Source organism: Alexandromys fortis, unplaced genomic scaffold (assembly GCF_014885135.2).
Source record: "Alexandromys fortis isolate MF-2015 unplaced genomic scaffold, M_Fortis_MF-2015_v1.1 scaffold_124, whole genome shotgun sequence".
Taxonomy (NCBI): domain Eukaryota; kingdom Metazoa; phylum Chordata; class Mammalia; order Rodentia; family Cricetidae; genus Alexandromys; species Alexandromys fortis.
Genome location: NW_026067995.1, coordinates 3,151,959 through 3,208,608, shown reverse-complemented (window position 1 = coordinate 3,208,608; position 56,650 = coordinate 3,151,959). Strand labels below are relative to the sequence as shown.

General features: G+C 43.8%; 1 protein-coding gene across 2 annotated transcripts; it reads right to left on the bottom strand.

Annotated features, from left to right (window-relative positions):
- Window positions 1-15,003: 15,003 nt before the first annotated feature.
- Window positions 15,004-45,246, bottom strand: Znhit6 (zinc finger HIT-type containing 6). Of its 2 annotated transcripts, XM_050160194.1 has the most exons (11): window positions 45,039-45,245; window positions 44,461-44,606; window positions 43,472-43,537; window positions 43,282-43,388; window positions 43,114-43,199; window positions 40,038-40,141; window positions 26,987-27,055; window positions 25,669-25,749; window positions 24,158-24,235; window positions 18,106-18,230; window positions 15,004-15,189 (listed from the first exon to the last, which is right to left on the bottom strand). In XM_050160194.1, the coding sequence occupies exons 1-11, from the start codon at window positions 45,087-45,089 to the stop codon at window positions 15,149-15,151; spliced, it is 954 nt and encodes a 317-aa protein (XP_050016151.1). In that variant the 5' UTR covers window positions 45,090-45,245; the 3' UTR covers window positions 15,004-15,148. The 2 variants fall into 2 exon arrangements, with proteins under 2 accessions (XP_050016151.1, XP_050016150.1); XM_050160193.1 differs by having other exon boundaries at window positions 44,461-45,246.
- Window positions 45,247-56,650: the final 11,404 nt, after the last annotated feature.

The window sequence follows — 56,650 nt, the reverse complement described above, 5'->3', positions numbered from 1 at the left end:
TATTCATTTCCACTGTGAAACGCACCCTTTCATGGTTAGAAGATATTCAAGGTCGGGTGGTAGATGCCTATAAACCCAGTACTTGAGAGGCGAAGGCAGGAGGACCAAGAGTTCAAGGTCATCCTTGGCTCTGGAAGAATTTGAAACCAATCTGGACTGTCTGATGAGATCCTGTCTCAAAAAACCCAAACGAAAAGAAACAACACTATCCTTCAAGTCTGTCCCTGGTCATGTCTGCTCTGCCCTGGCTTCAAGGAAACTCCGTGTCAAATTTGTGGCCACCCTTAATTTATTAAATATATAAGACCTTACATACCATGTGGGTATATCATAATCTCATTGTAATTTTAATGTTAATTTAAAAAATTTCTGGCATTTTTGAAACAGAGTCACTCTGTAGCCCAGCCTGGCTTGCAATACTATGTATGTAGCCCAGGCTGGCCTTGAACTCACAGCAATTCTCCTCCTTTAGCCTCTCAAGTATCAGGATAAAAGTCACAAAGCCAGCACACACAGAATTAGTTTTACTTTTTTATTCCTTTATTTTTTTTTCATCTCCACTTTCTCATTTTAAAAGAATATATTTGACACACCATGCTTTGGAATGAAGTAAAACATAAACACAAATTCTGCCCAAACAAGGCAATGTGAACAGCAGGCACCTGATGGGCGTTGTGACATTTCAGTGAACTGAAGAGGTTCTAATTACTGTCTGTAGACACCCACGTCAGAGTCATTACGTTCAGCAGGCACAGTGGAATCTGGCTGTAGCCTCGACAGGAGAGCAAATAAATAAATATTCACAGACTAAAGGAGGCAGAGAGAATGATCAAAAATGTATTTCCCACCGTAATGGGGCTTGATGCCACAGTAGCCAGAGAAGGGTTCAGGCAAGCTCCTTTGGATTGTTTGGTGAGTATGTCCTGGGCATGGCTGGTCTTTTGGGGGTGAGTGAACCCAGTTCTGCTTTCTGGAAGAGTCAGTAGTTGTGAGCTGGAGGTGGGGCCACAGAGTTGAGATCTTAGTACCAGGTAGGCTAAGGCAGGAGGATCATGCATTTGAAACACATCTGGCCTATATTGGAAGACTCTGCCTCAAAGGAAAAAATATGAGCAGTTTTTATTGCTTTCATTATTTCAAAAAATCTAAAGTAAAAAAAAGCAATACAAAGGTAGTAAACGCTTACAGAGCGCTGACGAATACGGGCGACAGACAGAAACACCCCATTCCTTCTTTCCCCAGACTGCATGTGTCTCTGTTCCTCGAGGTGATTATTATGCAGCTCGAATCCTTCCAGATCTTCCTATGCATGTGTACACATATTTACATATACATACATATGTTTGGAAGTACACTTGTTTCATAAAAAAGACCTTTTCTGCTTGCTTTTTGCAACTAATGCAATTAACACATCATGGATTGGACTCCTACTCTAGCTACGACATGCGAAGCACACACTGTCGTGGCTACAGAGCACGTCACAAAGTTATAGCAAAGATACACTCAACATGCTAAGCCTACCCAGTGTAACATTGCTTTACACTGTTTCTAATATTTTGATCACATATACTAAGACTGTACAGGGCCCCTTTTTTCTCTTCTTTACTTCAGGAAGAGAACTGCTAGGCCAGGCTGGAGATGGGTGTACTAGCGATGTGGTAGAGATCTTGACTATGACATACAATGGTATGGGTTCAATCTTTAGGACTGCAAAGAACAAACCAAATTGCCCCCCCCCCCAAATGGCAGGGTCAATGGGTATACATATGTTGAATTTTGACAAGCCTTTCTAAATCGACACGGTACCTACTCTGAAAGAGGCCACCAATAATACTGGCAATCTTTTAATTTCAGCAGGACCGACTGGCAAGGGCGTGGGCTCAGGAATTTCCGTGGTCAGTAGAGTTGCTGGTCCTTGTTTCTAGTTTCTTTACACTGTAGCTACAAGTGAATTCAGTGTCAAAAGCATAGCCACACAGTGATATTTTGAGCACCGATTCCTGAGACGCTTCATGTTTGAATGTATACATTTCCTTGCCAGACTCCCAAAGCCACACTGTAACTGACCTTTATCTGGGGTTCATGTCATAGATTTGCCCCAAAGCTGTGAAATAAATGTATTAGGACGTTAGAAATATGGAATACTCGGATATGTTCCTCTTACCAACTTTATCATGCTAAAAATTACAAGTAATGGGAACAACTTCGACCAAATTATGGAAAGAGGAAGTTAGAAGACTATTGGAAGCCATTCCTGCATTAGTTACTGGGTAATGGGGCACCATGAGCCACTCCAGGGGGCTCATGGAAGGCGTGGCGTGGCTGACAGGTCACCTCCAGATAGCATGTTTTTATGTGTCTTGGTCTTTGTGTTCAAAGATCTAGTTTGGGGAAGAAATCACCTCATTGGTTTAAAATGAGCCTACAGCTAAGTGAGGCTCTTTTGTTTTCTTGTGTTTTTTTTTTTTTGTTTTGTTTTGTTTTGTTTTTGTTTTCCTTGTTTGTTTTTGAGATAGGGCTTCTCTGGGTAGCTCTGGTTATCCTGGAACTCGCTCTGTAGATCAGGTTGGTTGTGAACTCTCAGAAATCTACCTGCTTCTGCCTCCTGAGTGCTGGGATTAAGGGCATGCGCCACATTGCTTGGGGGAAGTGAGCTCTCCATTGCCGGCTCCACAAACCGAATCCAAGGGGAAAGAGTGTCTTCTTCCAACAGAAACTGGAGGATTCTTAGGAAGTGGAATGGCTGTTGGTCAGTCAACCATCAGACTAAAGCAGAACGACAACAAGAAGCAAGCAAAGTTATCTAGACTGGTCCTTCCAGCTTCCAGTCATGACAGACAACTGGACAGGCCTGGTGCTCTCACACCCAGAATGGAGCCTGTGAGGCAGGATGAGTAAACCAGCTGCTCCATATATTTTGTTTAGTTCTTGCAATGTCCCACCTACTTTATAGCTATCCCAAGATGAATATTTGCCTTAGGATAAGAATAACCACCCTCAGGAGTTGCACCCATTCTCCAATTACCCCAAATTCATAGAATTCCTATCAACACATTCATTCATCCATCCATGAAACCACTATAGCGAAACCCTGCGCTCGACATTGGTCTATGGGCAGAGTGGGTGGGGGGTGAAGGAGAAAGACAGTGCCTCCTCCCGGTGACAGATGAGGGTGGAGGAGGGAGCAGCGGAGCAGCAGAGAGCATCCAAAAAGCAGCAGAAAGAAAGCGACTCAAAGGCTTTGGACAGACAAGAAGCATCACCAGATAATATTTTATAATCTTTATGCAAACCGATGTGCAGAAACTGTACTTCAAGAGGGTAAAAGCAGTGGTCAAGATACCAGTCGGAGGACCAGCATAGCGGAGAGTCAGGATGAAGGAAAGCTCACTCTGCAGCGAAGACAATAAACAGCAGCAGAACAGGCAGACACACTGTAGGGACTTGATTAACCAGGAGCAGATCCAGAAGCTAACGTGACCCTGGAGCCATCAGGAATGTCACCTCTGTTACAGTTCTTCAGTGAACAGATCAGTTGAGAGGGAAAACAGATCGAAGCCTTGCTCTAGGGGCTACTAAACGACGTTTAGGAGAGCCCAATGAGCCTGTTCTCTGAAGAACAGTCTAGAACAAAGTCCCTCTAGGTGCAGAATGGACAGTGGTCTAGAAATGGCTCTCTTTGGAATATTAAATGAGACCAATTAGGGGTGGTAAAAGAGGGGGCTTGGGAAGGGACTGGGAGGAGAAAATGTGGCTGGAATGTAAATAAATGAATAAACAAACAAATAAATAAGTAAATATAGTGCAGTAAGTAGAGAAAAAAAAGCCTAAGTAGGCGTTAGCAGGCTTCAGCCTTTCTCCCCATGTATGAGCTTAGCCTTCTTTGGTTCGTGAAACTTCAGAGAAAGGATGCAAGGTGATTGTGTTTCTCTCTTGGCGAAGCTGGTTGATAAAGAAACTTCACAGTTTTCCCTTGTGCTGGGACAGCAGAGAGGAAGGGCAGAGGCACCTTGGTTCTGAGGTTGATTCTAGGGTCCTTGGCTCTGGGTTATCGCTTTTGAGTCCCAATACTTGCTCAAAGAGGACGGCAGCCCGGAGTGATCACTAGCCCAGAGATAAAGCACAGTGAGAAACGGAGAGAAACACTGTAGACTGGGCAGGATGTGCTGTAGAGGAGCCAAGAGCGAGGCTGGTTCGCTCAGCTGTGGGAACAGTGGCCTGGCCGTATTGGGCATCCAGGAGGACCTGGCTAGAGGAATTAAGGATGAGTGTGTGTCACTCCAAGAGGACACAGGCCGAGTGTGTTGCAGGACATCTGACGCTGGAGTTGAGGCCCGAGATATGGTGACTGTGAAGCCACAGCTGTCCCAGGGCCAAGGGTCGGCAAAGCATAGAAAACGAACAGAGTCGACGCCATTGAGCTCACCGTTCAGATGAAGGATCATGGAATCGTCTTCCTCAAAGCCCTAACTTTTGGGCCGGGCTGTAGCACTCAGTGGTACATGGCATGTTTAGCAACTACTAAGTTCTAGGTTTGACCACCACCCCAAACCCCAAATCAAAATCCCTGCAGTGTTGGGCAGTGCTAACAGGCACCTTTAATCCCAGCACTCGGGAGGCAGAGGCAGGTGGAGTCTATGAAGCAAGTTCCAGGGCAGCCAGAACTACACGGAGAAACCCTGTCTCTAAACAAAACAACAAACAAACAAAGCCCCTGTAGCTTCTTCTCTGTGGCCTGGAGTCTTACAGCCCATGCGTCTCCTCAGTGTTATTTTCAGCAACAATGAATTTATCATTTCAGGTTGACAAACAGAGGCCCCATTCCTGGTAGGTCCATCATCTAGGACAACTCACCAAGACTCCCAACTGGTTAGCCCCAGTGGTCTCACCTTGTCTGCAGAGGGAAATGTCCTCAAGTTGTCCGGGTCAGTCTGCACCATTGGCTGAAAGGTTTCCAGGGCTGGTAGACCAGCGACCCCACGGGATATCGGGTGGGAAGGATGGACAGCCCCTGCTCTTATAAACTGCCAAGCTCAGGGGCTCTTCACTTTTGTCCTGGACCCTAACGCTTTCACCACACAGTTCTGTCTGGTCCCCTTCACTGTCTTCTGCCTCCATTCCTTACCTCAGGGCCTCAGGGTTAGGTTTTCCAGTTCTTGGACAGGGGAAACTGAGACTTAATTTTTCCCTGTACTGGGAATTGAACCCAGGGCCTTGCATATGCTAGGCAAGCATTCTGCCGTGAATTCCAGCGCCTTGCCCAAGACTGTGACTTTTGAGTTATTGTTTCTGTTTTCGCTCCTTAGGTACTGGGGAGGGAGAAGGCAAGTTCATAGGCTGATTGCTGTTACTGACAGACACAGAACTTAAGGATCAACCTTGTTGGGGCGGGGGAGTTAACACTGCCAGGAGTGCTTTAGAAGGCTGGGGATAGGAGGAAAAGACCAGACACCATACCTCCTAAAAAATTATAGTTTTGGTAAACATATGCACAATTTAAAAAGCATATTTGCAAAATTTTAGGTGTCTCCAGTCCAGACCTTCCTATTAATCAAAGGAGTTGCTGAGGTTCATGGCTCAGTCTGTGAGCCTAGCTCTTCCCAGGAAGCCTCATGAATTCCTCTCCAAGCGAGCCTCTAGACTTCCTTGGCTGGCGACTCCTTCCTCCTGGGGACAGCTCTTGCCAGCGCGGAGCAGCCTGGCCCCCAGCTGCCTGGCCCCCAGCTGCGCCGGCCCTCTCCGGTAAGAGGAAATGCGTCCAGCATAGTCCATTAACACAAACATTCAAAAGCAAACACTCTAAAGCCACAGGTCGTGCTCGAGTAAATAGAAGGCAACGGGAGAAAAGCTGTGCCCCAAGAAACCAAAGGGGTGTTTAAAAAACTCCCCTTGCTTCCCAAGGAGCCAGGCAGCAAAGCCGCAGCGATTCCATTGGCTTGTGTGCTCAGCGGAGCTGGGTGGCTGAGGCCACAGGCCTTTGAAGAGGAAATGCCATCCCTGGTACAGGCAGCCAGCCAGCCCCCAGTCCTGAAAGTAACAGGACAGTGGAGGGGAGGGGGAGCATCGTTAGGAAGGGGGATGTGCAAGGGACCAGGCGGATAAATGAGATTCTTCCCATTTAGGGACCCCACCCAAAGGCAAAGAACCGCAGGACAGGGCGACCCACTGTGCCCGAGACGGAGCTGGGGCCTGGCAAATCCTAGGTGGCGGGCACAGCCCGGTGACTAAGGCTGCGAGGAAGGGTGTGCGACCTCGCGGAGGGGTGGAGAGGGGTGGTGGTGTCTGGCTCGACCGATGCCTTTGCTTTGAAAGCTTCGGAGGAAATTAACTTTACAAGGTGCCTCCCTGTCTCCCACAGTTATTAGAAATGGAAAACTGGTAATACTTCGGGGCTCTGTGATCTGACCGAGGAGGTGAGAGGGAGACGGAATGAGGGATGGGACAGACAGACATACAGCCCTTTGAATATCTAGCGATGAATGACTAATTAGTCAAAAATCCCACAAATGACTAAACTGGCAGGACTCCTTCCTCAGGGCGGCAGGACCGAGCGCCGAGTAATGGCAGTGAGTAGGAGCGTTGTGCGGACCCTGGGGTCACCAGAAGTATTAATCCGGGCGCTTCGGGTAGTTCTCTTTATGGTTTGAGCCACGGATAAATAAATATCTAGGTGTTGACTGTTCTTCCATTGATGGGGGGAAAAAGTGCAACACCTTGAAATTCTTAAGAACAAAGCCAATATGGGGCTGTTAGCTGAAGCTATTTCACAGGGTAGGAAGCATGATGTTTTCCTGCCTTTAATTGGATTTAATTTTTAAAGCCCTCTTGCTTAACAATAATCCTCGCATCAGGCGAGGCCCTCCTTACCCAAGACTGGCAAGCCCAGTCGGCCTTTGGAACACAACGCTTGGAGACCTGTGCTTGTCTGGACGCATGCACCCAGCAGCTTCTTCACCGTAAAAATGCAGTCTGTTGGGATGGCGAGCTACCGGGCGGAAAAAAGTACGCAGGGGAAAACACAGTTCACTTACCACTGAGCCATCTTTTCCCTCCTGTCCTGTGGTTCCCAGAACTGCACACGGGAGGCTAGCGACATGGCTCCTACCAGGTGGCACTGAAGAGTAAGGGGCCTTCTAACAGAAGAGGCATCTACGTGCCCTCCCGAGCTCTGCTTAGCTAACAGCGGTGGAGACATCTGCCGTTGGTTTCGATTCCCTCCTTCATTGCTTTAACCTGGGATCCCGAGGATTGTGGAACTTCATTTATAGGATCCTTACTCAAGGGCTTCAGAGTAGAAACTGTCCAAACCCAAATGTCAAGGCCATAACGGACAGATCTATCCCATTTGAGCTAATTTAATTTTTCTTCTTCTTCTGAGGCAGGGTTTCTCTGTGTAACAGGCCTGGCTGTCTTGGAACTCACAGAGATCCACCTGCCTCTGCTTCCCAAGTGCTGGGATTAAAGGCGTGCGCCACTACCTCCTGGCTCATCTTCAGTTTTCATAATTACTTTATGTATCAATAGACCGGAAACCGCATTATCCCTCATCCGGAAACTGCATTATCACTCATGGCATATTAAATGTTAGTGTGCCAAGCGCTTTATTATGTGACGATCATGAGATTAGAACTGTACCATTCAATTGGTGGGAACTTTGGAGAGACTATCGATCATCGATTACAATGCTAAGAATCGAACTCAGTCTTACCTAACTTCCAAATCAGTTTCCTTAACTAGTATGGAGCCAAAATAGTTGACCTTTGCAGCAGTGGAGGGCAGTAAGAATTTCATGCTAAATTAGATGTAACACGCATGCATTCTGTGGACTCACCACCAGGTGGGTTGGCCTAGCAAGGTTAGGATAATATATTCTGGATTTTTTATTTTGTCTGGAGTGTTCTATCTGCAGGTGCAACCCTGTGCCAGAAGAGGGCATCCAGATCCCACTACAGATGGTTGTGAGCCACCATGTGGTTGCTGGGAATTGAACTCAGGACCTCTGGAAGAGCAGCCAATAATACTCTTAACTGATGAGCTATCCCTCCAGAACCATCATGTCCTAACTCTTAATCTCTAATTGACCTGTGTTGAATTCTTTATACTTTCAGTCTGTATCAATCTCTTGGATACAGATTAGGTCGCAGGTTTTTTAATTTCCTTTGCTTACTACATCTGAATGTATCTTATTTTTATTAAGTTTTTAGGGACATTCTCAAGTCAAATCATTTGGGGCTCAATGAACTGGCTGATCGAATCAAGATGGCTAAATTAGGAATTATAAACTGAAAGAAATTCAATCACTCACTCACTTGACTACGGCATAAATGGTACAGTGAAAAAATAAACAAAACCCAGGCAGGCTAAGAGGTGTGACTCAGGCAGAGTGCTTGCCTAACACACAAGAGACAGTTTGATCTCTAACCCTCGCACAGGGAACCTGGCATGGGGTTCAGTGTCCGACCATGTGGTATGTCAGCTCGGGCTGCCCTCACAGAAACAAAGTCCAGGACAAAGGCTGCAATGGCTCTGGTTGATTCTGTACTGCAAATATATCAAGTGTTGTTCTAGACACAAAGCAAATGTATAGACAACTGAGTGTCAAATCAAAGTGGGCAAAAGTCAACAGCTAGGATGAAATTAGGGGTGTACTGGGAGTTGCAGAGTCACCGCCTTGAAACATGGAAGGTGGCATCAGGGGACAGAAGAACTAAATGGAAAGACATTTCAAGACAGTGCGTGTGCGCGTGCGTGCGCGTGTGTGCGCGTGTGTGTGTGTGTGTGTGCGTGTGTGTGTGTGTGCGTGTGTGTGTGTGTGTTCTGGCTCAGCAAGGGAAGCTTTTCTACTAGAATTGCCAAACAGAGCATGCGCTTCAGGTGGTGGTAAGCATCCCTTCGGCGCCGGCAAGCAGAAGCCCCTCTGAGACATGCGTGGGGAGAACTCTGATGCTGAAGATGGATGAGACTGGGAGGTGAGTGCGCGTGCGCCATCTTCAGGCCCCTTCCACCTTGAAGAGTTCACGTGGAATATCCCTCACCCTCATCTGCCAACGGAACCATCCCTTAAAAAAGCAAAACACTTGTTTTTCTAACCTTTAATTTGTCCTACAATAACAGCGCCACAACAAAACCCATAAAATTACCAGTTTGATGTGAAAGTCCTCTTTTTCTGGCAATCATGATGACGATTCTATTTATTAAAATAAGAAAATGCTCATGGAACACCTAAAATCCCCTTGCTCACCCCAAGGCTCACGGGAAAGCCCTGGAGGAGATGATCTCTACAACCCTTCCCGTCCTAAGATTTGACCATCTGCAGTTGAGATTACGGATGATGGAGGAAGCACTTTGGGGAGGATGGCAAGTCCCCTGTAAGGAGCTGCCTGTTTGAGTCTCCTCACGGCTTCTGTGATGCTCAGGAAACCTCACCGCTACTGCTGGAAATGAAGGAACACATTTCAGAACGGCAAGACTGAAAGCCAGGTCAATCACCCAGTTCTCTCTGCAGTGTCCTAAGTGGTGCTAAGGCCTACATCCTCACAGGAACAGGTTCAGCAGGGACGAGGTAGCTAAAGCTGTAATAGTCCATCTCACTGTGGTATGGATTATTTCTACTCCAGTCCTTCCATTTTCCTCTCTCTCTCTCTCTCTGAGAAGCCACTCAGTCCAGTTAATGTGTCTGTAAAGAATGATTCTTCCGAGGACAGTGGTGGCACATGTTTTTAATCTTAGCATTTTGAAGGTAGAGGCAGGCGAAAATCTGTGAGTTAGAGGCCAGCCTGGTCTACAGAGCGAGTTCCAGGACAGCTGGAGGGTTACACAGAGAAACCCTGTCTCGAAACACACACACACACACACACACACACACACGCGTGCACACACGATGACTGCGATGGGATGATCCTTCTGTACACTGTATAAATTACACTGATTGGTTTAATAAAGAAGTTGACTGGCCAAGAACTGGACAGGATAGGGTTAGGTGTGAGAATCAGACTAAGGACACTGGGAAGGACAGAGTCGGAGGAGTCGCCAGCGAGACATGGAGAGGAAACAGAAGATTTAAGATGAGAGGTAACACCGTGTGGCAGAATGTAAATTAATAGAAATGGATTAATTTAAGTTTTAAGAGCTAGTTAGTAATAAGCCTGCGCTATCAGCCAAGCTTTCACAATTAGTATTATGCCTCTGTGTGATTATTTGGAAGTGGCTGCTGGATCACAGAGAAACTCCTTCTACAAATGATTCTTCCTTCTTCATCAACCATCTACCTTCAGTAGCTCCTCAGTATGGGGTGAAACCTGGAGATCATCTGTACCATTTATGCAGGGGTTTGGCTCAGCAAGTCTTTTTGTTCAAGTCTCTGCTGACTCCTTCTTAAAGGTTTATGTATATGAGTAAACCTTTTGCCTGCATCTATGTATGCATACCACACATATGCCTGGTGCCCACAGAGCTCAGAAGAGAGCACTGGACATCCTGGAAGTGGAGTTAGAGATGACTGTGAGCCACCATGTGGGTGCTGAGAACAGAACCTGGGTTCTCTGCAAAAGCAACAAGTACTCTTAAGCAGTGAACCATCTCTCCAGCCTCCTGTTCAAATCTCTAATGCCACAGCCTAGAAGGCATATGGATTGAGGGTCTCAATATACATTAGGCAATAAAATAACCAACTATTCCACTGTATTACAAAGTAAGGGTTGCCAATAGGCAACTGAGAGGGGAACATGCTGTGTGGCAAACAGATTTTACTATGCCCTTTCATGTAAAAATTGTTACTTGTGCCTCAATGACTTATCAAACCCTCTGCCTTAGTAAGGATATACAATAAAACCAGCCAGGTGGTGGTGGTGCACACCTTTAATTAATCCCAGCACTCTGGAGGCAGAAGCAGGCAAATCTTTGAGTTGGAGGTCAGGCTGGTCTACAGAGCAAGTTCCAGGCAGCCAAAGCTACACAGAGATCCTGTCTCAAGCACCCATCCCCCCAAATAGAAAACCCTAACAAACACCCCCAACTAGTCTTCCTTCCATTTGTGCAAAGACCTGCATGTGGCACCTAAGCAGAGATGATGTGTACAACATCCAGAAACTGTTCTTGAGGTGATGGTTATGATTATGTTTCTTTTGTAGGCCAACCTAATCCTCACTAATGTTGTAGTCCAGCATATTGAGATTCTTCTATTTTATTCAGCAATCCCATAATCCAGTGGCTATCATTTACTACACTCCATTTCCTGGTTATTAAATTCTGACAGGGCTGCTGTCAAAAAAACAAAACAAAACAAAAAACCAAGGAAGTATTTTGGCTAATGCTACTGAACACTTCACAGGGATGGAAGGCATGCCATATTGGATCCAACTGGCTTCTTCCCAGTCAACAAGACTAGCTCTTCTCACAATAGCAAAGTAGGTTACTCCCTCTTTAGCTTTCTGGTAGTTTGCACCTGGTCATGCTCACTACCTTTTTGCAATTTGCTTAGGTCACACATGCTCAGGTCACTTGCCAGGCTCTGACCCGAACAGAGAAGTGGGAGATGGAGCAGTGAAGAGTGATGAGTCCCATTAGGAGGAGGGGAAGGATGGGCCTAGCCCACTGAAACTTGAGGCTAAGAGCAGAGAGGTCAGCCATTCCCAAAGAGTCGTTACCAACAGTGTGGGGGGGGGGGGGACATGCTGAGGGCAAACAGATTTTACTATGCCCTTGAATGTATTTTGGAAGTTCAAGCTATGTAGACTCACTACTCCTCTTTGAAGCCAAAAGTCAATGTAGATTATGGAATAGTAGAAAGTATTTTAGGTCTAACTTACTGAACTTCAACCTTTAGATAGGCTAAAAGACTTGGTAATTAGCTAGCTTCCCCTCTCTCTTCTAAGGACACGCTGATCAGGAAAAGAGCTGCCTTTGAGAGAATCAACTCAAACCTCAGAGCTGCCCTTCTTGTCACCTAGAAAAGCAAGAAAGGAACCCCTGGGTTACTGCCCCCACCCTTTGACTGTCCACATGGGCCAGCCACACAGTAGCGTCCTTAGAGAGCCACCACCTGGAACACTGGACACCCACTCTCCTGGCTTTCTTCTCCACCTCCAGTTTTCCTTTCCCGGCGCTCAGATTTGTTTGTGAGGGTCCAAATGTGGCAGAAACCATCAGAGGCTTCTACCAGCAACAGCTGCAGAGGCCAAGGGTGTTGGCTGAACAACTGACCAACCTTTCCAGCGAGAGCTCTGAAGCAAAGAACTTGAAAAAACGCCTTCCAATCTGTCAGGAACATGGAAAAGGCTGCTGCTGTCTCTCTTACACTGGTGAAGGCTTTAAAAGCCCAGAATCCCAGCATCTGGTTAGCCAGTACTCATACTTCAAAACACAGAGACTGGATCCTCCTGTTCTTTAGGAACACAGAGCACCAGTCAACAGGAAGACCACAGGGCTCTAGGAAAACAAGCTACTGGGCTTCAAGGGCCGTCTTGACACCACAGATTTACACCATATGGACTTGCACCAGAACCAGCGCTCCAAAGAGCCAAAAGGAATCAAGATACCAAGAGGTAGATTGTGACAACTCTTAATGGAAAAAATAAGCCAGAATGTTAAACAGAAACCCAAGAGAAATCTGAGTTTTCTGAAATAAAAATGTGAAACCACCGTGCAATAGTCTCTGAATCCCCACGGGGAGATAGGAAGTTGGCTTTTCAAAATAAACCCATGCTGGCTGGCTTTCTTCTTGGGTGTGTCTGTAGAGCAAGAGCATTTGTCTCCAGTCTATGAAATGAACACTCACACATTTTGGGAGATCTTTTTTATTTTTTGTCTGCTCTGGTGTCTTCATAGATTTCCTTCAACCACTCAATTTCTATTTCTGAACCTTTCCCAAGAATTCCAAAAGGTAGCTGCAAGAGTCCCCACCAAACTCCACCCCTCAAACCTGTCTACAAGGCAATGGCCTAAAAATTATAGCTGGATTCACCAGGCTGAACACGATTCTTCTGCTGTTCTGTATATTAGCACAAGTCAGCGATAGTACTGGTGCCCGGAAGCCCCTGTGCATCTAATGATGGTACCATCCTCAGTAAAACATCCTGGCAAAGAACGGAAAGGAGAAAGGGGCTCTGGGCCTTGAATTTACTCACCAAGACTATGAAAAGATAAGTAGGCTCACACTTGCTTATCAAAGGGCTAAAGGATGCACATGTGTGTGTACAAGCATGTGCACACATGCAGGCCGGAGGATAATGTTGGGTGTTATTCCTTAGGTGCTGTCCACCTTGATTTTGACATAGTGTTTCTCACTGACTTTGAACTCAGAGTAAGCCAGCCTTACTCTGAGTTGGCTGGCTAGGAAGCCTCAGTGGTCCGTCTGTCTGTACCTCTCTAATGCTGGGATTACATCCTGGCAGCTGTTGCTTGTCTTAAACCACTGCTTAAAAAAAAATAAAAGTCAGGTGGAGTTTCCCCCTTTTTAAAAAGTAATCCATGGTTACTGCAGAAGGATGAAGTTGCCATTGGCCTCAGTCTGTTGACTCCAGAATTTGTTACATCACGGAGAAGAGTGGCTTCAGCACCACTGTCTTCTCAGGCTTTTAGCAAACCATTCCAACTTCACGAACACGATTACTCGGTAAGACACATGTTTATTATAAATTGCTTGGGAATATATATGCGTATTAATCAAGTTAGCTGACAGTTATATTTAGGTGAACTCTGCTCCCCTCTCCTCTTGGGAGGCAGAAGAAAGCAAAGCAAATTCTTTCTTTGTTCTTCAGTTCTATACGGAGCTTAGCACTTTCCTTAGAACTGAGACAAGAGTACAAGATTCCTCTCCACCCCACCCCGGACCACTCGCTCTTCCTGCATACTCCGAGCACACTTCCCCAACAACGCCAGGACAATTCGATTCAGTTCCTCCATCTCGCCCGCCTGCTCCAGTGACACACATTTCACTTTTGGATTAAATCTGAACCCCGTGAAATCGAGCTCAGCTGTCTTTCCAGGGGTTACTGGCAATGACAGAACTCCATATGAATCCTTTGCCATGACAGATCCCAAGGGTGCCCTAGGGTGTGAGCACATTTCTCAGTGGCTTCATTAACTACGAATGGTACTTTGATGAGACCAGTGGTCTTTGGGCATTACTGCCTCTTGGCTTTCTACTGGGATTTCTTTCCTGAGTTACACATATATGTGTTCTCCAAGTCTCTGGTTTGACCTCAGTCTTATTCTACCTGTAAGCTGAATAATCTTCACTAATGTCCAATTTGATCACCTTTCTATTTTTGAGATTATACTATAATTACATCATTTCCCTCCTCCCTCCCTTTATGTCCTCCCATATACCCGTTCTTGCTCATTTTCAAATTCACGGCTCCCTTTTCCATTAATTTTTAAAAAACCATTTTAGTACACAGATGCAATGTAGATTAATTCTTTACTCTTCTATAGTCAAAGTTTCTGATGCATAAATGCACATGAAACCCATCAAGGTTTAATTTCAGCACGTGAACTGCGTATAAATCAAGCCACATGTACATATAACTAACACACTCAAGAGCTCCAAGTGGGTATTTCTTTTACCAAAATACACCACCAAATGGGTCACCATATCGCTGTGCAGCAACTGGGAGCGGATGAGACACAGAACCTGTGTGAAGATGTTAGCAATGGTACCTCGATGTGGAGCTGCTGATCTTTCTAACCGAACACAACACAGAGTGATTTGTGTTTAGAGTGTCTCAAGTATGAGCTGTCTTGAGAGGGTTACATGTAAACCAAACACAAGGACGGCCAGTGCTTCTCCTTGGCTAGACACTTGGCTGCCCAGTGTGGCATTCTCTTCAGTGCGGTGCAACCACGGAGAAGGCCTTCTTTATGGTTGACACAGGTGATCCGTGGGTTTGGTTCAGCGTACAGAAGTGAGTGTACTGAAGTCTAGGGAAGCCTTCACTAATCGGATGCAGGAAGGGTTCATCTGGGGAAAGGCTTTGTACTTCAGTCAAAAGGCGACAAAATACACTGTTTTTAAAAGAAAGTTACGCTTTTAATTTCCTTTTAGATAACACATTCCAAGCGCCCTTCAGCACTTCCTCAGTCACCCAACTGTCCATCCACACAGGATCTTCTCGACCATCTGGGAACTTTCACCTTCTTCCACAAGTGCTCAATTTCCTTCGCCAAGCTTCTGGGGAGATTCACTTTTCACTGGAAAAACCATGTAAACATACAGTCAGATGTTTATACTGCTCAGCCTGTTTGTTTCTCCCCTCTCCTCCCTCCTGATGCATAGCAACAGCACCACTCACAGGGACAGACAGACCATGTCACGTCCCGGGCAGCCGGGATCGGCATTCTGGACAGAATAAATGAAGTGGCGATTCTATTTTGTGAGGGTACACCCTTCTTGACTGTGGGAGACTTGGGAACGGGCCTCACAGTTCAGTTATGATTCATATTCATGACACCATTATCACACAGCCTACTCGCATGCAGCTGGAATTTTTTTTTTACATATGTGTTTTTTTTTAACTTAAAGCTAAGAGTGAGCATGTGTGAATGCATGTGGGCTGACAGAAGACTGAGCAGAATGGAGGCCTCTAAAGCTCCTGCCATTCTGAGGGTGAGAAATACTGAAGTTCTCCATGACCAAGACCCAACGTCTCCTCCCTGGGTTTGTCCCAGAGTGAGTACACTGAACCCCTGGTGACTGCATATCACTCCATCCTTAAACATGAGACTAAAAGTAAGCAACACAGGAAACACTTCAACCTCTGTTAGGGTTCAACTAGGATTAGGGTCTGCAGAGATGGCTGGGGTTGAGGGCCCTTGTTGCTTCTCCAGAGCACGAAAGCTTGGTTCTCAACAACCACTGGAGTGGGATGGAGAAGCTCACACTGCTCTGGCTTCAGCCTAGGGGACCTGACACTCTCTTCTGGCCTTTAGAGCACTGTATAGGAGGTATGCACATGCACGCATGTACATACTTAATAAAACCAAGTCGTTAAAAATGATAATTATCTTGTTTAACGTTTACGCTGTTTGGCTCCATGAGGTAGAGAAGGGGTCTGTCGTGGCACGCACTGTACAGAGCTTAGCTGTGCGTTCATGTGGCTGCACCCTGTACTCACATACACAGCAGAAGGGGAGAAAGCAAAGAAGGCTGAGGAAGAAGGGGGAAGAAGTAAGTGGAAGGAGTTATTCCCCCCGCCCCAAACCAAAACTCTATTCTCAGGATAAAAATTCAACTTTTCCCCCCACCTTTGGAGAGAGCAAAAATTTCAAGGCTTTCCAAAGACAATGTTCTGTTTTTATAGGAATCCCCCCAACCAGGGCCGCTGTGCAGATTATCAATACTACAGGACTGTTCAAAGAGACAGGCACCTTGATGTGCTAAGACAAATCAATGCACGCCTGCAGACCCGCCCTACTAAGTAGTCAAGGGGAGAGCACTTAGGAGGTGCTGGCTCCAGCATGTCCTTGATTCTGTCAGGTTCTCTTGCGGCAGCCCTACAGAACCATTTCCAGAGAAGAGTAGACTGTGTGTGCGCCTGTAAATCAGTCCAAAATACAGCAACACATTCTGCTTGAGGTTGCAGTTCAGGCTGAATTAGCCTTTCTTACTGCTTCATCCCAGGAAGCCTTGCTTGAACGTGTCATCCTAAACAAGGTGAAAGAGGAGCTGTGTGCTCTGTTTACACAGCTCATGTTTGCCCTGGCTAGTAACTCACCCAGCTGCTCTCCCTCAAACCAACATAGAGAAGTCGTAACACTTTGTTAATCATGTTGAAGAAAAAGGAAGGTTTTACAACATTTAAAAAAATAAAAGTGGTTTCTTAGAACTAATTCCTCATTTGAGAAAATTTGCTATCCTTCAAATTGTGAAAAACAAAGGTAAGAATAAATAAGAAGCTTAGAGACTCATAATTTGTTATTGAAAATCTCTACATTTGCTAATTAAAACCTAGTTTCAAGTCATGGCATTGGAAAAAAATCTTGGAAATTCTATTAATTTTACTCAAGAAAGAAAAAAAATGACACACATACACGTGGGGAAAACACCTCACAAACATATCTCCACACTCAAAGCACACATGCCAAAGAGAACGATCCAAACACAGACCCACACGCCATTTTCGGGGTCTGCTGCAGCACAGTATGGCCTCAGTTCTCAGCTGAAATACTATCTCTACTATTTCAGGGTTCCAAGTAGTCACCTTCTAGAATCATTACTGAGCTTAGGTTACCTTGATCAATGGCCGGAAAGTCGGTAAGAGATTTTTAAGACACCAAACCTTCACACACACCACTTCCAGTTATACCGCGGTTCCAGTACCTTCTCACATGGCAGAGATAGAAGTGGCAGGGAATAAAAAGGCGAGCCATAGTATAAGCTCAGCTAAATGCAGCCCAGACTTTAAACACATTCCCTCATTAGCAGTCTTTACTAGAAGGGAGGATACAAACCCAACAATTTCTCGTTTCATGAATCTCTAGAGTTTTCTGTTGTGGAATAATCCTGTTGTTGACTGTAAATATGTATTATTCTCATTGGTTAATAAAGAGCTGACTGGCCAATGGCTAGGCAGGATTTCTGGGGCAGAGAACCCTGGGAAGAAGAAGGTAGGAGTCTCAGGAGCTGTAGAGAGAAGCAAGATGAACTTGCCGCTGTTGGAAAAGAGGCACCACCACGTGGCAGAGTGTAGGTAAGATATATGGGTTGATTTAAATTGTAAGAGCTAGTTAGTAACAGGCGCAAGCTAGCAGCTGAGTATTTATAGTTAATATTAAGTCTCTGTGTGGTTACTTGGGAGCTGGCTGAGGGGACAGAGCTGCCCTGCCATTCCGATGAAAAACTCCACCTACAGTTTTCAGTAGAAACAGTAAATTATATCAGAAAATTCTAATAAAGCAAAATTTAAGACATTTCGATTCATCCATTCCAGTCAGGATCACGAGAGTCACACTTTCTAGGCGGGAGACATGGCGCCCGCTCGCTTGGCGCTTTTCATCACCCGCTGTGGTGCACAGTTCACTCTTTCACATCTGCAACACACGCATAAAGTGTAGGAGCAGCCATGGAACCGCTTGTCCCCTCAGAGGGGAGGAGACACGCATGCTTACCTTGGTGAAGAAGCTGCACGCCGCTAATGGATCCTTTCAATACCACGTGCAAAGTCGGATATTCAATGATCACTTTGTTCCTCAGATTGTCCAAGAGACTTTTGTCAGGATCCAGTTCATAATATCTTAAGGAAAAGAAAACACCCTTAACATTTAAATTAATCTTTTATAACATGTACACAGGCAAAATACTCATTCATATACACAAAATTAAAAATGAATTTAAAAAGCAACAATTAAAAAAATAAACTTTGCCAAGTGTGGTGCACGCCTTTAACCCCAGCACCTGGGAGGCAAAAGCAGACAGATGTTGGCGAGTTTGAGGCCAATCTGGTTTACATAGTGAGTTCCAGGACAGTCAGGGCTTCATAGAGAAATCCTGTCTCAAAAAACAAAAACCAGTAGTAGCTAAAGAAAAACATGAATTACACAGACACACACGTATATAAAACAACTGAACATAAAAGTCAGTATATAGTATACAGCAATGCAACTTAGCTTTTCTTAGGAGAAACGTGATTTTTTCAGGCAGCCTGGGCACACGGCTGAAATTGCTTATCTTCTGTGATTATTCCAAACCACAATGCTTCCCCTAAGGGGCTTTGCCAATAGAGAGATGTTTCTATTCATTTCAGCTTTTCTGGCAAATAATTTCCCATCTATAGCAAATACTTTCAATATTCTATCTCATTTTATAGCATTTAATCTGCACTTGGTTGTTCCAGATTGCCAAAGACGCATGGGACTCAAACCCCAATGTTATTGCTGATATCGTGTAAAGACAATAAGCTCTCAGCAGAGGAATGTTCTTCTTTTCATGATCTACGGTCACTTTTAATTATCTTCTTACTGTTGGAAACACACAAACTACCTCCTTTATCTTAATCTTTCCATCTAATAAACTGGCAGAGCCATTAGCAATCACACAGATATGGATGTTCCAGTTTTGTCTGTCTCTGAATGGTGTTTAAGGACCATTCTGAATTAGAACTTAGTCCTAAACAATAAAGAATTGAAAAGTTCTAAGTTGATGGCTTCTAAGAGTATTTCAATCTATAGGTCAACTACAAAGAAGCACTAAAAACTCTGACATTATACACAAACCACAGTAAGTATCTTTCAATGGGAAAGGGCAGCATCCTTTGACATAGGGAATTCTAATTAAAATGACATCATCAAGAACAGACAGTTGCTTTCTGACATTTAACTATTTCCTGGAATAGGTGAGATGGTGACAGAATTCTCCCAGTGTTTAAACATATCCATATGCCCAGCTATATAAATTTAAGTATAAACCATGCAATAGGTTTGAGGTGACACCACCATCTTTGTGGGAAGCAGAACATTACTAATTAAGTTCTATCTTCTCTGGAGAAAGGGAGAGCAGTGATAGTATTTATGCAACTGGAATTGTTATTTTAAAAAAAGATTATATCCACTTTGCCACAAGTCAGTTTTGTCCCACAGAAACATTGTTAGCCATGCCTGGTCTAAACTTTGGTGTACGCATTAGAGTACAGTCCACATTAAGAGCCACGAGACATTTGTTTTGCAGTGAGTAAGGCAGCGGAAGTACTCATTAGTAGATAAGCTACCAGGTCCGCCCTTTCTGCCTAATGATCCAGCGAAGATCGTTTCTGCTCCAGGATGTTCTTCCCTGAAGCATCCTCTCCCTGGTGACACCACTGCTCTTGTTTGCGTCTGTGTAAGAGAATCCAGCAGCCTGACTTGTCTTTCGCCAGACAGACCTGGAGATTTGGCCCAGTCTCTTGCTTGCTTCTCCTTCCACAGTGTGGCACTGGGTACACTTCTGAACAAAAATCTTGCCTTTCTCAACATCGCCTGGCTGGTCAACACCACAATCGCTACAACCCGAAGACAGACATCTCCCTCTCTAGCAGGAATGTAAAGATACATAAAAACTACATGCATGCAACAATCGCATACCCGAAACTGTTCGGGTTACACTTGTTTACTTTGAGAATCCACTCTCATGTCACAAGCCAAGCAGGCACTATGCAAAACACTTCATATACAAAGATTTTAGAGACTTGTCAACTAATAATTTTTTAAGCCTTTTTTACGTCCCCCAAACACAGCGAAACTCAGGTTTGATGGTTTTTATCTATGTATCTATCTGTCTGTCTGTCTGAGCGCACAACTCATGGATGTGGATGCCCCTGGAACTGTCAGTCAGCTATGAGCTGCCCATCACAGGTACTGAGGACCAAAGTCTGCTCCTCTGCAGGAGCAGCAAGCACCCCTATCTGCTGGGCCACCTCCCTGGCCCTTGTTCCACAGTTTCAGTTAGTACCTGCTGAGTGGTCACTATCCTCTACACGGGAACACTGCTGTCAAGGGCAGTAAGCGTCCAGACTTAGGGTCCCACTTGGTGACCCTAATTCATAATTATACTTAATAATTCATAATTCTACTTTAATGTGGACTCTTAACTAAAAATTTGCATTTCTTAGGTTTTTTTTTTTAACTAGTGGTTACTCTGAGTAGGATATTAAGTGTGTACCAGTGACTAAAAGATGACCATGGACACTGTGCATAAAGAAAGGCTCCTAAGGCAAGTGGATCTCTGTGAGTTAAGAGGCCAGTCTGGTCTACAAGTTCCAGAACAGCCAGGACTGTTACACAGAGAAGCCCTGTCTTGAAATGCCTCCTCCCCCACTGGCAGAAAGGCTGCCAAATACAAGTGGAATTAACATTTTATGGACTTGGAATTTAGTTAAGTGAAGCAGTAAGTCTAAAAGGGGTTTGCTGTGGAATAATTCCTCTGTACTGTGAATATGTGTTACTCTCACTGGTTAATAAAAAGCTGACAGGCTGGTAGCCAAACAGAAAGTATAGGCAGGACAGCCAGACATAGAGGACTCTGGGAGGAGGAAGGGCAGAGTTAAGAGAAACACCAGTCAGCCAGCTACCAAGCAAGCAGAATGTATAGAAAATGAGGTTAACAAGCCATGAGCTATGTGATGAGGCATAGGTAAGAAATATGGGCTATTTTAATGTAAGAGTTAGCTAGTAACAAGCCTAAGCTATTGGCCAAGCATTTATAAATAATATTAAGACTCTGTGTGGTAAATGGAGTGGCTCCTGAGACAGGAAAACTTCGTTTACAGATTTTATTAAAGTCCTGCTCTTCCACTCATTGGTCTATGATTTTGGATAAATCACTTTTGATCTTTTAATTGTTTTATTTATATTTATCTGGCGTGTGTGTATGATATGGGTATTGTGCATGTACATGTGTGCACACAGCCTTGGGAGCCAGTCGTCACCTTCCACCTTGGCTCTCTGCTGTCTGCTGTGGTTTGTAACATACTGGTTAGCTGTAGAGCATCTAGGGACCCTGTCTCTCTGCTGTCTGCTGTGGTATGTAACATACTGGTTAGCTGTAGAGCATCTAGGGATCCTGGCTCTCTGCTGCCACCTCAGTGATGGGAGCACAGGGATCTCAGACATGAGCTACCACACAGCTTTCCCAGAGTGCTGGGGATTCACACGCACGTCCTCATGTGTGTGCAGCAAATCCTCTGTCCACATCCCTTCTTTAACCATTTCTTGAAATTCCCTTGAAATAGGAATGACAGCTAGTTATGAGCGTTTAGTGACAAAAGAGACAACTGGCTCAGACACAAGTCGTGCACACAGCCTCTCGCCTGAATACAATACAGGACAAGTCCCTAGACTGCCTTAGTAAGAAAGGGCAATGTTCATGTAAGCACCAGGCACAGTTCTGCCCTGCGTGTGTTTTGTCTAAGGGTAAGGATAGGACTTTTAGCACAACCTCCGAGCCACGGTTGCACTGTCATGTTTATTCTCAAGAATCTAAAAGTACTTAAAAAACAGTTTCCAACATCCTGAGGCAGTTTTAAAAGTTCAGTTTTGGCTCTCTTAAAACACTCAAGACTTAGCTCCTTTGTAAGTCGTTAGGGTCACCAAAGCCCAAAGGACACCTCTATCTTTCTGAAATTTCTTCAACTCTGTTATTTCCATCAGCAGGCGCTGCTGCCAGGGGATAAACTACTTAGGTTTGGAAGAATCATGATCCCGACATTTGTCTCCCTCTCAGGGACACCGCAGACATTACTTGTTTTACTTGCTCAGCTGCCCCTGAAGCAGCTGCCCCTGCTCCCAGCAGCTGCACAGGGGCATCAGCAGGGCAGCAAGGCTCACCTAGTAGGTTTAACAGGTGTCACAGGGGCTGTTGTTAAATAAGGTCCGGATCCTAAAGCGTGACCTTGGCTCTGTTCCCATCTTTCAAAGAAAGCAGCCAATTTCTTCACTTTCTCTACCTGTCCCAGCAAATTAGGGCAGCAGGCATCTGTTCTTCACACTCAGGAGACTTAAAGAGAGGGTCCCAGCAATGCTATTCCCATCTAGGCAGTGACTCTAGAGCGCCACCCTTCCATTCCCTAAAATACATTAATGACCAAGCTCAACTTTCCCCAGATGGAACAATTTAATAGTTGACTCAAGTCCACAGGATTTTTCCACTACAAAATAAGGTCACTGAATGAGGCGATCACAGCTGTAAAACTCTGGAAGCTTTGATATGTATCTGCCAAAGGTAGGACACAGCCTATGTTCTAGTAGAGCTGTATGTATTTCTTAATCTAGGTTTCTGGGTTAAAAGTACAATCAGCTCTCTTCTTTTATCTCTTTTCTCTTCTTTTATCTCTTTTCTCTGTTCTCCCTCTTCCTTAATAAATACTTATGGCAAAAAAAAAAAAGTACATCATCTGGTCATCTGGTGGCATTTTAAAGTATGGCTCATTCTAGAATAATGAATTCTGGAAGATACTGGAATAGATTATTTAGTTTGTGTCTTTTTAAAATTTATTGTTTTAAGGTTTACATTTTTTATTAGCTATGTAAGAATTTTATACGATGCATTTGATCATATTCATCCCTCCACACACCTCACCCCAGATCCACCCTCCTCCCCACCATCCATTCTTCTTTTTTAAAAAACCCATTAAGTTCAGTTTGTGCTGCCCATGAAATACACTCTTGGATGTGTGGCTGCTAACTGGAGTGTGCTCAACCTACTAGGGGGTTAGACCTCACAGACTGACTCTCTCCAAGTAGAGATGGTTTGTCACCGGATCCCCTCCCCCTGCTGGGATCCTGCCTGGCTTGGGCATGCTGTCCCAGCTGCTGTACGTCCATATGGACAACTGAAAACTCTAGTGGAGTCGCCTGCTATGGGGAATGGCAATGCCTCTACCACAGGCTCACACACGGGAAGCCCAGTGCAGGGACGGGTTACCTCTCTTGGCGTTGTTGGCCAGTATCATCCTACACATCCCAGACATCACAGGCTATCGCCAGTGTTCTTGGCCATCCTCCAGAGCTAGAGGACAAGGCACAGAGAAGAGGGAGACGCTAGTGGCCTCCTACAACAGGTGGATCTTTGCGAGTCTGAGGCCAGCCTAGTCTACATAGAGAGTTCTAGGACAGTCAGGACTATACAGAGAAATTCCACCTAGAAAAACCAAAAAATAAACAAACAAACAAAAACAAAAACACACACAAAAGGAAACCAAAGAGAACAGGGATTTCAAGAACCAGAGTGGACAACACTTCCCTTGTCTCCCCTACTCCTGAAGCCAGGTGGGTATCACCCACAGCAGCAGCCTAGGACAAGGAGCTGTTGAATGCTCAGTGGTGCAGACTCCCCTCCAGATGTGAGCCCTCAGCTCAGGGTCTGTGAGAACACCCTGTGCATTCCTGTGTGCTGCTCTTTGGGATTTCCAAAGTCACAATTGTAAACACTGGAACTCATGCATATATTCTTGAACTACGTGGGATTTAGAAACTTTTTAATATCTATCAGGTGACTGCTACCAAATTTTATTGTTTTCAGGATGATTACCAAATTTTATTGTAAGTGTAGTTATTTTAGTATTTTAACTTGAAAGTAATTTTTATAAGTCTAGGTTTTTGTTGCCAGCCAAACAACTAGTATAGTAGTTAGCTACTTAACCTAATCAAGTTACTTAGTTACAGATAAGGAAACAGAGGAAAGCAATCTTACCTTATGATATTTTGCTGCATATTTTCAACCCTCATTAAAATTTGGATTCCAGTCTGCGAGTGCACGTAGGCTTTCAATCTGCATCATAGTGGAAGAAGCAAAATTAAATATATTTCAAGATAGTCTTTATAAAGACTAAACATTTATGAATAGCTAATGTTCTTAATTCATCTTTCCAAGAGCAGAGAAGAAAAAAAAAAACTAAAGATGTTGTCTAAGCAAGATGTGAAAAAAAATGACCTTCTCACTCCCTGGTTGATTTAGCTGTCTTACATTAAAAGTCTCGTTTTGTCAGTTCATGTGCTAAAAAATATACTGTGTCAGCAAATAGCTGCTTACTAATTTATTGTCTCCAATTTAGTAATGATGTTTTTTATTAATGCTAAGTACATGAGCAAACGATAACAGCCAGAATGTCAATCAATCAAGCTTTAACTGTCAGAGCTGTCCCAAAGACAGGGGCTTGGTTCATGCACGGCTTGCATGAGTCTGGCTGGCACTGCCTTCTTCAACAGGGAGAAACAACTCGAGCAGATCAGACACTGAGGATTCACCAGGTGTGGAATTCAAACCCCAGGAACCAAACTAACATGCCCATCCCAGGAGCAGACCACCTGCTGAGAATAAAGCTGTCCCTTCCTGCCCAGGAACACTGGAAACCAACTCACCACCAAGCTTCCTGTTTAAGCACTGCTGTGGCTGCCCCAGTCCCTCTGGACTTCATGTCTAGTTCTAGTCTCATTCCCCTGATGGTAGAGAAGCAGTTTGCTCTCATGTAGTTAACGCGACTTCAATACACACACCCGGGGCAGAACTCGGCACTGAACTATGCTAGCCACTTTGGACCGTGCTGTATTTCTGGAAGCAAAGTGTTACCTTATTTAGTTTTGGGAGGACTTGGCTGAAATATAATTTCCTGTCTTTAACAGTTACTAGAAAAGTTTCAAGTTGTAGAATTAATGGTTCAACTTGAAAGGCAGTCTAGTCTAAGGGTAAGACTGCAGATTTCAGTCTGTTGGTACTGCGAGGGTTTGAATCTCAGCTTCTTTGTTTATTAGTCATAGGAGGTTACTTTACTTGTTTAAGGCTCAGTTTCTCCACCTGTACAATGGGTATGAACCCGTGTCTCCTATACAGAGTTGGTGTGAGGGTTAAATGAATCAACTAACCTCCATCACTGCCTCCTTGAGGAGCAGTAAATGTGGCTAGCTAAGACTGCACTTTACAACACAGTTAAATACTGTCACAGCTCCCCATAATAAATACACACATAAAATACTTTTAATGTCTGCATCCAGTGACATGGCCCAGCAGGTAAAGATGCTGTGGTCAAGCCCGACGGCCCGAGTTCTATCCTGAGGTCCCCGTGGTGGCGGGAGAGAGCCTATTCCCCAAAGCTTTCACCCCACATGTGTTCTGCAGCATGTATATGCTTACACGTGCACAAACACACACTTCTTAAGTTAATACTTTAAATCATGCTAGAAAGCTACACGATTTTTGAAACATACCTTTGACGAATTACAGGATCAGATTTTTCAGGATCAATGTAAGGTTTTAGAATTTCATTAATAGTTTTATTATCTGGTACTCTTTCGAACAGAGAAAGAAAACAGCAAAATTATTATTTATAATTTGCTAAATGTTAACTTAAAAACTGTTAAATTTGGTGGAAAAACTGAACAAGGGCTCTTTATCTTACTCTTGGCAAAATACAGCATATAGCATTCTTTCATGTTAAAATTATGTAGAAGAAAAGCACAGAAAGGCTTTTAAAAAACATTTTATAAAGTAAAAATTTTAAAAAGTTCCTTATTAATCACTCATGAGAATATGAAAGCTCTTTCAACATACACCTATGCGCAAACGTTAGGAAGCTAGAGTCGAGACGTACAGACGCGCATAGGAAAGAACTGAAGAAGCCTCTGGAGGGCTGCAGCCCAGCCAGCGCTCAGGGCACTCTCAGTGCCACAAACCAGGCTGAAATGGAGCAGCTGAAGTCGGCAGACTTCCTTGTAAGCACGTGGCGATACACCTCTCTAAAAAGCTGGATAACACAATGAAGACCCTTCTGAAACAGTAACATCCTTAGGGACCCGGATCACCAACTATTGCTCTCACACTCCTGACTACGTTGCTAACAAGATTCTTCACCCACAACCCATGACAATTCCAAAGAACGGCAGTGCCCAGTGGGGACAGATGCTGAGGACACTAGCTGACATCAACTTAGACATCTCCCCAACTCAAGAAACCACACAGCATAAAGCCTGTGATACCTAAAAATATACTCAATCAAAGAACCTTAAAAGTATATATATTAAGTTAGGACATGCATGTGTATTTAGCTGTATTATTAGATGTATACATGTATGTTTCATACATGTACCTACCATATCTTCTGAGGGATCTAACACTAAAAGCGGAACTTTTCAACAGTAGAACTCTGGGTTGTCTTCTGTGTCCTATGTAACCGCTCAGTCTTTCAGACTTCCTGATTCAGATCACACTCCTCTCCTTAAACCTGTGCTCTGCTCAAATGACTGCCATGGTCTGTGTTAACTCGCTCCTGTAGGGTTCTACCCTGTTTGGAGACATTCCTGAAATGGATACCACTTAGCTCCCTGGGATTTTTCAGACTCTGAGACAGAACCACATTTGACTGTTCTTCCTTGACCTGCTTCCTTACTCAGCACCACAGCTGATTTGATCTTGTGCTTCCAGGCTCAGGGCAGGTCACTGCAAATGAGTACTTCATGGTGTGACGAGCACTAAGTCCTTACCTGTTTAATCAGAGAGCCCTGGAGTAGAGCACGCAGGATGACATACCTTTTCTCTACATACTCAGCTTGACTCTGCGGAAACTGGAGCTTTACATGCCAACAAAACTGCTGCTTCCTACGAGAGAGCAACCGCGAGCAGATGAAGGCAGAGAACTGTCACTCAGATGTTCTCTAGTTGGTCCCAGAATCCTGGGAACTTTCTGGAGTAAAGCACTGGTAAGGCTTGGTCATAGGAAGGTTCTGAATCCCAGGGACATCAGTCTGCACAAACAGAAGGTGATTTCTCGAAGCTGGGGCTTGAGAATGGTGAGCTGAAACTTGCAGTTTACAAATGCATCTCCTCATGACTAAACAGAGAGGGTGTCCTTGCCTGATGAGTCTAGAGAGCAGGTGAATCAAGTACTGTCCGGCTGAGTCCAGCTGCACACACACCTGTGAGGCATGACTGCTGCATTCAGTAGCAAACAGAACACAACAAGCTGGTTGCTAAGCAAAACGCACCGAGTGCCTTCGCTTCCCACCTAAACTCTGGTCTGGCACAGGACCTGATTTAGGAACTCACTAAATAATTGCTTTTAGAAAAAGGACCACAAACCCTACTTATCATACCTAAAATCAGAAAACAAAATTAAATAAATTAAAACAAAAAGCCAACTACTGTTCAAAGTGTCCATTATGAAAATTTAAACCTTTTCACTGCAGTGATGGCTTTGCATGTTTTTCCTTTTATTTTGGAAACAGGATCTCAGGATCTCACTATGCAGCCCTGGCTAGCCTAGTGCACTTACTCTGTAGGACAGTTTGTTCTTGAACTCAGAGGTCAGTCTGCCTACTGGATGACACCTGGCCTACATGTATTTTCTTGTCTTAGAGAAAATGCTTACCATCCAGTTGTTACATTTCTTCTAGACAATGATCACAGCATCTTTTTGAAATTTACGCTGTAGGAGGACCCCAAATTCTTTTTTTTTTTTTTTTTTTTTCCAAACAGGTTTCTCTGTGTAACAGCTCTGGCTGTCCTGAAACTCTCGTTGTAGACCTGCCTGACTCTGCCTTCCTTACTGTTAGGATTAAAGCCGTGAGCTACCACCAGCTGGATATACACATTACTAATGCAGGTTTTGGAGAAACTAGAGGAAAAATGTGCAGATTATGACTGTGTTTACGGCGCCATTACTATACAAGAAAAACACCGGGTTAAGCTCAGTTTGGTTTGTTCTTGGCTAGAACATCAAAGAACACAGGTTACTAAAGTTGAAGCCTGCCGTCTAGTCTCTGAGCTTTACAGACCAGTGCAGATGCAGCAGCCACCGATTTAAGTGAACAGTTACAGGAACAGCACGTACCTCTACCTTCAGAGCCACCTCATGGGCTCCTTCTCTGAAGGCTTTTAGTGGGACTGAAATTCATGTAGGTATAACTGGTAAGTCATAGTGCACATGGGCAAACCCCTTCTGGAGATTCATAATTATACTTATGGACACATACTAAAACCAGAATGCTACCTGGTGTCTTCTAAAGGCAGACTTTAAGAAGTGTTCATACACTAGGCTAGTTCATGGCTTCTCAATTGTGGCAGTGCCAACATGTTTGACCAGCTTCTTCTCTGCCCCATAAACCACTGCAGGATTTTAACAGAGTGCCAGCCTGACTGACCCACCAGATGTTACAAGGATTCAGGTCTCCAATTCTGGCACCCAGAACTGAAAACATTCCCCAGCTCCCCCAGGGTCTGCAGGAGACAGAGCCACTGTGAGAGAATGTGGGGCATGGGTTAGCACTGACTACCAGGCACTTCTAATTCACTAGGAACACTGCCGAGATATAACCAGACACCTTCAACAACAACAGGAATGCTGCACACCTGGCACATCCACCTAGAACATTCTACAGAACTTAAATAATCCAAGGCACTTGTTTACAGTTGAACAGATAATGAAATGGTGGACATAATTACTAACAGTACTACTTACTTCTTTCTGGACAACTGACAAAGCCTCTGAGTCCCATGAAACCAAATGTATCAAAGGTTCAGCAAGGGTGTGGCTAAGGTTTTCTGAGCTTATCCTAAATATTTATGTAAGTGCACACATAACCACAAACAGCTACCATGAATTCTCAACCATGAATTCTCAATTGATGCAGTATTGCCCCAATGTCTTTTAGATGGCCAATAAAATTTCAATGCATGAATTAACAGGCAGTATGTAAACAGATAGACAATGTATCAAGACATCACAGTATGCAGTTAGGAGGAAATGTCTGAAAGGGTGTGCGTGTGGGGGGGGGGGTTAAGATTGAGAAATAGAAGGCATGTTTATCAACTTTCGTTTACCTGGAACTCTGAAGAACCATCCTTTCATAGTTTCAATAAAATAATATGTACACAGAAGACACTGGCAGGGGTACTATGCTCACGTACTCAGTTATTCTTGACTTTATTAGTAAAACCCGCCCCTTTGATATCTGAAGCTCCATTAGAATCCTACAGAACATGCAAATCCCAAGTAATCAGCTCCTGTTAAATGGCACATTACTGTGGCTACAGGGCTTGTTCACACTCAGTAAAGAAAAGTGCTGCCCACCAGATCTCGGACACACTGAAGATTAGGACACTAGGGGAGGGAAAAACTAGACACTGCCATCGCTGACCAGAACATAAAGCCTCTGCAGGGCGAGTTATCACTCAGGACAGTACACACTGCTGCCCGTCAGCTCCAGTCCTAGGAATTTATACTGAAGAAACGATTGGGCCATTAATAAGATGTGCATAGCTGTCCACTGTCCCTCGTGTGATAGCGGGGTCTATCCTAAGAAGCAGATTTACACAATGACTGTTAGCCAGCCCTAAGGACAGGCAGCACTATGCCATGAGGAGGAGTCACATGCTGAATGATTACTTCCAAGTCTGAGAGTTATGACATAGAATGCTTTAATTCTTACTTAAGAATAGCCTGCATTAAATAAATCGTCCACATGATGTCATTTCCTACTACCAATAAAACCAAAGACAATTTTTATGAGAAGTGCCAGATAATAGTGAGACAAACATGGGGAGTAACTCTCAATCTTTTTCTAAACTAAAATACTACCTTATTAGAAAAATATTCACTCCAACACGCAACATGTCGTCTCAAAACTATTACTCTAGGGATGGGAAAGATGGCCCCGTTGGTAAATGGCTTGCAGGCCAGATCCCTGGGGCTCAAATATTGAGTGAGAGATCCTGCCTCAAAAAACAAGGTGGGGCGTGAGAACACTGACCTGCGGCCTTTACACTCATAACACACGGGCCCTCATGATGACTGGATTATCTATATAATTCCTCTGGTAGCCTTAGAGTAATTTTGCTGAGAAGTATGTCACAAATACCCAGGAATGATGGCACATGCTTATAATCCCTGAATTTGGAGGCAAAAGCAGGATGAGGTCAGCCCCAACTCCCACTAAGTCTAAGGCTAGTCTCGGTTACACGCTGAAGACTCAGACTCCAGGATAACACAACAGAGAGTCAGAGATGGAGGTTTTCCATATGAAACTTAAGGAGTTTGAGCTGGCTGCAAATGTCTGCCATCCCAGCTACTAGGGAGGTGTGGGCAGGAGAATTCAAAGTTCAGAGATGGCAGGGTCTACATATGCTCAAAGTCCACTTGGCCAACTTACCAAGACCCTGTCTCAAAACCAAACAGGGCTGAGTTGCAGCACGGTGAAAGCGCTCACCAGCACCCGAGAAATCCTGCGCTAATCCCCAGTACCCATAAGAGAGCAAACAAACAAAACCACTGTTCTTAGGGCTTGGAAGGCCTCAAGGCCACAGACCCTGAAAAGGGGATGAGCCTACACAGACTTGCTATGTGAGCAGCGAGTGATTAAAGCCACTAGCTGAGGGTTCTGTATCTTTCCTTCCATCCATAATTTTCTTATGGAAACATTCTATTCTTTATTCACATTCTACACAGCAAGAATATGGAATAAACATATGTGCACACACACTCATAATGCTCACTCACAATAAAGGATAGTGGAGAAGTTAAATGGACCTTCTGTCTGAATTCTACTCTTAACATTTTATACCTAATGTATCTTGAGCTTCTAATCTCGGATTTCTAACAGTAAAGATGACATTTTTAATACAATATTATTATTAATTTATTATTATTACTTTAGTTTTTCGAGACAGGGTTTCTCTGAAGCTTTGGAGCCTGTCCTGGCACTCGTTCTGTAGACTAGGGCTGGCCTCGAACTCACAGAGATCTGCCTGTCTCTGCCTCCCAAGTGCTGGGATTAAAGGCGTGTGCCACCACCTCCTAGCTTTACTACAATGTTATTAAAAGGACAAGCAGTATGTTGAGAACTTAAACACACCATAATCTTTATAATTATATATTCAATTCAATGATCTTAACTACGAAGCTTAGCACAGACATGCTGACAATGTATTTAACTGAAACCATCCCCTGAGTCCCATAAGTGAACACACTCTGGGACTGCTCTCTGATGTTCTCTTCACAAGGCTTTTAGAGACAGAGACGGACTGAGAGGAAGCCTCATCAACTGAGACTTAACTATTTCTCCTTTTCTTTGATTAATTTAGTCATCTATCTCGTGAGCATGGCAGTACTGGCATGCTGTGCAAGTGGAAGTCGGAGGACAACAGGAGCCAGCGGATTCCCTCCTTCCACCATGGTGGCTGAGTACTAAACTTGGGGCTGAAGGCCTGGCAGCAAGCATCTTTCCTACTGAGCCCTTCTCTGGCCCCTTTTATATACTTTTTTTTTTTTTTTTGACTTTGAGATAGGGTCTCACTGTGTAGCCCTGGATGTCCTGGAACTCAATTTGTAGACCAGGATGGCCTTGAATTTGCAGATATCTGCCTGCTTCAGCCTCCAGAGTGTTGGGATGAAAGGCTGAACACAATTTAAGGGAGAAGAGCCTACATCTGTGTTACAGGTCACAGTCTGTCGTGGTGGTGGAAGAAGTCAGCGCAGGAACTCAAGGCCAGAGCCTGACGGGCAGGCGGGAGCGAGGCACAGACCGTGGAGAACACTGCTAACTGGCTTGCTGGCTATCCTTCTCACATGGCCTATACCAACATAAGCAGGGATGATACATCCCCAAGTGGGCTGAGCCCTCTTGCATCAATTAATAATCAAGAAAATATCCCAAACATGCCCACTAATCTGATGGAGGCAATTCCTCAACTGAGGCTTCTGTTTCCAGGTACACCTAGGTTTGCATCAGATTAAAAACAAACAAACAAAAAAAAAAAACCCAAACCGAAGACAGCACATTTATAAACAACAGAGAGAGCTACTATTAGGACATTTAGAGCCATCAAGTCTTACCTGATGGAATTTTAGGAATAAAAGCATTTTGTTCCACTGTCAGCAATAAACCTTATTTTAATTGAAAACTGAAAGAAAATCTACCATATTTGGGAGCCCTTGAAGGACTAATGCACGAAATAGCCACACAACCCTTCACTCACAACTGCCTGACCTTTAAAGTAGTTTTCATGATGAAAACTTAAAGTCTCTCAAAAATAAATGCAACCCTTCCTCATAAAAATCATTTATTTTACTAGGATTAGTACCATGATTAAGTATTTCTGGAAGCAGAAATACAAAGGGCCTGCTCAGTCACTTAGTCTGGATTAAAATAACTAGAATTTGAGTGAAAACCAGTTTCATGTCTCACATCATTCTGAAAACATTTTCAAAGGGACCAGTTCTATATTTTGCCCAAGAAGTGCTCTACTGCATGACAAGAGGAAGCAGGGCAGCTAGGGGCTGTGGGAGCCGGGAGAGGGGATGTTAAGAAAATGTACGTGGCTCGTGAAGGCTGAAAAGAAAAAGATCATTTTTAACCACTTACGGCAGGTCTTAACTGGCTGTGGTAAGAGCAAGAGTGGCATTTGGGAATGGCTGCCCAGTTCAGAGCCACTAAGGTTCAGGAATGCAAGTTTTTCTAGAAAATATCAAAGGGCTCTACACACACGAAATATATCTTTCAAAATAACCAGGGAGCCCCTCATAGAAACACTGTAATGGAAGAAGAACAGATACAAGCGTACCAAAAGCTACATGGAAAAAAAATGGCAGAGTTCAACATTTTAGCCCAGCTACAAGTTTACACCAAGTACCTATTACATAACTCTCCAAATCTCAAAATCTACTTGTATGCCATGACAACTATTAGACTCTTCATTTTATTTTTCCTTGGTCCTTTCTAAAGCCCTGCTGCAGAAAAGTAAAAATCTATACCTCTACAGACACCATGTTTTAAAAAACAAAAAACCAAAAACACGAAAAACAACTCCTGTGTTTAAAGAAATACATTGCTACACTGTTTAAAGAAACAAGTGCTATTATATTAACAAACAAGTAGATGAGCATGTTACATGATATAATTAGAAAGCTATAAATGTATCTAAAGAATACTTTTAAATTTATAAAATATTTGTTATGTCTTTACAACAGGGACACCTAGTGGCTAGCTTCTAAAATAGGACAGGAGCTCTTAAAATACTAATTCACATTTTTAACAATGGTCATGTCTCTGTGATCTTAATTCTGTAAAGATGACAGATACTTTTGTAGAAAGCAAACAAAACAAAACTCCTAATCAAACAAAAGACACAAAATCCCCAGTCCTAAGTCCAAAGGCTTGAGAAGTCTAAACCTCAGTTCTTAGCAGGAAGTGGGAGAAAAATAAGCAGGCCTTTGGGTTGCCTAGAGCTGGGGCAGGGGTAATAAAGCCACAGGAAGATGGACTTCGGGCAGAGGAAGATGAAGTGTGGGCTCTTCTGGAGAACAGGTGGTCAGTCCACACAATAAACAGGTTGAGAGTAGAGTGAAACCCACAGGCTGAGTACTCCAAACCAGTGACTGCTGCCTGTTCAGACATCAGCAGAGAGGCTTCCTCCTGCAGCAGATGGAACAAATACAGAGACCCACAGCCTGCATGCATGCCTGGCACCTGGGGAGCCCAGAAGAGGGTGTTGTTTCTCTTAAAGCTGGAGTTACAGATGGTTCTGAGCTGCCATATGGGTGCTGGGAATTAAGCCTGGGTCTTCTAGAAGAGCTGTCAGTGCTCTTAACTGCTGAACCACCTCTCTAGTCCACAAGATTTATTTTTAATTATGTGCACGTGTTCATGTCTATGTTAGCGTGTGTGCATGTACATGAAAATGCCCACAGAAGCCAAGAGAGAGAATCCGACCTCCTGCAGTTGGAGGCACAGAAGGCTGTGAGCCACTTGACCTGGACGCTGATAATCAAACTTGAGTCTTCTGCAAGATCAATTAATTTTTAATTGCTGAGTCATCTTTCCAGCCCATAGTACAAATTTTTAAGGCAATTTCCTAAGGTGTACATAGTATAGAATGCTTTATTAGCTAGTATTATTCAACACAGAAATTCCCTTGTTGATAAGTATAACAAAATGAAGACAAATTATTAAACTGCATTAAAATAACTGCCCTTGGATATTCTGGCCTGTTTGCCTTTACATTAAATGGCTCCTAGACTGCTGTAATGTTGGCTTGTATGGTACTTAGGAAACTTTTCATTGCTCTTGACACGCTTACTTTGAGCAGTATTCTTTGCCCAATTTTCTATTGGCCACCAAAATTTCAATACTATAAAGCTTATCTGAACCATCTGATCACCAGGTACTAAATTTATACACAAGTAAATTTTGGGTGGGGTAAATTGTTTCCATGAACCCTTATGACAGTCTTAGCTATTTCTCTCGTAGTGGCCACTCTGGCTTGAGGCTGCCCCTAGGTGAACTCATTCAAAGACTTGCTCACAAGTAAAATGATAAGATATGTTTAAAAATAAAATTTTCTAAAATGTTCTAAACTCAAAACCTTCTGAGCTATTTGATGCATTTCAGATTTTGAATTTTCAGATTAGGGTGCTCTACTGGTAAAGTTTATGCAAATATTATAAAACCTAAACAATTCCCAAATCTGAAACATTTCAGTTTCAAGTTTCAATTGGAGCACTCAGCCCGTGATGGGGAGAGCAAGTTTCAGGCATCTGTGCAGTGAGAGTCACACCTCAGAGTCCTTCCTCAGTTGACAAGTACCTTCCCCCTGCACTTCCAACAATTCTGGCTAAACCAAAACAGAGCCGCACCCACTGACCTACGTTCTTCTTCAAGCAACCAACAAGAAGATACACAGTTTCCACAAGCAAAGTCCAAAAGACAGTGCAAGGCTCGAGTGTGGATAAAAGCACACATTTTCACATGATGGTGTCAGGATACTTTTCAAATATTAAACTTCCAGCCAAAATCATAAAAAACCTGTACATACCTATCAACATAATCCTTAACATCACAAACACATATGGCTTAAATTTCAGGAAGGAACAAAATGGTACACACTTCCTACCCACACCTGCGAGAGTCCGCCAGAGTCCTGTGCTGGGAAACTTTACATCACACGCATTCGTACACTCCTATTTCTGGGTAGAGGATGAGCCCCACGACAGCAATGCTGTTTCATAAGGAAGGGAAAGAAAGCAAGGCCAGCATGCATCCACTCTGTGTTGTCTGCTGCCATGCTGCAGAGGCAAGAAGGCCCTTACCAGACACGAAGCACACCCTGGTACCATGGTCTTACACTTCTAAGTCCCTAAAAGAACAATCCAAAACTTCTTTTAAAAATTACCCAGCCAGTGGTTATTCTGTTACAGTACAGAGACTAAGACACCTTCTCCAAAGTCGCCGCCCTTATATATAAATACAATAGTCCTTTCTTACCAGCGGCTTCACTTCTGTGGTTTCATATCCAGTTAGCTGTGAGCTGAACAGTCAAGCGGAAAATTCCCCAAATAAACAATTCCTAAGTTTCAAACTGCAGAGCTCTGAGAGGTGAGATGAAATCTGCTCTGTCCCATGAAACAAGACTTACACAGTCCCTTGTCTGCCACATCTACACTGTGCATGTATGCTACCTGCCTGAGCACCAGGACCTGCTGTCTTAGTCACTAGACCGTTGCAGTGAGGCTGTTGACCTAATGCTTCTTTTATTTAACAATGTCTCCAAAGTGTAAGAGTAGTGATGCTAGCAATGTGAATATACCAAAAAAAAAAAAAAAAAAAAAAAAGAAAGGTAAAATGCGGTCTTTAAGTAAAACATTGGAAGCCCTCATTTTAACGGGAGGAGGGGTGCAAAGTAAAAAGTCATATGCTGAGATTCCTGAGGTCCAGGATAAGAGCAAATTGTGCTGACTTTGCTAGTATGCCTCAAACCGCAAGTGATGACTTCAGTATCCAAGTCTGTAGTTAAGCTGGAAGGGAGTTAGCTTCTGTGAAGAGCGTAATGTGCTCTGACTGGTGATGTAGAACACCAGGAAGCTACTGAGTCTCAACGCTGAGCACCACGCCATCGTCTCATGCCACCACTACGATGAGAACAGAACAGGAAGATGCTGAGACCACACTCATACAGCTTTCACTCGTGTAGACCGCCATACTACTTCTAGTTACTGTAACTGTTGCTAATCTCTTAATGTAGCTAATTTATAAACCGAGTGACAGCACAAGTGTGTGTATGGAACAAACATACATACAAGATCTGGGATCACAATGTAAGCAATCTCTCGAAGGCTTGGAATGCAAATCCTATAGATGGAAAAAAGGAGGGAGAGTGGACAGCCACTGTATGGTATATATGTATATACATTTTATATTTTACACAGTAAGTCTGCAATAAGCATTTACATATATCTTTAGTCACTTGATACTTTTGGCAATCATTCTAAATGAGTACATTTCATTTGGGAGGCTGATGACTACTTCCTTTTCCTAGCTATTAAGTCCACTGATAAATTCCTAGAAGAACTGCTTGGTTAGTAAGTGCTTACATGCCTCCCCATCACCCCTTTCCCACCACTTGCCCTTACCTTTCTATTGCTTACATTAAATATTTAGGGCAGTAAGGCAGACGAGACAATCTGAAAAGTCTTCCAGGAGGACCTGGTAATAAGTCAGGATAACCAAGAGGCCCTCTGTGACATCAGGCAAAGTTGGCCCAATAAGCTGAACACCTCTAAGTAAGATCACAAGATCAGTGGACAAATAACTAGAAAACTCTACTCTCCAGCAAAAGGAGAGAACGAGGAAAACTTATCCCAGTTTGGGGGGTGGGGAGAAAGAGAGAGGCATGTAGAAAGAAATCTGTGCTGTGACAATGTTTCATGCAGTCACAGCGATTAGGTTCTGGTGCTGAGAATGCAGCTCAGAGGCACAGCACCTGCACGGTATGACTGAGGCCATGGACTGGTCCTCCTGCACCAACTTTACTACACATGTCATTAAGATCTATGCATTTCACAGTATGCAAACTACTGCATCAAAGGAAGAATGCAAGCAGCTACTGAACTCTGGCTAATAATGCTGAAACACAGAGGCCAGTACAATGATGCCTGCAATAACTTTGAAATGCCCAAAGATGGTGGACTGAAAGATGGGTAGATGTGATTGTGCTGGCTGGTTTTGTCAACTTGCCATAAACCTAGTCACATCTGGGAAGACTGGCCTGCAGGCATGTCTCTGAAGTTCTTGATGAATGACTGATGTGGGAGCATCCAGCCCTCTGTGGGTGGTATCATCTTTGGGCAGGCGGTCCTGGGGGTCATAAGGAAACAGGCTACACAAATGCTGTGGAGCAAGTCAGAAAGTGGAGTTCCTCCAGGGTCTCTGCTTCAGCTCCTGCCTCCAGTTCTTACCCCGACTTCCTTTGATGATGGACTGTTATGTTGAAATGTAAGCAAAATAACCCCTTTTTGCTCCAGGTTGCTTTCGGTCATGGTGTTTAACAAAGAAATAGAAAGGGCTGGAGAGATGGCTCAGTGGTTAAGAGCACTGACTGCTCTTCCAGAGGTCCTGAGTTCAATTCCCAGCAACCACATGGTGGTTCACAGCCATCTATAATGAGATCTGGTGCCCTCTTCTGGCATGCAGGCACACATGGAAAAAATGCTGTACACATAATAAATAAATAAATCTTTAAAAAAAAAAACCAAAGAAATAGAAACCCAACTAAGACAGTGACTGAACAATTAAATTATACTAGGGAAAATTCAACGGGCAAAACTAATATATAAACATAATAGTTGAGGTGGTTAACTTGACAGAAGGCAGCAGCTGTGCCCAAGGGAGGTGGAAGAAACTTGGGTGACAGTGGTACCCTCCTCCTAGACAGCGGTGCACTAGCACACACATCTGCATCCCAGTCTCCAGAGGAAGAAGCAGGAGATCCCTAGTGAACAGCAGTGAGTCCGGGACAGCCTGGGCTGGACAAGACCCTGCCTCAAAGGAAAAATAAACAAATACATAGAAGGAAAAGAAACTAAACTATTAATAGACAAACCTGGAAAGTACACCATGAAATTTAAAGGTTTCTTTTCTCAGGCAGGGTCTCACTACACTCTCCGTGTGGCCTGGGACTTGTGGTCACCATATTTCAGTCTCCTGAGTGCTGGGGTAATGATGTACCACCATGCCTGCTCACATTCTTTACAGGCCTCCACTAAGGAAATTTAAAAGGGAAAAAAGGACCCTAAAAGGACATAAACATTAGTCATGTAGGCACATTAAAACTACTCCCCTTGCCAGGCAGTGGTATTACACACCTTTAATCCTAGCACTCGGGAGGCAGAGGCAGGGGGATCTCTGAGTTCGAGGCCAGCCTGGTCTACAAGAGCTAGTTCCAGGACAGGCTCCAAAGCTACAGAGAAACCCTGTCTCCAAAAACCAGAAACCAAAAAAACAAAAACAAAAACCAACAACAAAATACAAACCAAACAAACAAAAAAACCCTACTCCCCTTTCACTCCTGAGGAAAATGCTGTGTGCACAGACAAAAAGACGTGGGTTGCAGAGCTAGTTGTAAATGAGATTTGAAGCCAGAGTATTTAAAACAGACATCAGGAAAGTATTTCCCCCATGGTTATAGACACAAACTACAAGGTGTAATGTAATACAGAATGTCTGTAATGCAAACAACATATTTAAATGTCCTCAGTACAGGTCAATAGCTTCAACCAAAGTGTATTTAATTACTGGAGACAAAACACTACAAGTACAAGACCAGCCTCACATCTCTGTAATTTCACAAGGAAAACATTAGGGCACAAGTGTTTGGTTTGCTATCTTGGAATGGCCCACAATTAAAATGAAGCCACTAAACCCAGTGACTGATGGAACAATCTTCCCCACATTCCTTATCCAGACACACAGCGCTACACTTGGAGCCCCAAGAACTAACCTGGGATGACAGTCGCAAGTGCCCCTTCCCAACACAGCACATATCCATGGACAAGGCACAAACTGGTTACTCTGAAGTTAACCAAAGCATGCCAAATCCTGTGTGTTGGTTTCAAAGTACACAATCCCACATTCGATAAAAGTAGGTAATTAATTTACTTTGGAAACCAACCATGAACAAGGAGAATCAATCTCACTAATATTATGCCTTAAATCACAAATTAAATGAATAATGCCATTTTCTAATTACATAACATTGTTTGGAATGGTAGAAGTTTTATTAAATAAAATTGATCATGATTCTGATCATAAACAAGAGGCCGAGGTACACATGGTTGCAAGCCTACGGTCCTAACTACTTGGGAGGTTGAGATGGGAAATCACCTGAGTCAGAACTGACAGTTCTGGCTTCTCAGAGAAAACTCCACAACACTACTACTAAGCAGGTTCTTAGCCGGGAGCCTTGGTGGTCGCCATTAGAAATGCATGCTTTCAAATTCCAAACCAGTCACAAGCATTACTGAGGCACTATCAGAAATATGTCACCAAATTCCAACTTACTGAAATTAAACTACAAGTACAGTTACTGATCTGTTACGCACACTAACATTCCAGAAGCTTCTCAAAGGACATCAAGATAACAAACACATCCCCAAATCTTGACTAGTCGGAGGACAGCAAATATCACTCTCTCTTGTCATCCAGTAACAGTTTACAGATCACATTTTTGTTAGCAATGTTCTAAAGCAAACCAAATCCTAGAGGTTGTTCCCCATCAAATCGGAACAGCTATATAGTAAAAGCGAGAGACCTACCTATGGTCAAAAACTGTTGAGTTCTCTTTCCTCTTGCTGAATCCGTTGGGTAGAAGCCTCAAGAAAATACCTTGCTTTCGGGCACGATTTTTCATAAAGAATAGCTAGCAACAAAGCCAAACATAAGTTAATTTCAGAATACCTTACAATTTATAGTCGAATAAAGCTATACAAGGAGGGGACAAAATAAGATATAAAAACACATGCCTCTAACATATGTTACTCCACCCTGAGTTGGTTATTAAGTTCAAGAAGGTAACTCCACCAGATTCTCAATGTTAAAATTATCAACTGAGCCGACTATTGAGCTAAGGAAGAAAATAAAAATCATTCAAAGGAAGGGCAGCACTGCAGCTGCGCACACACGGGACAGCAGGCCACCCGAGCAGCACTGCAGCTGTGTATGCACGGGACAGCATGCCACACCCGAGCAGCACTGCAGCTGTGTATGCACGGGACAGCAGGCCACCCGAGCAGCACTGCAGCTGCGCACACACGGGACAGCATGCCACACCCGAGCAGCACTGCAGCTGTGTATGCACGGGACAGCAAGCCACCCGAGCAGCACTGCAGCTGCGCACGCACAGGACAGCAGGCCACCCGAGCAGCACTGCAGCTGCGCACGCACGGGACAGCAGGCCACCCGAGCAGCACTGCAGCTGCGCACACACGGGACAGCATGCCACACCCGAGCAGCACTGCAGCTGTGTATGCACGGGACAGCAAGCCACCCGAGCAGCACTGCAGCTGCGCACGCACAGGACAGCAGGCCACCCGAGCAGCACTGCAGCTGCGCACGCACGGGACAGCAGGCCACCCGAGCAGCACTGCAGCTGCGCACGCACAGGAAAGGGCTTCCTGACAAACACAGACTACTACCTGTAAAGGAAATGAGGAAAAGATAACACTTAGACTGAAATGAAGGCATGGTCACCAAGAGTGAAAGATAAACCATACAAAAGTTTATAACATCCCATCAAGTATTGAGCAGTATCTAAAGCCCACAAAGACAGCTCAGCAGGCTAACGGCGCCTCAGTGGGTAGTTTACTGCACAAGCATAGAGAACTGAGTGTGAAACCACAGGACCTGCGCAAAGCTTGGGAGAGCCAAGTCTGCTATCCCAGTCTCCTATGGAGAGACGGGAGCCAGGAGATGAGGTAAGAAAGCCGCACCAGGCTGTCCTCTGACCTCCACACGTGTGCCACGGCAAGTGTCTGCACACACTGACTCTCAGACAAAAGGAACCAGAAGCTGAACAAGATGATGAACCAAAGGCTTAAGCACACACAAGAGGAAATCCAAATGCTCAATAAAATGCTTTCCTTCTCAAAAGGAGAAAGTGAATGGTAAAACTAAAATCCAACACAATTCTATTAAAAGCTGAAGGAAATTTAGACATACTGGCCAGAATGAGAACTGGTAATAATATGCCAGGCGGTGGTGGTGCACGCCTTTAATCCCAGCATTTAGGAGGCAGAGGCAGGTGAATCTCTGAGTTTGAGGCTAGCCTGGTCTACAGAGTGAGTTCCAGGACAAGACTACAGATGGGAACCTTGTCTTTAACACCCCCAGCACCCCCTTCCACCCGAAAAAAGGAAAAAAGCGAATGAAAGGAAACTAGTAATAACCACTAGAGTAAGCTCTAACATCCAGTTAAGGACTTGAGCAAAGCTCAACAAGACAACTCCACGTTCAAGTATAATCCCTCAGAGAGCACATGCCAGCAGACCGTAATTCAAAGCCAAAGATTCCCAACAGCATTGTTTTAAAGCTGGTGTTGTTTTGGTTGTTACTGAAAATTTGTTCTATGAATAACAGAATAAGTAAAGGTTGTGTTTCTAAGACAACTCTGGAAAGGCGACTTGGGCAGTGAGGAACACCAGAGGGTGACAAGGAACTCCAGGAACATCTTGTCCCAGGCCCAGCCGCAGTTTCAGATTCTCATTATATCATTCATCGTTACACTGTATTTCCATTTTATGATTGTCTCTTTCTTTCTTTCTTTCTTTCTTTCTTTCTTTCTTTCTTTCTTTCTTTCTTTCTTTCTTTCTTTCTTTCTCTTTTTTCGAGACAGGGTTTCTCCGTAGCTTTTCGTTCCTGTCCTGGAACTAGCTCTTGTAGACCAGGCTGGCCTTGAACTCACAGAGATCCACCTGCCTCTGCCTCCCGAGTGCTGGGATTAAAGGCGTGCGCCACCAACGCCCGGCTTGTTTGTTTGTTTTTCGAGGCAGGGTTTCTCTGTAGCTATGGAGCCTGTCCTGGAACTTGCTCTATAGACCAGGCTGGCCTCGAATTTACACAGAGATCCACCTGTCTCTGTCTCCCAAGTGCTACCACCACAACCGGGCCATTTTATGATTTTTAAATCTATGTTGTATTTTACAATAAACACACAAACAAAGGTCTCATATATGCCTGCATGGCCTGGAACTCAAGAGACTCGCCTGCCTCTCGGCTTCCTGAGTGCCATACTAAAGGCACCACCACACCCAGCCTCCCTGGGAACTCTTCCCGGCACCCTAGGCTCTGTTTGGTATCCCTCCCCACTCACCGTGCTTCAGTCACCCTGCCCCTCGTAATCCCCGAACATAAACATCAGTTCCCTACCTGCATCTTGTTCGGTCAAAGTCTTGCAAAGTCTTCCTCCAAGTGTGGCGTCACAGGCTTGTGCCACTTTTGCCTATATTTCTACCCAGAAGAGTTTTCCTCCAAATGTCTCTGTCTCTTTCCCACCATTACGGTCACTGCCCAGCCGTCCCCTCTACCACTGTGCTGCCAATCATCCCCTGAAGAGCGCATGCCCCTCACACATCACTCTGTTCTCTTTAGTCTTTTGATCCATCCTAATTTTCCACATGCACTTAAGCCTGTGAGATTATTATATTTGTTATTCTACATATTCTGACTCTCCCACGTCTATAACTCCCCCCTACATGACAGACTCCTCAAGGTAAGGAACTGTCTCGACTACCAAGACAGTCCCAGATCACAGTGGCCACGTGATACAGCCGAGAGGTTTACAAATAAACTGATTGCAAGAAATTTGAACTTGAGAAGATCAATGGAAATACTTACATATTTTTTGTGCTTTGGCTTTTTCAAGAAAGTATCTCTTGAAACCTGGTCTGCTGTTCTTGCCACGTCTTCCAAAAATCGATAGTCTAATTTCAGAACGGAAAAATGAGTAAGTGACATGTGCCGGCGGCCGGGAAGCATTTACCTGCTGTGCACAGAAGGACTCACCGCTCAGCAGATTCATCTCAGTAAACTGCTGCAGCGAGACATAGGCAGTTCTATTGCGGACACCGTTACAAGTCAGCTCTGCTTTGTGCTTCTTTACGCAGCGCAAACTGCGGGAGCAAACAGGAAAGCAGCTCTGTACCCGAAGTTGAGTGCAGAGAGGTGGGGATAAGGTAGGAAGTTATGTATCTACCTGCAGGAATAGCGCATGCAGCGTGGACATCGGTACTTCGCTTCTTCCGTCCCACAAGTTCCACACCTGTAAAAGCGCACCTGTGACTTAATACTCAAACACTAACTCTACTTATAATCTCTGAATGCCAACCTACGGACATCAAGGCAGGCAACGCAAAGAAGCATGGGCCAGCAACTCTGATAAAACATTTGATAGCTGTCATTGAAAATTATGAAAATGTCTGCAAATGCCATTTATGATAAAATGCAATTCGAGAAAACAATATATGATATGGGGGAAAAATCTCATTTTGGCCTTTCTGCTGCAATCACAGAATAAATGAATGGGTGTTTTTTTTTTTAATCTGTAATTCATGGAGATTTTGTGTGTGCCTAGATGTTACATCTGGATATTATAAAAGCATATACACCAGCAAAACAAGATAGAATGAGACAAGGCTAAATTTAACAGTAATGTATGCCTTTTCCAAAAGTTCACATCTACTTTAGAACGGACACCAGAATAAGCCAGGGATGGTATTACTCATCCTCTCAACCACAGCTCACCCCGTAGATTCAGTTCAGACAGTCCGAGCTGTTTGAGACAGAATCTGATCACAGTTTTGGTTCTCTGTGCCATCGCACGATCACATTAAAGAAATTACAGCCAAGGAATAAGCATTCATAGGAGCGGTGCAAAACTTCAAGAGGAGGCTATTAACTCCGCCCACCCTTTCATTGTTGGCTTTTATTAGATACCCCCTAACTCCTATTTTCTCTAGTAGGTGAAGCCCTGCACAAGAGCGTCACAGCTAATAAGACCTGGTTCCACAATGGTCTCCGACCCCCAGAATTTTTTTTTCTCCCTAGCTTGATGGTCACTGCCACTTCATACAGTGACCCAGACTTCAGGGACCCACTTCGCGCCTGATTTAATTTACTCTGCTGCTAGAGTAGCTTCGTCCGCGCAATGTTCTATTTCCCATCTGGGTTTTCTCCCTGCCCTACCTTGACATAGCCAACTTCCTCTTGCAGCCCACTCGGGGTTTCGTCTGGGGCTCTTCCTTCACCTGCGCGCCGTCCATCTCTTCTCTCTTGAGGCAATCATCTTCCTTGACGCGCACTCCCTCCAACACCTGCTCCTCCTTTACGTTCTGGCCAACAAACAACTCCGGTTTTACGTTCAAGTCCTCCGTCACTTCTTCCCAGTCTGTTACCTCCTCCTTCACCTTCACTTTCTCTTCCTTTACTTCTGGCGCATCCACCGTCTCCTCTTTCACCTCCAGGCTACCATCCGTCTCCTGCTTCACCTCCTGCGCGCCCACCTTCTCATCCTTCACCTCAGGCCCGCCCTCCACCTCCTGCTTCACCCAGTGGCTGACCGAGATGCCACCGTCTACATCTGACCAGTCCACCACTTCCTGCTTCACCACGGCTAGATCCACCTTTATCTCCTCCGCATCCTCTGTGGTCTCAACGCCTGCCAGTCCGATCCTCTCCTCTCCAACGCCAGCCTCGGGGCTCCCACCTAAGTCCCAGGCTCCCTCCCCGCCAGCCTCGGGTCTCGGCCGCGCCCCCTCCGCTACCCTCTGGGGACCTCCTCCCGGAGTCCCTTCCTTCTCCGCCGCCAACTCCATCAGCTCCCGAGCCTAGGCCGACACTGCCACTCCGTTCTTCAGGGTGGCGCTACCACGCCAACAAGCGGGATTACCACACGAATCACCGACAGCGCCACACGTGTGCAACCCAGAAGCCGCCAGCTTTGCACGCCCAATAGATACGGGATGAGCCGTAAAGCAACTCTTCCGCGCCACGACTCTTCACGACATGTGGAATTCTTTACGGCGTTGTCGCTTTGCGCCGGTTCAGGCCTTGAGAGACCGCTCCCAGCCTCCAAAATTGGTGTCCTGGGTACTGAAACGATAGTCTCGAAATAACCCGCTTTAGCCTGTATTAAGGATTAACTCTAATAATGGAGGACAGATTCCCATGTTCCTCTAGAGTTTAGAACAGTGGTTCTCAACCTTGCTAATCCTGCGACCCTTTAATACAGTTCAGGTTGCAGTGAGCCCCTCCGCCCCACAAGATTATTTTCATTGCTGCTGCATAACTGCAATTTTTGCCATTGTTATTAATCGTAATGTAATCCGGGCGGTGGTGGTGCACGCCTTTAATCCCAGCACTTGGGAGGCAGAGGCAGGTGGATCTCCATGAGTTTGAGGCCAGCCTGGTCTACAAGAGCTAGTTCCAGGACAGGCACCAAAGTTACAGAAAAACCTTGTCTTGAAAAAAACAAAAACAAACAAACAAACAAAAAAAACAAGACAAAAAATCGTAACGTAAATGTTTTTGAAGATAGAGGTTTGCGATAGGGGTCGCAACCCACACGTTGAGAACCTCTGGTCTAAACTGTCGTGATTCACCTTTACCAAGGTATTAGAAAACGCCTTTACGCCTGGGTAGCGGCGGCACACGCCTTAAATTTCAGCACACGGGAGGCAGAGGCAGGCGGATCTCTGTGTTTGAGGCCAGCCTGGTCTACAGAGTGAGTTCCTGGACAGCCAGGGCTACACAGAGAAACCCTGTCTCAAAAACCAACCAATCAAACAAACAGCAAAAAAGAAAACTCCTTTAATCCTATTATTTAGGAGCTAGAGGCAGGAGTATCTCTGCGACATAGAAAGGCCAGCCCTGTCTACACAGTAAGTTCTGGGTCAGCCAGGGCTATATAGTGAGGCCCTGTTTCAAAAACATAACAAACGGGGGTGGGGGGACGGGGGGGGGGGGAGAAAGACCAGGGAGAGAGAGGGGGAGAGAAAGGGGAGAGATGTACGCTTATCTACTCCTGAAAGGATTACATGAAACCATGCCTGGGAATCACCTACTACTCCCAGCAACTGAAACTCTGGGTTCTTACACACTAGCAATAGCCCCTCAAATCCATATGATGAAACCCTTAATCCCTAATACCTCTCAATTTTGACTATATTTTGGAGATCAGTCCTTTGAAGGTATACTGGTTAAAATGAGGTCATTATAATGGGCTCTAATCCAATCTGACTGAAGCATTATTTAATAAGAAATTTGCATACAAGTGGGATGACTGTTCTTCTGAACCCTTGGTTTTGGGCCTTTATAGCTTCTTGAATTTTGAATAAATAAGAATGGTCTTTGCTTCAGTCATCCACTTTGCGCTATTGCTCTGGTAAACTGACACACTGGCCAACAACCAGAGAGAGCTGGGACCTGCTGCTGGGTGGCACTGTTTCTGGGGAAGAAGTAAATAAAGGTCTATTCATCCCAGGGAGGGACCAACAACAGACCAAAGTAAGGAGTCTACTCGCGTCCAACTTGGTGAGCCTGTGAGTACTTCGGGACTACTCAGAAGCTTCTTCCTACAAACAACATAGTTGTGCTCTAAATAATGGTGGAATAATACTGTGTGTATGGATTACGTTTTATTATTTGTTAATCTACTGCTGGACATGATTCCATGTCTTGGCTGTTGTGAATAATGCTTCAATCAACATGAGTAGGCAGGCTTGTTCCTGCCTTCCCTCCTTCTTTTTCCTTTCCCCCCTTTTCTTTTTCTTTCTTTCTTTCTCTCTTTTTTTTTTTTTTTGAGACAGGGTTTCTCCATGTTCTCCTGGAACTGGAACCTCCTGGACTGTTGCTGGACTTGAACTTACAGAGATCCGCCTGCCTCTGGAGTACAGGGATTAAAGGCATGGGTCACCAAAATGGACTTTTTACATTTAATTATGTATTTATTTACTTACTTATTTTGTTTTTTCAAGCAGGTTTTCTCTGTGTAGCTCTACCTGTAACTTTCTGTTACACCAGGCTGACCTCAAACTCAGAAATCTGCCTGTGCTCCCACACCCAGCAGAAAGGGGCAGGTTTCTGTGTAGTGTGCTGCTTTAGGTGCCTTCAGGTGTGTGCTTTGGAAGGGGACGACTGCTGGAGAAGATGGTGGCTCTAATTTTAGTTTCCCAAGGAACCCCTATACTTATTTCCATAAGGGCACACCACGTATACCCATACCAACAGGAGATAGGGTTCCTTTTCTCTCAATATCCTCACCAGCCCCTGTTTGATTTCATGATGACAGTCAGTCTAACTGGGGAAAGATGGACTCCTAATGTACTCTGATTTGAAATCTACTGGCTATGGATGTCAAGCATTTTTTCATATTTTTTGCCATTTAGGTTTTCACTTGTTTATTATTGTATGTGTGTATGATGTATGTATGTGAGCACATGTATGCTATAGCAAACATGTGGATGTCAGAGGACAACATTGGCACACATTGTTATATTATCCAGACTATATTCTGTAAGCCAGTCTAAAAAAAATCCCCCACCTTTATGTGTATGCATGTATGTGTATGTATGTATGTATGTGTATCCTTTCATTTCTGTCCCTTTTGAGAACCCTGAAAATATAGTCCTGGAGGGTGTATCAGTTACTCTTCTTGATGCTGTGAAAAATGCCTGATAGAAGCAGCTTCAGGAAGAAAGGGTTTATTTTGGTTCATACTTTGAGGATAAATAGTTAGTACATCATGTCGGAGAAGACATGGCAGCCGGAGGCTGCTGGTTACATTGCATCCCCCTCCACAGGAAACAGACAGATGAATGCTAGTGCTACTGTTCAAGAATTCCCAGGAGCCGGGCGGTGGTGGCGCACGCCTTTAATCCCAGCACTCGGGAGGCAGAGGCCGGCGGATCTCTGGGTGTTCGAGGCCAGCCCGGTCTACAAGAGCTAGTTCCGGGACAGGCACCAAAGCTACTGAGAAACCCTGTCTCGAAAAACAAAACAAAACAAAACAAAAAATTCCCAGGATGCTTAATGGTCTTCATAACTCAGAGGCAAATTGGTACCGTTCATATTTGAGAACCATTTGGTAAAGTCATTATAACTATACTTTCCTAAGCTCTCTAAGGACTACTAAGCACATGAAATAGGATTATCTGAATTAACACAAGCTTGCAGCATAAAATACACAGTTTAATGAGAAAGCAATGTAAACGATCTCATTAATAATAGTTTTGCAAGTGTGACAGCTCTGAAGAGAAAGGTATCCAGGTAGTCGGAAGCCAAGGAAGACCTACAGTTTAGAAGGGGAAGGTATTTTGGCGCTTAGAAGCCGAGGAATACCTGTAGCTCTGAAGGGAAAGGCATCCCAGCAGAAGTGTTTCAGTTCTGTTCTGGTGGGGGCAGTTCCCCTAGCAAAGAGTTACGGTGGTCCTTGCTCTGAAAAAGATTTCCCTAAGGTCACTATAGCAGTTCCACTCCAGCAGGGCAGAGTTTCCCCGGAGAGCCTGTCACAGCTCTGCTCTGTTCTGCTCCTGAGATATGTTACAACTCTGTTTAGCTCCCCCAAAGCATAACCAGTCTGCTCCAGCAAGGGAGAGTTTCCCCAGCCAAAATGTTACAGCTCAGCTCTGGGTCTGCTCCACTCTGCTCGGATGAGAGCTCTTACAGCTCTGCTCTACTTCCCTCCAGTGAAAGAAAGTCGTTACAACAAACCCCACTCAAGAGATTTATTGGGAGGGAGAATCCAGGAGAGGGGCTACCTCTGCCAGTGTGGGAAAAGAACAGCCCCCAAATGAACAGGCATAGGGCATACATAGGGTTTCTTAGGGGTGGAGCTTTCCAAGGTAGAGATTTTTAGGATGGGGATCTGTAGGCTCTCAATTCCTGAGTTTAGGACAAGCTCAAAGATTGGTTGGATTTTATGCCCAGAGATTTGCTGGATTTCAATTCTTGAGTTGGTTAGAGGCGAGGTGCGTTTCATTGGCTCTGGTCTCAGATCCAGGGTGTTCTTTTACTGGCCCCCTTTACCCTATAGCTTTGTTGATTACTTGTTATAATGATATTTGGGGTATAATAAATTATATATATTGTTGAAATTAATTTTATCTCTTTTTTGCTTACTCAAATGAAGCTATTACGGAGTTTTAAATTATATATGTATTATATTGCAATTGTAAAGTGCTACCTGGATATTTGTTTCTAAAACTCAAATTTTATTACATATAGTATAAAGTGAATATTTAAGAGTTATCTAAGCATATAATTAATTTATTAATCTGTTAACCTAGTAAGTAAATATTTAGCTTTTTTTCTAATCCATTCTCCAAACAATAGCTTGGTCTTGCAGACCAAAGTTTGATAATTTCAGGGACCTCTTTGAAAACCTCAAGTGTCTAATAGTTGCTCTGAAGATGGTGAACTAGGTCCATATTACAGCTCTACAAAGGTCGTCATATCATGGCTTCTGTGTTGTTGCTTACTATACTTACTGAAGAATTGCTTCCAGGAACGTATCGGTCACTTTTCTGTTGCTGTGCTAAAACACCACGACTAAGGCGTCTTCAAGGAGAAAGGTTCATTTGGGCTCTGTATGGTTTAAGAGGGTAAGAGTCTGTCATGGCAGGGAACATGGCGGCAAGCGGCAGACCTGACAGCAGGAGCAGGAAGCTGAGCTCTCTCACCTCTTAAGCTACGAGTCTGAAGCAGAAATATCACACCGAATGGCCTAAGGCTTTGAAAGACACACACACACATACCACACCTCGCTGCTCGCTGAATCCAGTTAGGGTTGCCCATGTGCACGAGGGTGTATGACTGACCACTGGAACATGGTCAAACTTACCAGGGGACTCATCCTTAAAGAAAGCCGAGGGTTGGTCCTGTGAGCCCTCACCCCATTTTTGTGGACTGTTGACAGGTCATGACATGACACCAATGAGTTTTACTAGCTACAATAACATGTATAGCCTGAGCTATACAGTGAGAACTTGTCTCTAAAGAAGACAAAACAAGAACAACCACCACAGAACCACTCCTTTTGATTATTCACTGCTACTTAGATTTTATGTAGCAAACTATAAACACTAAAAGTATTTTAGCTGTGGATTTTATTATAACTGATTATTCTCGTGTATGTGTGCGTGTGAGTGCAAAGGTCAGAGGCCAACATTGTGTGTCTTCCTCTATGGTTCCCCTCCTTGTTTTTGAGACAGGGTATCTAACTGAAACCTAAGCACATGGATGAGCTAGACTGGCTGGCCAGCAAGCCCCAGGGACACTCCTATCGCTGCCTCCCAGGTGCTGGAGTCACAGGTGCACACACCATGCCTGACATTTTATTTGTGTGCTGGGGATCCAAATTCAGGTCCTTGCGCCTGCATAGCAAACATCTTGAGTGAGACATTGCCGTGGCTCCTAACTGCAAATTTAAAAAAGTAATATTTTGACCTCTTAATACTAACTGGCTTAACTTCTATAAATTAAAAATATTCAAGTGAAGAACTTGAATATAACATAGTAAAGTTCAAGTAAAGGTTTTCAGTTCTTACTCGCTGAGGACGAACATCATCTCTGTATTAAAGTGTCCATTTTATGAGACCGACTTTCCAGTGTTTGCTTCAGGAAGTGAGACATTTTCTTGCTCATGTCTCACTTCCTGAAGCAAACACTGTTTGAAAAGTTCAAACAGTAACTTTTTCCTGAGCTAGATACTTAATAAAATAAAATAAAATTATTTCTTAATGTGTGGTTGCTAACTTTTTTTTTTTTTTGTGGTTATGGGTAGTTCTAAAAATCCCACTGCTTGGTACAGCCAAGATGATCGCTCAGATTCCCCATCTGTCGCTTCTCTATAGAGGGGCTGTTTTTCTAACTTGGCACTGAATTTGTCCAGGCTCTGAATCCAAAACACACACATTGCCTAATATGTGCCCAAGTCGAGGTGAAACAACTTCCTCACACCTACCTTCCACAGGCGATCATCACCTAAGTCATGAGAAAAAGGGATGCACTAACGGGGCTGAGCACTATACATCGAAGGCCCAGTCCACACCTTTGCAATTATAGACATTGTCTGACTGCAAGGGATAAATTAACACACAAGATGAAGATTCACAAAACACCTGCTACCTCCACGATCCAACTGTTCAAGTTTTTCCCGTGCCACTACCAGCCTTTCCTTTATTATAAGGTTGTCAAGCAAGCAAACAAACCCTATCTGTTTTGTGTAGAAAGAACCACATTTATGTTTCATTTGAGATTAAGCAGGCGTTGTGAAGACCACTATAGCTTCATGTAGAATATTCTCCATGGAAGATATTGGCTTGGTGACAGTGCAGGCCACATAGAAAGAGTACCTGAGGGCTGGTGACATGGCTCACAGGGCAGTGGGTAGAAGTTCTTACCAAGCAAGCCTAATTGCCTGAATCAATGCCTGACTTCTGTACAGAAGCACCACAACATGTGTGTGCCCGGTGTGACACACATGTCATACAGCTATAGAAACAGTACAAAGACACGAAAAAGGAAAACAAGTTTGAAAAAATAATTTTAGTACCTTGCTATACTTTTCAGGCTGTAGTTTAATATGATTAAACTATTCTGCCAGTGGGAAGATATATTTATAGTATGTTTGTAAATACACAGATTTTACTTGTGACCAATGGTTATGGGTTTATGTGTGTAAGTATTTTGACTTGGCTATTCATGATGTTTCTATGTAAGTACAAATACTTAAACACAGGGAATTGTGGTAAAAAATGTTATACCGTGATGATGTGTTCAGTCTTTTAGATCCAAGCTCACCAAACTCCAGGTGGGAGTACTTCAAAACAGTGCCGTGGATTAATTCCCTAAAACCAACTAAAGACAAAAAGAAATACTGAGAGAAAAGTAGTTCATCGCAGCAGAGAGTAGCAGCTAGGAAAACGGCTACCTTCTCATTACTGAATTGGGGACCAAAAAACACAAAGTCTGAAAAAGCAATACCAGCAACCCTTCCAGTGGGACTGGAGACGTGGCCCAGCAGTTAAGACGACTTGATGCTCTTCCACAGGGCCATAGTTTTTCTCAACATCCACAGTCAACTCACAAGTGCCTATAACTCTAGCTTCCGCAAATCTAATGCCCTCCTCTGGCCTCCATTGCCACCTGCATAGAGATGGATTATATTCACATGGAGGCAAACACCTACAGAAATAGAAGAAAGTAAGTATTAAAGAAAAGACTTGCAACCAGTGGCATGTGGTTTAATCCCAGCATGTGGGAGGCAGAGGCAGGTAGAGATCTGTGAATTTGAGGCCAACTTGGTCTACAAAGAGAGTTCAGGACAGCAAGGGCTGTAACACAGAGAACCCCGTTTCAAAAAAAAAAAAAAAACCAAACAAAAAGAAAAACCCTGCAATTAAAATTTTAATATCTAGAGAAAATACCTTTTACACATGAAATTGCAATGAGTAGATATTCTTTCTTATTGGATTTATGAAGTACACATGTAACACACGTATCATATATGACAGCATTGAACAGGAAACCCTCTGTGTGTGCTGTTAAAGTATGCTAAGTAGAAGTGTCTGATTGATGTACACGAGGTTCAACTTACTCTTTTCCTTAGAGATAGTTAATACTCACCAAAAGTTGACTGGCTAATTTAGAGCTCGATTCTGTCATCCCTACTCGAAAATAGAACTAAGGACAGGATTTTTTTTTTAATACAGATAAAGAAAAGCCTGCTTCTAATTATGATGGAATTGCTTATATGAGACCAAACCCACTGCTAAGAATAACCATAAAATCTGTACAGACATAAAAAAGAGACGTTTGGCAGGTTCAGTGACCCTCCCGAGTAGCCAGTGTAAAGGGTGAGAGAAGGGAATAGCTGACGCAAGCTGCACTTCCTTCCTCACTTTTTCCCCTGAGGAAACCGCTGAACGGAAAGCATCCTGGAACTTCTGGCAGCCTTGTGGAGAGGAGCAAGCCATGAGGTTGCAACCTGGAGTTCAAGGCCGATGGAAGGTCACAGAGTCCTGGTCACCACCCTTGGCTTTCCATTGAGATGTGAAGGGAATTGAAAGCCACAAAGACAGGAAAACTGGAGAAAGAATCCATTCTGACAAGGCCTAACATCAACATTATCCCTGTCATTGATTATGGCCAACTGTAAAAGTGACTTGACTTCTTCTATGAGGGAGTAATTGATTATCGATCACAGAGTCTGCCAGTTTGACACATAGTGCCTGATAATTATCAAGCAAGTGCTAATCCTGCCAAAAGACAAGAGCAAATGACTGACAACCAAAAGGAAATGAAACAACACAGATAGATCATCGCCTGGACTATCCAGATATGGACTTTCAAACAGTGATGAGCAGCCTCAGTGATAAAAATGGACAATTTTCCCTAGGACTAAGAAACAATATAATTAGAATTAAAAAGTTGAGCTGGAGAATTGGCTCTGTGTTTAAGAGCGCTGGCTGTTCTTCAAGAAGAACCAGGTTCAATTCCCACCACCCACATGGTGGCTCACAATTATCTATAAAAGGAAAACAAGAAAGGAAAGAAAAAGGGAAATAAGTCAGAGGTGAGACACACGTAAAATGATACAAAAGATCAAAGGCACAAATTGGGTTATAACAGTGCATTAAATTACTAATTCAGAGCCTGAGATCATCAGATTGTAGTACAAATAAACGTTCAGCTATTTACCGACCATGGAAGATCTATCTAAATGAAAGGATGCAGGCAACTTAAGATATAAAAGGATAGATGTCTATTCACTCACCCATATTTTATCCCTGGTAAGGACAGCGGAGCTAAAACGGGCACACTCTGGTAATCAGTGTAACAGAATGGCACAGTCAGTGTTGGGACTGGCTTGGCATAGCCATCATGTGGCCCTCAGTCTTTATGTGCAGTAATACCAATTAGTAGTTTGACATCAACCATGACAGGAATATTTGTGCCCTTGCTAGATGTCTAATTTGACTAATTATACATATAATGCCAACATGAAAGCCATAAAAGGAGGAAAGATAAATGTACAAGCAGAGTCGGACACTTCAGTGCCCCCTCCCCCATAACCGGTAGGACAAGCAGACAGCCGCACTTCAATATGGGGACGAAAACAAAATGACTTTTCCAAGTACCTAATACAAGGAGTGTACGTGTTGGTACTGAATGAGGTTTCTCTCTTCCACTATCATTTGTATGGTTTTACATCACAGTGAAAATCTGTGCTACCTTACAAAGACCAAGGCAATGTAGATGGGCCAGCAGGTAAGTGCACTTTCTGCCCTTGGAGAGGACCCAGGTTCAGTTCCCAGCACTTAGACACAGGAGGCTCACAACCATTTGTAATTCCAATTCCAGGGAAGCCATGTCTCTTCAGATCTCCCTCGGCTCCCGCACATACATGGTGTCCAGACATACACGCAGGCACACACACATGCTCATAAAATAAATAAATATCAAAAAATTAAAAGAATAAAAATGTGGGGCTGGAGAGATGGCTCAGAGGTTAAGAGCACTGGCTGTTCTTCCAGAGGACCTGGGTTCAATTCCCAGCAGCCACAAGGTGGCTCACAACCATCTGTAACGAGATCTGATGTCCTCTTCTGGCATGCAGATAGAACACTATACATAATAAATAAATCTTAAAAAATGAATAACAATTGGGAGGAAAGCCAGAAATGTTTCTTAAGTATTAATAGACATAGGCACATCTCGTTTTAAAAGAATTTAGCAGACAAAATATAAAAATTTACATTTATAAAGCAAATTTTATGGGTAGTTTGACTTCATGTTCAGTAACATCAGATTCCTACCTGAAATCTGCCAGGATAGAAGTATTTTTACCATGCAAATGAGTAAGTTCTGCCAAGTGGGGATGGTTTCTTTCTTCCCCTTGCATAGGGAATCAATACAACTTTCTTCAGTGATAACTACAGATTGACTAAGTCTTTAATGATGACAAAGGCACTCACAGCAGGGACATCAAACATTACTTTGTATGAAGCTCTATTCAGTTTCCTATGCCAAGTTATTGAATCCGTTCAAAAAACCAAATGAGAGGAATACCTTTATTATCTTCATATACCAGTGAGGAAAAGGAAACAGTGAACACACAGCATGCTAAAACCGCACAGCTGACCTTCACAGGGCCGTTAGCCGCCATTTCACACATGTTGACGGTACTTAAGGTGACTCAGCAACACACTTAAAATATAATGACACACCTGTATTCTTAGCATTTGGGAAGTAAATGCAGGAGGGTTGGGAGTTCAAGACCAGCCTTGGCTACATAATGAGTTTGAGGTCAGCCTGGACTATAATGCGACCCTGCTTGGAAAAAATTCTCAACAGAAAACAAAACCAAATAAATCAAAAGAGCCATATGAACCACAATGTATATTATTTCTGCATGCGTGCCCTTGCACCATTTTCCTGCCCTTCCCTTTTCTCCCTTCCCTCCCCTCCTTCCTCCCCCCCTTTCTTCCTCTCTTTCTCCCTTTCTTTCTTGATCATTCTCTGTGTGTCTTTATGTATTTCTTAAATGCTACCTAGGAGTGTTATTTATCATTTGGGTTTCTGAAAAAAGGAGTTATGTTCACAACAGTCATAGCCTGAAAACTCAAATTCAGTTACAGGATATGATTCTTAATAGAATCAACCTCTGAAAGCCTTTTTATTTTCCTCAGACATCAAGTCAGACATCTTTGCTATGGTCCCTCTTAAAATCACATATAAAATACACATAACAAAATACTATTTAAATCATTTTAAGTACACAGTTCAGTGGTATTGGCTTGTTTAAATTGCTGTGCAACCAGCCCTAGTCTGTCTCCAGAATTCTGTCATCATCTTAAGGAGAAATTCTTTATGTATTGAAGATATTTTCCACCTGATTCCTGGTCTGCTGATCTGTATTATGATTTCTGTGTGTACGATGAGTTGGTCTGCTCTTGATCCCTCATCTAAAGGGAATCCTATCATATTTGTCCTTTTGTATCTGGCATAACCCATGTTGTATCATATATCAGCATTTCATGTATTTTAAGGCTGCAGAATGTCCTATTACATGAAAACATTCTATGGGTTGCTTCTTTGCTCTTTTGATAGTGTCTTTTATATTTTTTTTAATGAAGTCCAGCTTATCTAGGATTTTGTCCTTGGTGTGATTTTGGTGTTGTTCCCAGAAATCATCAAATCAGATATTGTCAAGGGTTTCTCCGCTTCCTCTGAGAGCTTAGTTTAGCTCTCATCCCAGGTGACCTGTTTTGTCTTACCAAGGAAGGAAATTGTCTGTCTTCTCTTTTTTTTTTTTTTTTGACTTTCTGACATTTGTTTTCTTTTTTTTTCTTTTTTTTTTTTTTTTTTTTTTATT

Coding starts and splice junctions, on each gene's coding strand:
- Znhit6 (XM_050160193.1), bottom strand. CDS start 45,089: ATGGAGTTGGCGGCGGAGAAGGAAGGGACTCCGGGAGGAGGTCCCCAG. Junction 25,750..26,986: donor GCTGAGTATGTAGAGAAAAG/GTATGTCATCCT, acceptor TCTGTTCGAAAG/AGTACCAGATAATAAAACTA. Junction 24,236..25,668: donor GATCCTGTAATTCGTCAAAG/GTATGTTTCAAA, acceptor ACTATGATGCAG/ATTGAAAGCCTACGTGCACT.